This window comes from Cornus florida, unplaced genomic scaffold (assembly GCF_030987335.1).
Source record: "Cornus florida cultivar Cherokee Brave unplaced genomic scaffold, ASM3098733v1 CherokeeBrave_3.0.0_Hap2_Chr11, whole genome shotgun sequence".
Taxonomy (NCBI): Eukaryota; Viridiplantae; Streptophyta; class Magnoliopsida; order Cornales; family Cornaceae; genus Cornus; species Cornus florida.
In genome coordinates, this window is record NW_026775581.1 from 102868334 (window position 1) to 102938237 (window position 69904).

At 33.9% G+C, this 69904-nt stretch overlaps 9 protein-coding genes across 13 annotated transcripts in view; 2 read left to right on the forward strand and 7 right to left on the reverse strand.

Moving 5' to 3' along the window:
- Positions 1 to 898: 898 nt before the first annotated feature.
- On the reverse strand, positions 899 to 4133 carry LOC132286675 (beta-glucuronosyltransferase GlcAT14A-like). The gene is made up of 4 exons (XM_059789034.1): positions 3148 to 4133; positions 2671 to 2746; positions 2163 to 2278; positions 899 to 1696 (listed from the first exon to the last, which is right to left on the reverse strand). The coding sequence occupies exons 1-4, from the start codon at positions 3674 to 3676 to the stop codon at positions 1152 to 1154; spliced, it is 1266 nt and encodes a 421-aa protein (XP_059645017.1). The 5' UTR covers positions 3677 to 4133; the 3' UTR covers positions 899 to 1151.
- A 1314-nt stretch (positions 4134 to 5447) lies between these two features.
- On the reverse strand, positions 5448 to 13043 carry LOC132286674 (kelch repeat-containing protein At3g27220-like). The gene is made up of 7 exons (XM_059789033.1): positions 12682 to 13043; positions 12015 to 12203; positions 10931 to 11160; positions 9955 to 10125; positions 8263 to 8368; positions 7630 to 7836; positions 5448 to 5920 (listed from the first exon to the last, which is right to left on the reverse strand). Exons 1-7 carry the CDS (start codon positions 12883 to 12885, stop codon positions 5756 to 5758), a joined length of 1272 nt encoding a protein of 423 aa, XP_059645016.1. The 5' UTR covers positions 12886 to 13043; the 3' UTR covers positions 5448 to 5755.
- A 1277-nt stretch (positions 13044 to 14320) lies between these two features.
- LOC132282813 (uncharacterized membrane protein At1g16860-like) lies at positions 14321 to 21822 on the reverse strand. 2 transcript variants are annotated; one of them, XM_059784617.1, is made up of 5 exons: positions 21501 to 21816; positions 19159 to 20135; positions 16892 to 17047; positions 15374 to 15585; positions 14321 to 14939 (listed from the first exon to the last, which is right to left on the reverse strand). In XM_059784617.1, exons 2-5 carry the CDS (start codon positions 20056 to 20058, stop codon positions 14747 to 14749), a joined length of 1461 nt encoding a protein of 486 aa, XP_059640600.1. In that variant the 5' UTR covers positions 20059 to 20135; positions 21501 to 21816; the 3' UTR covers positions 14321 to 14746. The 2 variants fall into 2 exon arrangements, with proteins under 2 accessions (XP_059640600.1, XP_059640601.1); XM_059784618.1 differs by lacking the exon at positions 16892 to 17047 and having other exon boundaries at positions 21501 to 21822.
- Positions 21823 to 23668: 1846 nt separating this feature from the next.
- Positions 23669 to 24490, forward strand: LOC132283893 (uncharacterized). Its single transcript, XM_059785930.1, has 2 exons — positions 23669 to 24066; positions 24179 to 24490. Exons 1-2 carry the CDS (start codon positions 23864 to 23866, stop codon positions 24363 to 24365), a joined length of 390 nt encoding a protein of 129 aa, XP_059641913.1. The 5' UTR covers positions 23669 to 23863; the 3' UTR covers positions 24366 to 24490.
- Positions 24491 to 24699: 209 nt separating this feature from the next.
- On the reverse strand, positions 24700 to 29957 carry LOC132283894 (uncharacterized). Its single transcript, XM_059785931.1, has 2 exons — positions 29574 to 29957; positions 24700 to 24968 (listed from the first exon to the last, which is right to left on the reverse strand). The coding sequence occupies exon 1, from the start codon at positions 29878 to 29880 to the stop codon at positions 29608 to 29610; it is 273 nt and encodes a 90-aa protein (XP_059641914.1). The 5' UTR covers positions 29881 to 29957; the 3' UTR covers positions 24700 to 24968; positions 29574 to 29607.
- Positions 29958 to 31603: 1646 nt separating this feature from the next.
- On the reverse strand, positions 31604 to 48335 carry LOC132286722 (uncharacterized). 4 transcript variants are annotated; one of them, XM_059789097.1, is made up of 8 exons: positions 48144 to 48335; positions 46152 to 46413; positions 45827 to 45912; positions 45427 to 45573; positions 42317 to 42419; positions 39213 to 39325; positions 33031 to 33157; positions 31604 to 31923 (listed from the first exon to the last, which is right to left on the reverse strand). In XM_059789097.1, the coding sequence occupies exons 2-7, from the start codon at positions 46384 to 46386 to the stop codon at positions 33065 to 33067; spliced, it is 777 nt and encodes a 258-aa protein (XP_059645080.1). In that variant the 5' UTR covers positions 46387 to 46413; positions 48144 to 48335; the 3' UTR covers positions 31604 to 31923; positions 33031 to 33064. The 4 variants fall into 4 exon arrangements, with proteins under 4 accessions (XP_059645080.1, XP_059645079.1, XP_059645076.1 ...); XM_059789096.1 differs by having other exon boundaries at positions 46152 to 46474; XM_059789093.1 differs by having other exon boundaries at positions 48102 to 48335.
- A 3772-nt stretch (positions 48336 to 52107) lies between these two features.
- On the reverse strand, positions 52108 to 54469 carry LOC132285740 (protein PROLINE CONTENT ALTERNATIVE 22). The gene is made up of 2 exons (XM_059787935.1): positions 54073 to 54469; positions 52108 to 52417 (listed from the first exon to the last, which is right to left on the reverse strand). Exons 1-2 carry the CDS (start codon positions 54351 to 54353, stop codon positions 52309 to 52311), a joined length of 390 nt encoding a protein of 129 aa, XP_059643918.1. The 5' UTR covers positions 54354 to 54469; the 3' UTR covers positions 52108 to 52308.
- Positions 54470 to 56823: 2354 nt separating this feature from the next.
- LOC132284964 (uncharacterized) lies at positions 56824 to 60724 on the forward strand. The gene is made up of 3 exons (XM_059787108.1): positions 56824 to 56932; positions 58684 to 58836; positions 60084 to 60724. The coding sequence occupies exons 2-3, from the start codon at positions 58689 to 58691 to the stop codon at positions 60344 to 60346; spliced, it is 411 nt and encodes a 136-aa protein (XP_059643091.1). The 5' UTR covers positions 56824 to 56932; positions 58684 to 58688; the 3' UTR covers positions 60347 to 60724.
- A 1810-nt stretch (positions 60725 to 62534) lies between these two features.
- LOC132284963 (V-type proton ATPase catalytic subunit A) overlaps positions 62535 to 69904 on the reverse strand; it is a 9975-nt gene continuing 2605 nt past the window's right edge. The window contains exons 5-20 of the mRNA XM_059787107.1: positions 69878 to 69904; positions 69732 to 69769; positions 69487 to 69588; positions 67883 to 67939; positions 67706 to 67777; positions 67498 to 67599; positions 67330 to 67392; positions 67105 to 67237; positions 66427 to 66533; positions 65299 to 65493; positions 64983 to 65069; positions 64740 to 64844; positions 63870 to 63967; positions 63687 to 63765; positions 63018 to 63106; positions 62535 to 62926 (exon numbers count right to left, since the gene is read on the reverse strand). The exon at positions 69878 to 69904 is cut by the window's right edge and continues 85 nt beyond it. Coding sequence (XP_059643090.1) covers positions 62812 to 62926; positions 63018 to 63106; positions 63687 to 63765; positions 63870 to 63967; positions 64740 to 64844; positions 64983 to 65069; positions 65299 to 65493; positions 66427 to 66533; positions 67105 to 67237; positions 67330 to 67392; positions 67498 to 67599; positions 67706 to 67777; positions 67883 to 67939; positions 69487 to 69588; positions 69732 to 69769; positions 69878 to 69904 — 1469 coding nt within the window. The 3' untranslated portion in view covers positions 62535 to 62811. The remainder of the gene's footprint in view (positions 62927 to 63017; positions 63107 to 63686; positions 63766 to 63869; positions 63968 to 64739; positions 64845 to 64982; positions 65070 to 65298; positions 65494 to 66426; positions 66534 to 67104; positions 67238 to 67329; positions 67393 to 67497; positions 67600 to 67705; positions 67778 to 67882; positions 67940 to 69486; positions 69589 to 69731; positions 69770 to 69877) is intronic.

The window sequence follows — 69904 nt, forward strand, 5'->3', positions numbered from 1 at the left end:
TACTGGTACATCGTAAATAGAGGGCACTCAATAGTCAAGTCTAATGATATATATATATATATATATATATATATTCCAGGAGGTTAGTTGATTACTTTTATGTGTGAGAAAAGAATCATAAATCAGACTTAATAAAGAATGGTGAAATGTGAGGACTGTGTGTGTCCTAGAGACTTGAGGCACTCATGAGAAGGCTTGGTAATGGTGGATAGACATCAGTGGTTGTGGATGCAATTTAAAGTTGTTGTTGGAAGAATCCAATGAAGAGAGAGAAAGAGAGAGAGAGGGGGGTCAAATGATTTGGCCTTTGAGATTCTTGGTGACAATGTGCATGGAGTAATATTAACCATAAGTTTCCCCTTAATTAGTTGTCATGATGTTTGCTTATTATTGTTGTTTTTATATGAAGCAATCATCTATAGCTTAATATTTTAGTAATTAACTATTAAGTAATCTATTGTGTGACATAATTTTTGACAAGTGGGTGGTAGGGTAGCTAATTAGATGCAACAAGGTCTATTAAAGAAATGGAATAACATCTCATTCCCACATGGCCTTTAATTGTGGAATATCATGTGCTTCTTTTGCTACAAATCAAGGAACTATAATTTTCCTGTGTGTGTTTGTGTATATATATATATATAATGACCTTTTATTTTTTTTTCTTTTTATAATTAATACATTAATATAATTAGTTGTCATGTGCTAAATCATATAAAGAAGGAGTGGGAGCGAATTCGAGAGCGACGTAATTAAGTCATAAAGAGTGAGAATTTGAACAAGAGCACACGCGGAGCGTGAAAGAAGGAACGCGCTTAGAGTATTAGAACGACACCTGTTAAGAAGAATTGTGTGACTTAGGTCATTTGCACATCCATAAGGTCTTATGCTCTTCAAATGAAAAAAAAAAATAAGAATTCCTTTATTAGAAGAATCATTATTACACAAAATTAATCTAATTCCTGTACTTACTAATACAAATTATATGACTTAACACCCATCTGAGAGAGAAGAAAGAGAGTATAATATATTGTGTATATATATATATAACATGTCTTTCAAGGAAACTTTTATGACATACGTATTTGTATCTGATACATTGTGACTGACACACATCCTTGTATCAGTTTAAAAATTTCCACTAACATTTTTTATGTATCCCTACTGTGGCAGTGATTAGTTGTCAGTCTCCCTTGTGTAGCAAGGTTGGAGAAAAAATTCCCAAGCTTCAATCCATAGGGCCATGCCTTAATGGCATTAATGTCACTCCAATTTGAACAAACACCATGCTGATCAGCCTTTGAACTATTTACACTCTCATTCAAGCACCATTTTCCGGGCACCAATCCGTCCGGGAGGCGGTTTAGGATACCCTGGTCAAGCTTTTCTAGCACTGGATCACTTTCTTCAAATGGTCCTGCAAAAACTGCCCCACTTGCTACCATTTGGTCATAGTGTGAACTGTTTAGCACTTGGGGTCTCTGGTTTGTAGGGCTCGTGTCCCAAATGATGTACCTTAAGTCATTGTCCATTGTGGTGTTTTGGAACTCAGGTGAGTTGCAGATGACTGTGTGGAAATATGATTCAAGAGGATATGCCACATTGCTGAAGTACATTAGTAATTTTCTGGGGAGGTTGTCCCATCCATTTACACAAAACTCCATAAAGGCTCTGCTTAAAATCAACCAAGGTGAACCTGCTCAATAGAAACAAAATGACAGTGATTGTGACAAAAACTCTTGATTTCCCAAAATTTCTGAATTATATCTAGGTGTTTTCCCTATGTAATGTTCACAAGTATTTGCAACACTTCCAAAAGTATTTGGATGTTGAGTCATTACAATATTTGATTCTATCATGATCAATCATTTGTGTGTGTGTGTGTGTATGGTCATTACTTGGTGCAATAGTAGAAGTTTCAGATCTGAAACCAGTCACTCCATGGAAAAAGTGTTGGATGTTAAGTTTGTCTTCAGTCTTCTCCTACTACTTCTCATAGGCTATAGACTATGAGTTTCTGCCTATCGGATTAAGTCCCTTTTTTTGGGGTCAGTTAATTACTCACACACATTTCACAAATTGGTTTACTACAAGGTTCGAACCCTTCAACTCCCCTTTGAGGGAGGAGAGGTTCAGATTAAGTCCCTTGATTCCAAACTAACCTCCAAAAATCTTAAACGCGTCTGGATTTTCTCTAGTCTCTGTAGCATAGAAAATTGGAGTATTCTTCTCTTCATACAGATTGGGATCTACAGCAATTTGGTTAATTTTTTGCCCCCTGCACCAAAAAAATTTCGGATGTTGATTAATGCGAGAGAGAAAAAAATATGAATACGAAAATGGAAAATTTAAGGTGCCTGTTAATGTTGTCATTTGCAAATTAACATGCAGGGAAGTTGGACTCACCATCTTTAAGCCTCACCTGTGTGAGTTCTAGCTCTTGGCAACAAACCTGCTGTCAATTTGTCATTGTAGAATGACGAAAAACGCTCATTGATTAATCACTTTGTTTGAGCAGCTAATTAATGTTTTAATGGGAAGACCTTAGGTTCATTTACATGGGCAAATTGTCTCAATCAAGTCCTTAACAGGCACCTTAAACTTTCTCATTAGAGGACCAAAACAAGTGAAACAAGATAAATTGGAAGCATCAATAGTGGCTTGTCTTACTCCTTCCAGAAACTGTTGCTTGTGTAATGCACAAAATTGATATCCCTTGGCAAGAAAGTGAAAGCATGAAGGATATCTGCATAAAAGTTGAAATAATGTTTACAGCATGATCAGCACTGACATTAATGCTCTGTTTGGTTGGCAAGAAAAATGGAGGAAAAGTTATGTAAGTGGGAATGTTGTAACTATTTCAAGGATAGGTAGCTGCTGCAAGGTTTCCTGAGTTCCTACATTAACTTGGTCTTACCAGTCAAACATATCAATAAATGGGAAATTACAAAATAGAGAGATTAAGATCTCAAAACAATCTATTCTATTCAAGATCATATAGTGTCATCAATAAGATCCAGATGAGATTTCACCAATTCAAGTCATTAGAAGGAAACTAATGCATTCTCAACCATCAATAACATATGTTGCCACAAAAAGTTTGAACATGGAAGTGTGTGACTGTGTGAAAAGAGGTAGCATTTTTACCATCCTGAGTCATAAGTGGATAATCAGAAGCCCTTAATGTGATGAACCAGTCCCAATCTGCACCAATCTTGAGAAGCAATGCGGCGGCGTGAAGCGTGGCAGCAAGAGCCGAGGATCCCATCTCATTAAAGGCATAACTTCTGCCCATAACATTAACATTCCGGTAAGCTTGGAAAATCCTCTGGGATTGAACTGAAAGAGCTAATTCTCTCCTCTCATACTTGGATGAACTAGCATCAAGTTTCAAAAGGTACTGGTTTCTCGGGTGATACACTGCTCTTAGCAGCCTCAATATCTTCCTACTCTCTCCTCCAGAACCATAAATCCAATAAGCGAAAACAGGGGGATAATCAACCCCTTTTGAGAGATCTCTCATTGAATTCGGAAACTCATCACTTGTGTAATAATAATACTCATCACTGAGATATGGCCGCGATAACAATCCCAACAAAACTAAACTCATTACGAAAACTAGAACCCTAAATAGGTGATAGCCAGAAATGTATGAAAACATCTTGGATACCGTCATTTGGATAGATAGCTCGTTTGTGTCAATTGTGAATCCAAATATGAAATATGAATCTTTACCACAAAACTAGCATGAAAGTCACTCTCAAATATGAAACAAGTATATAAACAATCTGCATAAATAGAACAGTTAAGTACTAAAACAACAAATATACCAAATTAGCTGTTCAGAAACTAAAGAGCACATAACTGCTCATGATTCTTTATTGCAGTGAGTCAGTGAACCATGAAACAAAAGGTGAGAAGGGGACATTTGTAGTGGTTAGGATGGTAAATCACCAAACTAATATGGAGGAAAATCTTAAGTTGGAAGCAATCAACAAGAAGAAAAAATTGAGTTTTCAAAGATAAAAAAACAGAGAGTCCGTTCACAACAAGTAAGAGAAATTGTCAATGTTTGATGGCCACACCAGAAAGAGACCTTAGAGAGAGATGGAGAAATTTGTGTATAATTGTACATCATGAAATGTCCTTTCTCTACTTAATTAGCTTCTCTCTCTCTCTTTTCTTTATTTTGCCGCGTGCCCATTGGCGGGGCTTACTTGAATTGTAACCTTTTTTTTTTTTTTTTTTTCTTATTATATAGGGGAGTACATGCATGCATGTATTTATGTATGTTATTTTTTATTTTATTTTAATAAGTCCACATGACTCACGTCCAAATTAATTATACACAATTATACAATGTGGGGTCATCATCTTGAATGTGTATTTTGTTTTTGTTAGCCCAGTCATTGATGGTCATATGCACCCGCTCATATGCGACTTTGATTCCATGTAGTGGTCAAAAATTGTATATTGCTTTCTTCTTGTGTCTGCCTTAACAAGTTCTCCAACAGTCTCTAGTTATGGAGATGTAACCCTAAAGAAAGGAAATGGAAACTTGTTTTATATATTTATACAAGTGAATACAGATTTACCCTATCACTCACACAATAAAAATAAATCAATCTTTTTTTACTAAGCTTCGCTCTGATTGTATTAGTGAGTGATGTGATGGTATTATCAACTGATCACGTAATGACACGAAATAAAATACTTTTACTTATGTGATGGCACAATTAATTGATGACACGGATAACAGAGTAGTTAAGGTATATGAAAATATTTCTCACGTGATGAAAACCACCACCCCCTTTCACATAAATTTAAATTCATAACTGTCGAATTCAGTCACTAAATCACTACTCATAACTTAATATTATATTTTTCAATATTTTCCTTCATTAATCAATCAAACACAATATTAGACAAAAATTATTATATCATTTCTTTTCTTTTCTCTCATAATTAATAAGTTCAGTCACTAAATCACTACTCATAACTTAATATTATATTTTTCAATATTTTCCTTCATTAATCAATCAAACACAATACTAGACAAACATTATTATATCATTTCTTTTTTTTTTTTTTCTCTCGTGATTAATATTATCATTTTTTCTTTTCTTCCGTCCTACTATACCAAACACAACCTTAGAATCAAGTTTGAGCAGTTAAGGTCGCTCACCAATTGTCATGATGTAAAGTGTTAGAAAACACTATCGATATATCCAAAATAAGCAGATCACTATATATATATATATATATATATATATAACGTGGCATGTCATTGAAAATGAAACCAATTAGTCACATTCAATTGTGTCCAAAGGAAATGAACATAACCATGATTACAAACATCTTATAAAAACATTATGTGTGGACACGCGTCACACGCGGGCGGGCGGGACCACATGGGGGTGTGTGCGCGTGCGCGTGCGAGAGAGAGAGATTCAAACACCCCTTGGTATCTCATGGGGGGTGGCAAATTTGATCTATTCGTATAACTGTAAGGGTTGGTAAAATACAAAGTTATACAAGGTTGCAAGTTGACAAATAATTAATGATTCTTTTATCCTCCACCCAAACCCAACCCCCTTCTGACCAAAAAAATAAAGGAGAATAAAAAAAAAAAAATTTGACTTCACCTGAAAAACATGGTAAATATTATTAATACAGACAACATTTTGAATTGACCGCAAAAGCTGAAAATCAATCAAAGTGACGAAAGCATACAAAAAGAATGGCTGAAAATTGGTCATAAGCTCAATTTAGTTCTCCACATTTCTCCAAGGACCTTCTTTGGTGCTGGATCATCTGGTCCTTTGTCCCTTTGCCCTGATGTGAAATACAAGAATCCATTCCAAAACCCAACTAGAGTAGTCTTCACACGATAAGGAAGTTTTCCGATCACCAACCATTTCTGTAAATCATTAATAAAGTATAGGCACGGGTCATAATTATATATATATATATATATATATATAACGGACAGTTGTTGCCACTTAGTTCCACAGAAGTGAATAGAATAGAAGGAACTTGAAAACTTGAATGCAATTTCAAGGCATAATATTGAGAACACTCAATGACAAAATGTCAAACAAATATCGAGAATCTTAGTTTCATCATTCATGAACTGGCTTTAGCAGCATGGACTACTCTGGTCAAGATGCAGGCTTATTTTTATTTTATTTTTTTCAAAGCAAATATTCCTTTGTAAAGATACATCATATAAAGCGAGTGTAAGAGAAAACAACGGAAATAAATGCTCTGGTCAAGATGCAGTCTTGCACAAATAGTTATAGGAAACACACAGAAAACCAAACTCAGAAGGCTAATTACCACTCAAGGAATTGATCAATAAGATTGTGTTAACACAGCTGCTATGACTCCAAACAAGACGCACCACACGAATAACTTTAATTCTGTAAGAACAACAGACGTGTGGTCAATAAGACAAGATCTCTCTCTACCACAATGTAGCTTGCAACCTAACACTTTTTTGAGGGAGAGGATGTCTGTTCTAACCACCCAACCAAGCGCATAGATGACCACTTGCACTCGTTAAGTTCACCGCAAAGGCAAAGACATAAAAGACAAACTTCATTTTGAAACAACCATGAAAACTCAAGTATTCTATTATAACGAATCCAAAGAAAACCTTTTCCTGTTCTGATAGCTAAAAATATAGCGTCTTCAGGAAAACAGATGATTTAGTGCAAAGATCTGTGCAAGCATGTGTGCTGTGGGGGTGGGTGGGTAGTAGTTTTTAATTCTTTATTGTTTCTAATTTTTTGTGGGGGCACTAAGGGATTAGTAGATGAAGATGGCCAACTCCAAAGAAGGCTTGCAGCAGGGTCTAGGTCATGATGTCTAACAGGCTTTAACACTTGAATCAATTCCATTTTCTTTTTTTTTTAAGTAAAATCAATTTCATTTTCAGTCAAAGATATGTTCGACTGGCCCATTTGGCATAAAATATCTGAATATTTTTGAGGATGGAGTAGCAGATTTCAGCACATTTTATTGAACTTGCAACTGCGGTTCCATTCAGGAATACACATCAGGGGGTGTAAATTAAACAATTTTCGCACTGTCAAGATTGATGGCTTTCCAATAATTCTCTAACTGTAACCGCAGGCACATGATATGTCAACATCAACCATTATGTGTGTTCACTCTTTCCAGAAATCGTTTAACAATCAGAGGAGAGAACTGAAATCAAGAAACATCAAACCTTTTTATTTCCCCTTTTCTTCTCTTTTATATATTAACTTATATCTTTTTTGTGAGTGGGTGGGGAGTAGGTAGCATCAAATCTCTCTTACCTGTGTGAATAAAAGTTTAAACAGGGAAGCTTGAGAGTTTGCACATAGCAGAATTAGGAAATTTATGAAGCCATGTAATAAGCAAACTACTTTATTTCAATGGCTTGAATAACAACTAAGCAAAGGCAGATGAAAGGAATAAGGTAGCAGCAAGCTCAATAATTGAAGCAAAAGATCCAACACTAATAATATGCTAGCATTATCTCTGAATGTGTGTGTGTGCGTGCAAGTGCAAGTGCAAATGCAAATGCAAGTACTTAATAATTGCAAATCTTAGAAGGTTCAGATGATAAAAGAGGAATACCCGTGTATCTAAATTAAACTGGAAAACTTCTCCAATCAGTGTCATCTTTTTGGTTACGGGGTGCTTGTCTGTCGTGCCTCCAACTATAATAATTGAATTGTTAACAAGTGCCCAAGCAAACTCTATATGGGAATCGGGCTTTGGCATAGGAGTCAACACTTTCCACTTCATCTCATCATCTAACATGTAAACATCAGCATATACAACCTGTAACATTCCAGAATTTGAAATCATAATGAAGGCCAAAACGAAGTTTGATATAACAATTTCTTTCTTCTCTGGGATTTGGCGGTACAACCCAGAACATATATGCAAATATATATTATAAGCTCAACTCGAAGATGCTGAGGAAGCTTAAAACAAAAGGAAAAAAGGAGAAAAAGAAAAAAGGACACACTTGAGCACCGTTTTCAATAGAAGAAGCTAGGTACTACCAAGTGTTGTCTCTTAATCTAAGAGGTTCAAAGAAAGATTTATCTATTACTCTTTGTATAATGTGTGTGCGCTGCTCACATCATGGCAAGCCAAGGAAAAACTGCACTCTCTTTCAGGGGTATACATATTTATCGAATTGATAAAGCCGTATCACCCCATCAACTGTCAATCTTTTATGCAAAATGGTAATCAGATTACCTCATTCCTACGAGAGCACTTGAAAATAGGCGATCCAGGCTTGGCCATAAAATCACCCTCTTGACCACCAATAACGTACAATCGATCATCAACCGTAACACAGGCCCTACATGAAGAGTAACACAGATGAGAATAATAACAATATGATTGCAGGATCAACACAATATGAACAAAAATTTTAAATACCTATTTCAAATTTTCCGTCATTTTGCTTGTTTCATATAATCTACACAAGTTAACTACTACATTCCTACATATTAGAATTTGCAATTATACAATTAAATCACTAGAGAATGATATTTATTGCGATGGAAAGTAGCTTTAACAAGTCTGGCAATTTTAATGAAGATCCATGTGGTATAGCTTCTATATGGATTACTATATAAACGCCATATCAATATACAGAATTCCAGGCAGTACAGAAAATTTAACCTTGAAAAGAGGAGAGAGAGAGAGAGAGAGAGAGAGAGAGAGAGATCCCATCACTACAAACAACCCAGTTGCATGGACAAGGGAAAAAAAAACACAAATAGGTGAACAATTGCCACGGATACTGAAGAAAACATCAAGTATTTATGTTTGTTTCTCTTAAGTTGTAAAACATCAATAGCATGCCTATGAGAACTGAAATAAAGACAAAACGACGTCAAAAATAAAATAAAATTCCACTGACTGACAAAATATAATGAAGGTAGAAATGTAGGCTTAGAAAAGCATCAGGAATAGTTGAATTTATGTCTCCTCAAATTGACAATTAAGTCAAAGAGACAAAATTATTAGAGAAAGATTAAACAGCCTTGTAAATTTGATAATTATATTCCAAAATTATCATTTTCAGAAAACCCCTTTTTGTAGGAGGGATGGAAAGGTGGATCAAAGGCACAGAAGTATAGAACGAGGGATGGAAGAGGCACCACAATGAAAAAGCAAGGGGTTCTTCCACCTTTTTGTTAGGTTAAGTAAGGTAAGGTAATGAAAGGGGTGATACCTTCCATTGCCAGATAGGAGGAAAGGGAAGAGCAAGTTTTGAATATTATTTTACTACCATACCTCTCAACATATAAAGTAATATGTATGTGATATGGTAGATTTTAGTAAATGAGGGGGATAACGTCATTTCCATTTTGGACAAGAAGTATCCTTCTCTCCCCTCTTTCCCTTCTTCTAATTTTGGAGAGAAAAATTAGCGGCCCTTGAGTGATGCCTTACCCATCCTCTTATCGTTTTCCCTCTTCCTACCCCTCTCCCCTCTACCAAACAACGGAAATATTATCCATACTTTCTATCTTCCCTCCTAATCATTAAGTTGGTATATTAGAATTTCTGCAAGTGCCCATAATATATAGTCTATGTTACATGAACTCAGGTACGTGTATCAGGTATGGGTATGTGTACATGCTTTGGATGTGTCCAATCCCAAACAAAAGGACACATATACACTGCAAAATTAAAGAATAAAATAATGTTTTTATGTAATATAGTGACTAGAAAAGACATTTCACTCATTTGAAGTAATAATATAATAAAAAGAAATTATTTGATAGATTTTTTAGGTGCATATCTAACCAAAAGTGTCGGAAACATATCCCATAACCATGTCCGAATAATGTGTCGGTCACGGGTACTTCACCTACTTTGGAGAGTCCATGAAACATAGTATATAGTTACCAGAAGAAGATAGAGCCAACAAACCTATGAGGTCCACCTCGAGGTATCGGTATTTCTACTCGCCACTCCTTTTCTAGAGCTTTGCCATCCTTTACTGCTAGACTCCAATGCTCCAATCCAGGTGTATGTCGATTCTCTTTACTGCCACCCATCACATGTAGTCTACCTCTCCAAAGTTGGGTTGCTGGTGCATACCTGAAATCATCAAGTTAATACATTCCATCCAAGTAGTAACTAAACAAATTTACAACCACAAAATAACTCGGACAATATTTATTGAAGCCACTAATTTACAACATTAGAGCCAAATTATGCAACCAGATATCACCAGTAGAGATGATAATTGTTTTTACAGCTGGCTTTATGATTCCTATGACATTTGCTGTCAAGAAAATTCTGACACGATTTTTTCTAAAATTCCTAGAAATTTCTAACTACAAGCCTTTTAACCTTTCTTCTGCCTACCAAAGCACAAAACCTTCCTAAATAACAATATAAATAAAAAAAATATAAAAATATATATATAAAAAAAATCTTATTTTAAATAGGTTACTAAATGTAAAAATAATACTTATATCTCTGCTGAGTTCATAATTTTATCTATTCCACTCCTTTTTCCCATTCTTTAGGTAGGCCAAAGTGCCTAACATGAATCATCATCGATCATATATTATAAAGCAAGAAATATACCAATCACTTGCTTTGCAGCAGGAACTAAAAAAATCCAGCTAAGAGGTACGTGTTAGAATCCTAATACTTAGGTGAAGAATCTAATATTTTTTTCTAGTTAAAGCAAGTACAAGATATTTAACGAACCACCATAAATCAGAAAAAGAAATACAAACGCCAGTACCACAAGTGAATGTTTAAGTCTAATGATATGGTAATAGATAATAAATCATCTAAAATGATAAGCAGATGAAAAAGGACAAAAACATCAAACAATCGAATATCATAGTATTGATATTTAGCACATTTATATTCATCCTATGGCACACACCTAGGTACTGGCAAAGGGGGCATGTCCCTCCATTCCTTTGTCTCGGTATCTAGCACAAATGTATGTGCTGTAGGCCCTCTACATTGAGGCCCATATTGTCCAGTGACTACATAGATGTATCTCCCATCCGTTACCATTCCGAGATGTGAATGTGCCATTTCTTTCGGCATATCAAACCTTCCTCCCCATGTATTGTCCGTAAAATTGTAGATATCAACATGAGAATGCACCTATTTAAAGAAGAAATGAAAAACAAACAGAAACATTAAGACCTGGAAATTCTCAAAAAAGTAGTGAAAATGCAAATGCATACATAAATATATCTATGTATAATATGTTTCTGCAAGTGGTAGGTTTCATTGTTGGTGCCAGTCTAGTGAAGGAAAAAAAGGCTAGATCAGATAAACAGCCAGTCAGAACTAAAAATCTAATGTAGCATATTTGTGACAGGCTGAACTCATTAACCAGTCTATGTTATCAAACCCAAGCAGTTTAAGATTTAACTGTATTGATGTATAAAATAAAACAAAACAAAATCAGTCATACAGGCAAGTGGAGATGGGAGATGAAGAAGGTGTTTAAGCACCTTAAAAGACTCAAACCCAGGGATGTAATACCACTGCCACTACGCTTATCAAGCTAAGCTAGCTGCAAGCCTGCATTTGGAGTTGCCAACCTCAACTAGGGATAACATTTCTAGCAATTTTACATTATCAAGTCTTCATGACATGTTATTGTTTCAATTCCAAGGCATTCAAATCTTCATGACAGAGACAGTAACATGAACATCATAAAGCTAGTAAATGACTATTGCTCTCTCTATATATACACTTTATATATCCTTGTGTGAGTTATCGTGTTTGTGTGTGCTTATTTAATACAGTTAACTGATAAATTTGGTTCATATTGGAACAAAAGAAATAGTGCCAAGAAAAAGGAAAAATAAGAAAACTTGAAACAAGGTTCAAGAACATTAAAAACCCATAACACAAAATTTGAGACAAAAACATAAATGGCAATGATATCTAGCCCTGGACGAGATTTTTCATGACACAAATACTCTGGAGATGTTCAAGATTCTCACATAATCAATAGTCCCATATCCAGCAAAGACAAAGAGGAGATTCTTGATCTGTATAGCTGCCCCATCAAGTCGTGGCACAGGTGCCGATGCCATCTTCTCCCATTTTAATTCAGGGCCAGGCAAATCAGCAAAAGTCGCTGATAAAGCCCTCCCAGCTGCAGGGTGCTTGCCATTTTTATCAGCAACTACCTGTCATAAAGGGGATCGGTCATTACTCTTCATAACGAGCAATGCCATTTGCATTGCATTGTAGTGTACAGAATTTATTATTATTATTTTTTGATAAGTAGTGTACAGAATTTATTATTATTATTATTATTTGGTGGCATATGGAATGATTTTATTCAGCATTTTTAAAATACCCATAAAATAAATCATTTCAATTTTTTCTGAGACTACAATCTCAATCTTACCTGGGATACATGAAAAATATTCAATTTTTTACTAAATTAGTAACTTAGATTAGAAAGATCGCATACCCAAAGAGCAAGAAAATCCAGAATAATAAAAAATGGTTTCCTTTCACACAGTTTTCAAAGTGACATACCAAAGACAAATCAAATCAAAGAGAAAAAGAAAATGCCTGTTTCAGTAAACTAATTAAAATTGAAATTCAAAGTAGATTAAAGCATGCGTGATGTAAATTGAATGAAAAAACCACTCTCACCTTATCGGTACTATTTCGAAGATTTGGTACAATCAATGTCTCGGGTTTCTGGGGAGTCCAATTGGATGAGAAGTCTAGATAGACAGAGGAAGAGGAAGAAGAGGATGCCCACAGCAGATCTGCGATTAGACCAGCTCCCAGAAGCCCTACGCATATCAAAACAAACTTCTTAGTCTTGTGCTTCCCGGTTGCTGCTCTCCCCATCTCATCGAATCCCTAGAGAGAGAGGAGAGTGTGTTTGTGCGCCTGCGAGTGTGAAGAATTGCAATTTCCAACACGGTGACGGTGAGTGAAAAGATGGAGAAGAAGCAAAACTTGGGTTTCGGCGAATAGTAGTCGATCTCTTCACTCGGCGAGCGAGATCCTACGTATAAAAGTTAAAACGTCCATAATAAATAAATAAATAAATGTCCATAAAAAGAAAAAGGAAAATAATAATAATTTGCCAAAATAAAATTGCACGTTCATTTTTCACATTGCAATTCAACCCTCGAATTTTCTTATATTGGGTTAATTACAATGACACCCTTCGAGATTTGTTATATTAACAATCATATATAACTTAGTTGTTTTTTTGAATAAAGACACCCCTAGATTTGATAAAATTAACAAAGACACTCCAATGATCTTACATATGGTGAATTGACATTATTATCCCTTGACACATTCAATTACCAATTTATCCAATACAATTCTTTTTTATTAACCAAAATACCATACAAATAAATCAAACCAACAACCACCACACCCACCACCACCATTTCACAGCCCTGCCATAGCCGCCACCACCATGGTGCTCGAAATAAAACTATCAAATATCACAAAATAGAAAGTGCAAAGATCAACTCCTATTTTGTATTTTGTGATATTTGATATTTGATTACATATTTGATCAACTATCATAAGCCACCACCATTGTGCTGTTCTTTTTCTGTTGGACTTGGTTTTATATATATATATATATATATGATAGTGCCGATGTAATAGTGTATGTATATGGGCAAATTTGACTTTTCATGAGTTATGATATTTTATCATAAAAATGAATTAAATATTGAACGACAATCTCGTCTTTTCAAACGTTTTAAGGGCTTATTTAGATCAAAATTCTCACATGGGGTGTCTTTGTCAAAAAAACGACTAAATTGTATATAAATGTCAATATGACAAATCTCAGGAGGTGTCGTCGTAGTTAAAACTAGAATTGCCATACTGAAATTAGTGGTATTTGTAAAATAAAAGGTTTTTTTTCTTCATTTTGTGGCTAGTGGGTGATTATTCAATTTATTGTTACTCAATTTGAACCTCAGCTTAACTTTTCATAAAATGCAATAAACTTTGAACAAGGGTCGGATATTAATTATCACCATGAGGTGGTGAGACTCGTTGCTTGTAGGTATCAATCGCAGTAATGGATTATCTCATCAAGCCGAAATACGCCAATACAGGAGAGGCTTTTAATTCTTCAAGAGAATAGAGAAAACTGATTTTCGAGTAATTTCACTCTACAAGCACCTCCCATTCATATCCAACAATTAAAAAAAATAAAAATCTGTCATATCATCCTTGGACCTCATCTATCATTCAATCGCAAATAAATGTGCAGTACATCAAGGGAACTAATAACAACCCATGGAAATCACCCAAAAGTGAAATATTTCTGAAGGAGCAAAACAAGGTGTTCAACATAATGTGCCAACATACATTATAATACAAATCTGTAAATCAGACTTCCAAAAGATTTGAGTTTTAATTAGAAAACAATATACCTGAGAAATCAGCATTTTTTTTTTCTTTTCCTCTCAACATAACCACAACCTGCTCAAACATGTAAAATCCCCATAGCTACATGATCAACCAACCATCCCTCACAAAACATTTCAAGCTCTAACAAAAATAGTGAAAAGAGCCACTAATAACTATACACAAAATTACATAAGAAACATGTTAATTGGCACTCATCACCACCACCACCACCACCACCACCACCACCACCATCTGTATAGGGAGAGAACAAACTAATTTTCAAAGGGCAGTACCCAAAAAGTTCATGGTACACATGCTATTAAACTGGTATAACATCAGTCTTTGACGCATCTTCGCATCTCAAAACAATACCCTCGAGGCTAGTTGGAAGGATACATTTAGACCATTGGCATCCGGTGCTAAATGACTCCGGCGGAGGGACTATCATAAGCACATTGTCATTCCTCTGAACAACTCCCATTACACTAACTGTGCTACCTTCTTTGATGTACCTACCAATACAAAGAAAGCTCACAAGTTCAACATCTCTGACATGAAAAGTGTTGTTGCATTGCATTACAACGTGATAGTTGAAAATTGAAATGCTTCAGATGTTTCCACCCTTGGACAGATGGGATATTCTAACTTCCAATATGAAATAATTTATTGATCAAAATATTAAAATAAATCCATGAAAGTGATTTTCATCTAACTAGAAAGCGCAAGCTAACCTAATTGGTAAAGTCTAAATAGTAATACGCAGGGAGTGGGGTAGGGGAAGGGGTAACAGACGGGACTCATACACCAATGTGTAGCCATCACTGGATTGAAAGAAAATTATTTCTCATGTACCTCTTGAAGCATGTTTGCTCAATTGATGCTTCAGGTTGCTTAAAATAAAAACTACGAAGACAAAATTCAGTTTTTAATTGAACAGAAAATTTACCCTTCTTTCAACCGCATTACTCGATCATCACTTGAAAGATTTCTCTCCCCCAACCACCTGATAAATACTGGAGATAAATCTTTATTCAAAGGGTTGACATCAACAGCAACAGATTCCTCCACATAAGGAGTCACCCTCGCACCATAGCCAGTCTTAACCAACGCTCTCAATCCAGACTGGAAATCGGAGATGTAGAAGTCAACCACGCGAGTCTGCAAAGGACAACACAATGCAAATAAAAGTGTGAAATCTCAGCAGTCCAGAAAAGGTAGACAAATTGGCAAGCACTTACAGAGGTGTTCAACCATAAAGTCCAAGAAACCTTGAAAGTAATAACCACTCAAAAGGGAGCCACCAATAGTCGCTTAACCATTAGCCCCTGATTCTTTATATTAAACATTATAGGAGGCGATATTCGCACTCCACTTTTTCCATTCGCACTCCAATTTAAAATGAAATGACACTTCTAACCCTAAATTCACAAGTTAATGATTTTTTTCCAAATTACACAACTACCCTTCTAGATATGGTTAGTCCCACCCCCCTCTTTCCAATTTTTAGTATCTTCCATCCTTTCTTACAGGACCCAACAAACAAAATATCTCCATCAAAAAAAAAAAACTTGTGTGCATTACATTGTGTCAATAGAATTCCTAGAACATATTAAAACAGCTTACAGGTGAAGGAAAAAGCATAAGTTAAAAAAGAGTAGCCTTTATACGCAGATCCTAAGCTTTGGAATAGAAGCTAATAGTGTCTACCTTTAACGAAAGAAAATTTGCTTCCCAATTTAAGAATAGTATATGGCTGGTAAAAGCCTGTCCCAATTTCAACCCTAGGAGAACCGTACTAGTTATAACTTATATGCATTTAATATGCTTTTATTACTCAGTTTAATATGCAATTGCTGAGGTAAATAATATTACAGTGGTATATTATATATATTTTAATGTGTAACGGTAGTTAGGACTCAAAAATTAAAAAATACACAAAAAAGAAAAGAACCCAAAAAAAGTTATCCAAGTTATCTCTTTAGACAGGACACAAAAATAATATATATGCTAAAGAAAGTAAAGAAGGTAATATAAAGGATATTTATGGTATTACAAAATAAGGATAATGCATTTATGAGTTTAGGGGGTCTTGTCATTTCCTTTAGAAGAAAAAGATAAGTGGAGTGCAAGTGTAGAAAAGTGGAGTGCAAATATCTTCTCCCAAATTATATATCATCAAATTTTAGCCGCAAAAAAGGTCAGAAGGGGAGGACAGATGCTTCCTTCCCCTTCGCTGTCAAATTTTTAGGCGGATGAAAACTCTGCATGGAGGAGGAGGAGCTCCTCCAGTTCTTTACCTCTTCCCTCTACCAAACAGGGGAGACCTCATTCCTCCTCCCCTTTTTCACTCCCCTTTCCTTCCCTCTAGTCTTCCGTTTCCCACAAATTAAACACTGTAAAGAACTGAAATTAAGAAACAATATCTGTCCATCAAGTTAGTGAAACCAATAATTCAGCTACTCACATCTGATGATCTAAGCCCCCATGTAAAACGGCGATGCGTAGCATTGGCAGCTTTTGAATCCCATCCTCGATACTCATATAAGCTTGTAGATGTATAGACACATCTAGGAACTTTTAGGAAAGATGACTCAAGGGGCATGTTTCCACACGTCACCACCTTCAAAAATTATAATCAACCATAACTTACAAACTTGTAATACATGTAAATTTACCACAGCCAAGGAGGAAAATAGTAACTAAAAATGTACACATTGTATACGGTAATAAGACCAATTCAGAACCATCAAGATTTTAATCAAACTAATAAACTCTTTCATGCATGTTTAGTATATATAACAGTAATTTCATAAAGAGAAATGATAAACTTCACAAATAGAATTCATGATTTATAACTCGAATGCGTTGACAGCTGAAGTGGCAACTATATTTATGCAAGCAATTCTCAGACAAGTCTCTCTCTATCCAATCCAAACTCTAGAGACTCCTCAAAGCACAGATATCTATTTCACAGAATTCTCATCGGCAGAAGCTCATCGACAAGCCTCTTTTACATCTACTATAATATCATACAATATGTATACCTTCTCTCGTCTGAAAGTAAATGAACGAGAATCTTTTTCTACAAAGGAGAACTCCTCTTTCTTATTCTAAAACTATAAGTTGTATTATAACCTTCAAATTAGTTTATGATTTTATCTCTTCTGCATAGTTAGGGTGGATATCTATAAATGGAGATTAGGTTGTGCAAATACTAATATATTTATTACCCTAACACTGTGTTTGGAACCACTGGATTTCATAGGAAGTGGATTTCAAAAGAAATTTTCACTTGTTCAGAATGATGGGATTTTAAAAGGGAATGGGGATTTGAGGGGATTTCAAAGGAAATATCGTAAGGTTATGAAATACTAGGAAAATTGATAGAATTTGAGGGGATTTGGAAAGTAACTGCTTATTAACCAAAATTACCCATCTAGTAACCGCTTTCAAGTCTCTCAACCGTCATTTCTCTATTACAAAATCTGTTTTTTCAAATTCCTTTTTACAAATTCCAGTCCATTCCAAACTGCAAATAGAATTCCATTTTAATTATAATCCAATTCCTTTTATTCCAATTTCAAATCCCAAAAGAATTTCATTCCGAACAAAGCGTAAATTTTCAAGGCATCTATAATGAATTTGATTCTGGAGGATCGGCAGATGCTTCGTTGCAGAGGATTGAGAATTTGATGGGTTCCAATGTTCATGTTGATGGAGTCGGGAGCTGCTAGTACAAAGGTTGTTCGTGTTCATATCGAATCATTGATACTTTTAGAGATAGAAAGTTGAGAGACAAAAATAAGCATACAATGAAAGAGAGACTACCGTAGTGGGTGGAGTTTCTAGACAGAGACGATGAAGAGGGACTCAAAAAAAATAAACAGAGAGAAAGAGGGTGAAGAGAGAGACATGCAGTGGTGTCGTATCACATTTCGTGATACACATAAATGTCGTATCACATTTTGTCATGATGTGTATCACCGCTCTTTCAAAAATGCTCCCTCTACAAATGGGGTAGACCTCTATGGGCACCAAGGGGGGCCATGGCCCCCCAAAAATTGAACAAATTCCCATTTTATAGGCGTGTTATGAATGGTAACTTTCAAAATAGGAAGAATATTTGATTTTGGCCTCCCCAATGTATATTTTCTTTTATTATGCAGTACTACAGTTAATATATAATATTTTTTTATACTAATTTTTCATTATACAACTTCAATTTTTATTTTCACATTACTGAATCGGACCCCCCCCAAAATTAATATTTCTGGGTCCGCCCGTCTACAAGCATGAGATAGACATATCAAATTGTTTTCATCATAATTTTTAAAATTGCATGGCAGAATGTTCAACTTAAGTTTTTGGTTTCATCAGTATTTGTACAACTGTGCATATTTTATCATGGTATAAGACAAATTTTTACATGATTATATTCTTATATTTCCTCTATGAAATCTTCAATTTGAATTTCGAAAATGTACTTTTTATACTGAATTACCATCAGGAGAAAACAAAACGTAAGGAAGTCAAATGGTTATAAACAGCAGTCAACAGACTCAACAAAGCAATTTTTCAAACTACTCTTTGGGGCCACCTAAATGAATAATGTTCCACTCTCCCATTCTATCTAGGGTAATAACATCATGTTTCCTTACTATCTTAACTACACGTCACTTATGGACAAAGATTAAAGAAAAATGCCTTGTTGATAACAAAAGAGTTACATACCCCGGAAACCTTCACGTATTGACCATCTTTTGCTGTTCTAAGCTCAGCATCCGGATAACGAGCAATGAAGCCTATGATACCTCTTCTGCCCCAAAGAGTATTCCAAGTGAATAATGCAGCAACAAGGCCAAATAAGACCACAACAACAACGAGGAGAATGGGATTGTGGACTGCTCCAAGAATGAAACCACCAGCAATGAATCCCATCACAAAAAGCAGAATCATTGTCCACAAGATTGGCTTCGGGAGGTTCCTTTTAAAGGAATAATCATCATCCCCGCTAAGAGTTGTCACGGCCTGATTGTGAGCAACAGAGGATCCATGTATTTTGACCGACCCCATTGAATCCAGAGGACCAGAAACCTTACGTGGTGCCCCAGATGGATTTAGTGGGCCAGAAGAGATGGGACCAGATGTAATAAGACCAGTTGCCGGGAGAACTGGTGGTAGAGGACCTGAATTTTGGCGGCCACTTGGTGTCACTCCACCAGACTGAGGACCAGATGATTTCTTTACAGGTTCCCCATGTTTATTCAGTGGTCCAGAAGTTGACTTCTTGACCGAAGCTGAACCGGGAATCCCAGCAGATGTTACAGGACCTGAAGTGGAATAGCTAGCCCTACCTGCAGCATTAGGCATGATTGGTCCTGAATGAGAAGCTGTGCCTGCAAATGATCCAGTCCTTGAAGGAGCATTAGTTAAAGGTCCAGATTTCCTGGACTTAGAGCCATCCATAGGGATATCAAACATTTTCCCAAGCTCTCCCGACTTCTTAATATCTCCGCCAGTGTAGGGCATGGCCGTTGAGCTCATTGTTGGAGCCCTTTCTTTTGGCTGCTCAGGCCGGCCTGACACATAGAGGCCACTGCTAAGCTTATGAGAAGGGAATCTGGAACCCATTAGGCTTCTTTAATGTGCCAGACAAGAGAACAGCACTAAATTCCACTTGCAAATTATTACTGGTGAAACTTAGAGTCCTTCAAAGAGGGAAACAAAATACAGATCAGGACAAATATTGAGGGAAGAGAATTTTCAGATAATTGTTTTTATACCAAGAACCAAGCATCAAAACAAATAAATAAAAAATAAAAAGTTGATTGATTTATTAATCATCCTCATAAGCACAGAAAGAAGGATCAGAGCAATGTCTCAGAAAAGCATAACCTAATGAAGGGTCTGAGAAAAGACAGAGAAGAGGGAAATAATTTTATCATTGATGTGATCTCAGAATTCCAATTTCCACCAGAGAAAAAAAAGAAATTTACAGATTCAGAATTTTTTTTAATGAAAATTGAGAAGTTAAGCAGGGAGTAAACATACCCGTCTGTAACTTAAAAACCAATCATAAGTTCAGCTAAAGGTAGATTATGTCCCAAGTTTGTGGTATCCAACAAAACGATAGATAATGCAAAGTAAAACTTCATTAAAAATTTAGATAAATATTTAGCACTATTAAAGAACAAGTTGTTGACAATAAAATTTTAGATTACCAACAAACTTGAAGAAATCACTACTTTCATCAATAGCATTAGAAAACTGATTCCTAACTCCTATTAACATATTGAAACAAAAAACAAACACACAAAAAGACAGAGATTAAGAACAAAAACAAAAGACAGTAATATATTCAGGAGAAGGCACATCAAAGTGAATAAACATCAAGAATATATCTTGGGAGGAAGCCAACTCAACAATCCATTTGGAACCCGAGAAAAGAAAAGAAAATAAGGTATAGATCAGAAAAAACTGCATGACTGCCACAATTTGTAAAGACCAGGATGTTCAGAGCATCCACACAAGTAATATTAGATAGAATCCCACAATTCACAGATTCTTGGAATATTACCCAGATTTTAACATCCTATTTGAAGCTTAAGAGACACCCAAGTACACAAAATACAGATATATACGTACTTATGCAAATATGTATAAATAAATGAGTAGATCAGAACTGTTTAACAACTGCAAGAACCAGTACACAGTAAATCGCTAAATAAAACCCCCTAAAATCATCACCAGAACAAACTTAGAAAAAACTCATCACATTCAGACTTCCAAATCCAGAAATCAGAACCACTCAGACCCTCGACAAAACTTCAAAAAAAATACCCAGATTTTCATCTGGCAGTGTTTGTCCAATTCTCTGATGGGTTTCATAAAGAGTTACCAAACAAACAGTTTCCAAACATGTATTATCCAAAAACATTAACTTCCACAACCCAAATCAGAGAAACCAAACATACCCATTTCACCATTTTGAACAAAAAGGTAAATGAGGAAGATCTGGCATAGTGAGTGAGTGAGTCGTGAAAAGGTAATAAAAGAGAAGAATTTGGATATACCTGAGGAAGAGGAAGAGGAGGAAGAAGAAGAAGAAGATAGTGGAGTTCAAATCTGAAGCAGAATAGGAGACATCGTATGTATTTATTGTTATGTATATGAACGTGTATATGGGTCTCAATTAGTGCTCAGATTGTGTTGCCAAACCATCGCCATCACTCTCTCCTCCTCTCTCTCTCTCTTCAGAAAGCAGCAACGTCTGGTGTGGTGTGTGGTCACGTCCGGCAATAACCTCCAAACAGGGAGAGAAAAGATTATATACATATACATATATATATATCTATATCAGAATAATAATTGTTCTTAGAGAGAGAGAGAAAAAAATAAAAATAAAGTAACAAACACATAGCTCGCACACGCTCTGTTTCTACTCTTTTGGCTGATTCAATGACAATTCTATCCTTCATTTTCCAAAGAAAATATTGCATTCCTACTTCTTCTTTTTTCTATATTTTTTTGGGACCATGTCTAGACCCTGTTTGACATTTCTATAAGTTTTAAAATGACGTGTTTTTTCTTGTCAAACTGTTAAAAAGGTACTGGTGGTTAAAAAGTCTTTTCATAGGTCCTCATTTCATAAATACATTCTTTTTTTTTCTTCCCTAATAAATACATACTACCATTTATAAATACATTCCTTGAAGGATTGAATTTTAGCTTCGGTACCAAATAAAAATATTTACATTAAGGGTTTCTAAAGATACATTTTCGAAATTGGTGGCTTCCACAGCAAATTTCACCCAACCATTAGAACACCTTTTAAAAATAAAAATAAAAATGATAACGTTTTAGTGCATAAGAGATGAGATAATGCATGTATTCGATAATAAATTATTATTATTGTGATCTAAAATAATTCAAATAATACTCGATAAAAGTATGCATGCATGTGTCCTTGATAAGCTCGTGACTTCATCTTAGCATTACTCCTGAACAAATATGAAGTTAGAATGATTAATACCACAGATAAAAAGAGTAAAATTTCTTTGAAAAAGGGTACCAAAAAGGGAGGGCCACTTGGATGAACTTAGGTGGAAGGGACTCTTCCTTTTGCTATTTTCTGTGTCCGTTTTTTGGACCAAATAAATTCACGATTTTAAAGTTAATTTTGTCATGTATATCATTTATTTTGTCAAAAAAATTTAAATTGTGATTTTTTAATTAAAAAAATACTACTAAAAGAAGTAAAAGTGTAAGTGTTTCGCGCTATGCTAATATTATATCGTGTGTGTGTGTGTGTGTAAATATATATATATATAATTTCTCTTTTCCAATCACCCTTACCATTTCATCTTTACCAAACAAGCATGGACCGTCCTCTTGCAAGCATGGTGCAATTTCATTTTCATAATTTTGGTAAAAGCGTAGTCTCATTTTTACTTGAAGATACATGTTCTTTAATCTGTTTGAAAGGCACCTTCATCTTATCATTCCCCTTTTCCTCTTCCTTAGTATTTCATCTCTACCAAACAACATTCTTCATCTTTTTGCAACCTTGGCGTTATTCATTTTTCGTATTTTGAAAATTATTATCTCACTTTTACTTGAATATATATATATATATATATATATATATATATATATATATATATATTTGTTTATGATGACAAATAACACTCTCATTCTGCTTCTAAAAAATCTTAGGCTATGTTTGGTATTGAATTAGAGATTTGAAATTAAATTTAATAAATTGGAAAAAAAAATACTCAAAAATTTTTTTTTCAATTTAACCAAGACTTCAATTCCTTGCCATCAAACACAAGCCTAGAATCATCAAATTTGACTTTCAAATGTTAAAAAGACATCAAAACCTCCCCTACTCTAAATATGTAAATAGTGAGGAAGATCATATCAAAATCCCAAGTGGGCCAATGAAAAAGTTCTTAGAGATGGTTTGATAAAATCTAAATTACAATGAAAGTTGACTATAATAGTAAAAAAACTATAATGTCCTAATTTTCATATAAGAAAATGACAATTTTTTATATACAAGTACACAGCAAAATTATCAGTTTATAATTAATTAATCATCTTTTAAATTTTCAGAAAATAAAAAAAAAAATTAAATTAAACTAAACCGATTGAAGTGACAACAAGAATTTGGACATGTAGTAGAGTACCACCCTTTCAACTGCAACGCGTACGCCAACTGGGACCATACCCAAGCCACGTTCCATCACCATAATCTCTCGTCGTTTAGCGTAAACCACAAACGTGTCCACAAACAAAGACCCTTCTCCTAAAAAAATACTTCTCCTCCGTACCATATACTTACCACTTGCCGGTGTTGTTGTACAAAGCATCTTCATTCTAAAACCATTTTGATAATAATAAATGATAATCATCTTCAAAACTTTTTAGAGCCATGGATAAACCTAAAGCAACACGTATATTGATTATGTGCTTCTTCATCATCTTCCTCTCCTCCATACTCATAAATGAAGAAAAAGATGAGATCAAGACAACTTCTCTTTCACAAAGGGTCAAAAGGATAAGTTCAAGCTATGGAAAGAAGACTACGACACTGTTCTATCAACTTCAGACCTATCTATTTCCTCCAAATTTAGAGTAAGTCTCTCGTTTCCCAATAAGAACTCTCCCTTTCATCACAACACACACACACATACATACATATAGATATATGTGTGTGTGGGTAATTGATAATGCGTAAGTTGTTCAGCTTTAGGGGAAGAGATCCGGGTGGGGCCAATGAAGGTGGTGGAATGGGCGAGAAGGTGAAAGAGGCTGTTGGGAAGAGCTTGGAAAAGAGCAAAGCCACCGTGGAGGGCACTGCTAAATCAGTAGCAAAGAAAGTGAAGAAAAGCTTGTCTCATGAGAGAGAACCAGATGCATCAGAAGAGCTTTGATCAAGTTTTTGGGAGGAGTCTAGACATCTGCATGTATGAAATACCTAAATTAGCAAGCACTTTTAATTCTCTATAACGCTTTTGTACTTAAAATCAATCTCAAAGCAATAATAGCATTTCAACAACGTTTGTGTGTGTGTGTGTGTGTGTGTGTGTGTGTGTGTGTGTATTTTGGTTTCAACAGAGAACAAAACAACTGTGCAAATCTCAAACCCATTGAAAGGTACATCAATTTCTAACAGCTCAAGATGCAATAATTTCAAAACACATCATACTCTAATGAATAATATCTGTAACCAAGAAAGAGTGAGTACCAAGGCTGGTTGGATACAACTTATATGTAAATTCAGACTTAAAATTAACTAATGCATTAAAAATAAAGTATGCGTTTTAAACAAAGAGACAAAAAACGCCCAAGACTTGTACTGTCAACATTATGAGAGAAGTTTTCACAAATTTATTTAATCAGCCATGGGTGTCCCCATATTACACCTGAGTGTCCGACAGATAGATAACATTAGAAACTGAAACAAAAGCAATCAAATAGACTTCAACGTTAATCCTTCCTTCAAGGATTCAACCCACTCATGAACTTTGCTGAAGCTGCAGTTACAAGCCAAAACACAATCATTAGAAACACAGCAACTTGCATATCATCATGATCATCTTTAATATCATACAGGTGCTATAACTTGCATAGCAATATTTCAATTTTTTTCATTCATAGAATATCAACAAAAACAGTAGTAGAAAGTTCTTTCTTTTGGTATCGCCCGGTTTAAGTCTTTCTATGGCCAAAAAGTGTTTTTAAAGGTAAAGGTCCTCACAAGTATATGAATAAGCTAATAAAATTATGGCACATATATGAATACATGATCATCTTTAAAAAGAAATACTATATTTATTTATACACTAAAGCTATCCTAGGATGAGATGTGCAAGTACATGCATGATCACAATTTACAGCAACATAGAGAGAGATCCAAGAGTGAAATCATCACTAACACCATCATCAAATCAAGCTTGTATAAGGTACTTCCATTTTTCTAGATTTTTATACATGCACTTCCTATGGCAACAGCTGTCTCAGTTTCTAGCAAAGTTAACTATTTCAAATAATTAAAACACTACTACTGTTTCCAGAATATCAATCTATCACCACAACCTCTATTAAAGGCCCAGTTTTCCAGATAATTCCTCACTCCTCAATCCTTGTCCTCTTTGGCATCCTTTCACCAAATGAGATTTGCATGCCTTCTGCTGATATATTCATGCTCTAGTCCAAATTGACCTATGATTATGCCATCTCTTCCATATATTCATGCATTTTGTTGTAATTCACAGCTCACCCCAGATTCCATCTCTTCTACTATATTATGCCATTCAGATACATGCCCACACTTAATGAAAATCGCTTTCATGGAGTCCAAACATTGATTCTTGGGTTGCCAGACCAGACACATAACAACCGCATTATCACTCCAAAGACATAATGAGAGACATATTAACATTCTGGACACAAGTCCTTCAACGACTTCTTAAACTCCAGAGACTAGTTTTATTTAATTCCATAGGTAAGACGTGCATTACTAGCGAAATCAACCACTTTAGCTTTCTGCTTCCTTTTTAAATTTCTTTCTAGAGTACACAGTATATTCTACATAGATGTGAATATAGTTTGAAAACACACAATAAAAGTTAACAAGGAATGGATAATATAATAAACACTAGAACCTCCACTATTAGCTATCTGAATGGCATGAACTTCTAACCTGGTAGAAATAATAATAATAATAATACTATTTTTATCAGTCTTGTACATGCCCACTCAATAAATAACCTTAAATTTTAGACAATTTATTTCTTGTGCCCTTTTAAAAGTGTATCAAAGATGACCTGAAATCAGCTAGTTTTGACAGGGCAAATGTCCGAAGATTGCAACATTGCCCTTGGGGTCCCAACTCTCAACTCAATAGGATGACCATCCATATCCGATGTGAGATATGAATTGGAGGAAGGACCAGAGAATAATAGCACCCATATGGCCATATCTGATCAGGAAGGAAGGAAGAACAACTTTTAAATACTTACGCAGTAAACACATACAAACTAAAGCATTTTAAAAACAAATTGATGAATGCCCAAAAGAAACCCAAGACTGCACTTCTCCTTAATGGAGTGAAAGCAAAATATTATCATCAAATATCCCATGATTCCTTTTCTCACACCGAAAAGGGACCAGTATACATAAAGTTCACCCTAATGGAAAAACAAACTACTATCATCAAACATCCAAAAATCTCTTTTTGTCACACCCATATTGTAAAACTTATTACCTAGAACTAGGAAAATGTGGCCTTAACAAGATCAAAAAGTTCTGCAGGCCAAAATAAAGTTGGTAGGAATATTAGGAAAAATTCTGTGGTGCTTATTTTGAGGAAAAATTCCAATTTAATTAATCTTAATTATTAATGCTCAGAAGATACAACACAAGGAACAACTTTTAACTCGCAGTGTCTTAGCATACTGTCATAAATTGCTCTGAGGATATAGCAACAAACTAGTGCCATCAATATCTTTTAACTGAATTTCAAAAGTAGATCCCTGTCAACTCTATTGAACATCAGAAGGTAGCTTTTGACTTCAAGCTATTGCATTTCCTTCATCTTGAAAACATTTTAGTTTGTTTCTGACACTTTACTCCAACAAAGGGAAGGATCAGGCTTAAACATCATAAAGGACGTGTAAAATTAAACAGTCACATTATACCATTGGGTACAACCTGAACAATACAGAATAGTAGATTAATGAAATGCCAGAGGCCAGAAGTAGAATATATAGTAGACAAAGTTACCACCATGCCATGATGCCATTTGCTAGGCATCACAATTTCTTTAAGATTGTAAAGGCAAATCCATCCATATAAATTAGGCTTCCATGTATGAATTATTTAAATGGGCTGGCAAATTGAAATCCATAAAGTTGAAAACTTCAGTCATAGGGAAAAAAGGACTACAAACGCCATCTTCATGACCAGGGGCGGAGGGAGGGGGGACGGCAGGCATAGCCCCCCAAAATTTTCTAAAAACTCTATTAATAGTTCTAATTTATTGTTATCACTGGTGATTTTGTATAGAAAAATAAAAGCTGGCACCCTCAAATTTTTTAAAACTTTCATTTATGGCTCTAATTTTTTGTTATCAAAGGTTATTAAAGGAGGTTTGAAAAAACAAATTAGTAGTTGTCCCTTCAAAGTCCAATGAACATTTTTAATCTTAATTCTAAAAAATCAAATCTAGTGAAACAAAAAAAAAGTGTTAACCGTTATTATATATAACATATTGGTACTTTATTTATATATACACAAATATATTATTTGTTATGAATTAAAGAGAGAAGAAAAAGACTGTTGGTTGGACACTTGACAATCTCATTTATCAGTTGTCAATGTTCTCTTCCTCAAATAAGAAGCTACAAGGAGGCTAGGAATCATAAAAAAAATTACATTACTCTAAAAGAAACAAGGGAAAATTCCCCCTGCCCTTCCACAATGGAGAGAGAAAGCCTTAAACACCAAAGGCAATAGTGTCTTAATTCTTTACTATTATTTACAAATAAAATTTATCAAAATATATTATCATTTACAAATAAAATAAAAAAACTTGAAGAATATCCAAAATGAACAGCAAGTTGCAATTCACGATTAAAAAGTTCTATTGTCTTCCAAGCTATATTTGGTAATGATATTTCCTAGCCTTTTATTGGCCTTTTTTGTTTGATGAATTAGTAGGCTAGGCTAAGCAAATGTGCAACGTTGAGCCACTACCAGGTGGGGAACCTTTCGTTTTGTCTCCCACGGATCAATATAATTTTCCAATAGTTTTCCTTTGTAAAGTGAGTGTTAAAAGTAAACAACAAAAATAACTATTCACCAACAGTATAAGCAAGCCAACTAAAATATTGCCCGCACAGGTTGCTCGTTGGGCACTCGGGTCACATCTGCTCCACTTTACCAACCCCTAATCTGACACCCTTTTCGACCATTTTAACAAATGCAAACCCAGCAACTTTCAAACTGTCACTAGGGACAAATATATTCCACTCTGGAGGTAAAATTTCAACTTCCTAAATCAAGAAGGCCTATCTTGACAAAAAATAAGCTCCCATGCCACGCAGAGATATGAAAATGGAAAAATGGGCATCCTTTGACAAAGAAAATATCACTAATCTCATTTATGATGATTAAAGCGCCATTCAACTGAACAGTTCTAGTTGCAGCAACAGAATAATATCCCATGTGTCCCAAAATGAAACTCCAACACAATCATCTCAATGTCCTCAACCTTCCATTTCCATCAATAATACAATTCAGTCAAAAGCTAAAAAAAAAACCAGGCTAATATGCCTGAAGATGCTTGCAAAAAAAAATGCCAAATGGTAAGTTTATTTCCAGTTTTCCCCTCTCGTGATAAGCGCAGGATAATGGCCATTTTTAGTGAAGGTCAAATCATTAAATGAACAAAATTCACAAATGAATAACATACCGAACTTCCAGCTCAAATTCAAAACAAAACAGAGCAATAACCAAGACAAGTCAGGCGACTAAATTGACAGTGAGCAAAGGGACAAAAAAACAAAGGATCCAAGATTCAGGGTGCTGATAGCTCATGTATCAAACAATGTACTAACCAACAAAACCTAGGCAATAACACTAATATTCAAAATGAAAATTCCATTGCTCTTTGCCTATATGGTCACCATTTTACATAACTACTACAATGCTTCAAAAGTCATAATGCTTCAAAGTTATAATCCCAATGCGATGATACAATACCAAATTCATCATCCATGCTGTTAAAATATTGCTGGCAATTTGAATTAACTCAAATAAAATGTGTCTCGGGAAATAATTTATCAATGCTAGGTTCAGTAGCTCAAGAAACACTGTAGGCATGAACCTATAATATACTTTTACATAAAATATAATTATTTGCAGCCCACTAAACAACATAAAACATAAAACTTCAAATTTAGGTCACGCTGGTCCTCGTTCCGGAAACAATAATTTCTAAATGCATGAAAATTATTATTCAATATAGATCAATTTCCCTCAAACCATATATGTGTGTGTGTGTGTGTGTGTGTGATTTACTTTAATTTCTACAAATCATTGGAAATGAACAAAATGAAGGGTACAAGTTCAATCACCTTGAATTGGAGGAACAGATCGGAGACAGACGAATCAGTGGCCGCCGTGTTCCTTGGCGTGTTGCTGGTGCTCGAGATGACGACGCTCCTCGGGAAGAGCGACAAGGTAGGAGAAGATCATGCCACCGTAGCAGACATGGAAGAGAGGTTCAACGGAACTGGTCTGGATGTACTTGGCATGGTAGTTATCGAGGCCTCTCTTGATCGAATCCTTCAAGTAGTCGACGGTCAACTTCGGTTTCAGGTGAGCCGGAAGGTCCTTCACCTTCATCCCTTTGATCTCGTTGTAGAAGGTCCTCATCGCCATTGTCAACCACGCAGACCTACGACGTCTATTGAAAACCCTAGCTTTTTCTTATCTGTGCTTTTGCCCCCCTGATCTGTATTACTAGTAGTATTTAGTTAGTTGTAAAAAAGCAGATAAAAATGCATGTCCAATTATTTAATTCAATTCTAGTTCCATTTTACGAGTACTAGATAAATAATTTAACCATTAAATTAATCAGGAAAAATACATAAATTGGATACGAAGTGTGTTTATTCTGATTCAAAATAGAATTGACATTAAAAAAAATAAAAAGTGAAGCTCAGCTTATTGTTCTATTTCATTTTTCCTAATTCTAGTACAAAGTGAAAAAATTAAGGGAAGTTACTGTTTTTATTTTATTTTATTTTATTTTGTTACCATTACGTTTTTTTACTTGCCTTTTTCCAAAATTATTGTTCGTACTATGAATTTTCCCATCATGTTTTCGAACAATTTTGTTATGATACTCTATATTCCAATTCCCAAGTTAAATGAATTTTTTTTTTTTTGTTATAAATTATAATAATCTAATTTCTTGTATAATTAATTTCACATATATATTTTTTACTACTATACTAAAAATTGATGTTTTTTAAAATTCTTTCATTTATTTAAAATAGCATTTTAAGTATATAAAACACCAAGTCTTGTGGTCTAATGATATCTCCTCTATCTTTCAAAATGATAGTTTGAGAATATTATAAAAAATTATAAACACGTGTTGTTGTATTATTGAAAAAATAATGAAATTTTCATGAGTTTGGAAATATTAAATATTATTTTTTCCTGGTCTTGTTTTGTAAATTTGTATTATTATGGAGGGAGAATTCTATAATACAGTCTAGTGTTATAGGACTATTAACCAAGGGCAAAAAAAAAATAAATAAATAAATAAATTATAGGACTTAAATAACCTACATTGAGCAAGAATTCTATTAACTTATTTTGAGCCCTTGGTAAACATTTAATCATAACACATATTTAGGTTATGGTGGCTATTTGTAGAAACATGTTTGATCTATTGCAATCAAATCAAGTAACAAATATTTAAATTATCTTTTTCTTTACTCAAAAAAAGTTTTAATGTTTAACAATTTGCAAATGTTATGAGACTAATGTAGGTTTCGCTAGACATGCAACGCAACACTACGTCACCAATTTGCAGTTTCAAGTTTCGCTAGAGTTGCGCAGCAATGCAGTGAAGAAAATAATAAATTTTAGTTAATGTTATTTTGTATTTTCAAAAAAAAAAAAAATACTGTTCATATAAAGAAAAGAGTATATCATTAAATACATGTAATATGACTCGTTATTCAATCCAATAATCTCATTTTATTAGCTATAATTTTTTATTAGATTACTATCAAATATATAGTAAACAAATATTTGACTGATTTTATGCTTTTGCTACGAGTATCATTCCCTTGTAAGCTTTAGCAGTTGATAATATGGCCCTTTGTGTGTTACATACACACATATTTCTCCTTAGATATAATTTTTATTGATTTATAAAAAGGCTAGAATAATATGAAAATATGCAACCTAAAAACCGAAGGCAAAGGTTCAAGCCTTAGTAGAAGCACGTGTGTGTGTGTGTGTGAATACTAACTAAGAAAAAAAGAAAAAAAACCGAAGGCAAAGCCAACTCAAACCTCCAACAGTCCCATCTGTTAGCACTGTTTCAACTTAATTTCTGATTGAAAGGAGATCATACAAAGTTCCAAAATCGAAAAGTCATTCATGTTGTCTTTATGAACAAATAAATTTCCAGGGTAACAACATACGGTAATGGAGAAAATCCATCTCTACAAAACTGAATAAAACTGGACGAATAAGCACAAAACATAAAAAACCCAGGCTATAAAATATACATACCTACACATATATGTTGACTATGTGGTTCGACAGAAGGGGCAAATAAAAAAAAAAAAAAAAATCACTCCCAATTAACATTGGGTAGGGAAATAACAATGGGCAGCTTCCATGTTGAGTTTCTCAAATTCGAAGCACCAGTTGAACATCACTACCGCAAGACAACAGACCCTGGAAATTTATGAGTTAAATTTAGACGCTGTGACAATGTCACAAAAATATACAGCACATATATGCTCATTATGCACCCAAGAGTTCTATATAAATTACAAAAAAATAGCACAAGAAGGTAGTCTGGTTAAAATATAACTACTGTCCGTTGAGAAATGAGAGCAGAAAAGAAGCACTCACAATTATGCAAAGGAACTTGAAACAAGAAAAATTCTATACCTCTGAAAAAAGGATGAACAATAAAGCAAATTTTGGAAGAGTTAATGGTGCAAAAAATTTTATTACTAATGTGTAAGATGAAAAGTAAAGGACTTCATTTCCCGGCCGCTACTAAAGGAGTTTACAAGAGAATCTAAAGGAACAAAATTATCACCAACACGCACGTGTTTGCTCAGGACATCAGCTTTAGTAGACCATATAACTGTGTATGTAAAGGCATTTAATACAAATAAAACATCATCTGTTGTAGATAGAATTTCAGTTTTACAATTTGCCTAGCGAGACTCAGAATGAGGTGCTTGAATGAACTCCTGTGGTACCTCAGTCCCCATTCAAGTGCCTGGGCAAGCACCCAAGATTCCTTAGTTTACATTTCATTACTCAGTACCTCATAAATTTTCAGGTTAAAAACAAACAACGGGACAGATGACTTCTGGAACCGTAAGGGGGAACAAATCCTTTCTATCAAGTAATGCCTTGTCCCAATAGAAGTGACTGCTAACACCAATCTTGTTCATTCACCATTAAGAGTCAATCCAAGTTAAACACAAAAACTAAAGAGCTTACATCCGTTCACTGGTATCCTCATTCTTCCAGCCATGCCTATTGCCTACCCTATATAGAGACCTAAACATGAACCAACTTCACTTTGGGGTGATCATATTCTTTGTACAGGTGTGTTCATTTAAAGACTGAAGTTTTTCTCATGCAGCAATAAGTGAAATGAACAAACTAATGAAAAGGAAAGAAATTGATCGATATTTCAGAAATTGTGCCTTTTTCAGAGATAAGATATGTTACAAAGGAGAAAATGATATAAATTGACAAATAGAGATTAAAACAAACCGACATTTTTAAAAAGAAAATAGAGAGAGGGCTGATACTTACCAAAAAAATCTGATGACAGGAACAAATTTTCAGTTTAATAGAGGCCCAACATTCTTAACTCTGTGACATGGTTGGGGTCAAGTTCTGGAACATTCTTATTTGCTTCTCGATCTTCTACCACATACTCCTGACATTATGAAATTAAGGATCAATTACTACAGCTAAGGGTTAATGATTTAACATCAAACCGGATAACTAATGGTATTTATTGCAAAAACTGAGAAGGCAAAATTGAAAAACAGGACCAAAAACAAAGATCTGATGCTCAAATCTAAGACAAAGAAACATAATATTTTCAGTGCAATCTTCAGTTGAACTTGTTATTGAAGGCAGTAAGAATTGAGTTATAGATTTACTAACCAAATATTATATATATATATATATCCATGCCGTCAATGCTGACGAAAACTAAATGTCACAATCATTTAATTAAATTTTGCCATAAATTATTTTTTCAGAAGAAATTCACTTAAAGCCACAACTCGAGTGAGTGAGAAATCCACGTATACATGACATCTGACACCTCTCTCCCATAGTATTCAATATAGATAATGAGATATTTTATTATCTGATCCATAAGATCCATATTTTAAGCAGAATATTCATCATTCCAATTGTCAATGAGCTAGGAAAGAACTACCCCTCTATCTAGACAACACTTGTTTGATTTGTAGAACCCTGTCTGCATTTTTTTTTTTCCTAGGACATCTCACAGGAATCGACAAATTTAGGGCTTCTTTGGACATATTTTCAAATTTAATAGGCCACATCTAAGTTTATTGTTGAAGTCTAGCATATTAAGAAAAATAAATGACTTCACCTAAGAAGCACGGACACGGATACGGGACACGGATACGACACGACACGGACACGGCGACACGGCAAATCCAAAAAAATTAGGACACGGACACGGCGAATAGTGTATATATATATACATATCAGTGATATATATATATATATATATATATATATATATATATATATATTCCAACCTAAACATATATATATATATCAGCATCTTTAGGACACGGACACGGCGAATTGTGGCATCTTTAGGTTAGTATATATATATATCAGCATCTTTAGGGTAGTACAAAACAAAAAATAGAACATATCAGCATTAAAAAAAATTTTAAAAAAAAAAAAAAAAAAATTAACATATCAGCATTAAAAATTTAAAAAAAAAAAAAAAATTCCAGAAAAGTGTGTCCGAGCCGTGTCCGAGCTGTCTGAGCCGTGTCCGAACTGTCAGAGCCGTGTCCGTGCCGTGTCCGAGCCGTGTCCGAACTGTCAGAGCCGTGTCCGTGCCGTGTCCGAGCCGTGTCCGAAAATTAAAAAAAATAAAAAAATTCCAGACACGTTTTTTGGCGTGTCCGACACGTATCGGGGCGCGTCCGACGCGTGTCCGTGTCCGACACGTGTCAGACACGGATTCTTCGCCCATTTTGGAGTGTCCGTGCTTCCTAGGACTTCACCCACCATTTCCCATGTGGACATGATCACTTCTTAGATGACTACCATTTTTTACCAATCTGACATATTTAGTATAATGAATGTCCAAATGAAAATATCATGTAAAAGGTGAAGGTCCTTTTGGATGACATGTATAGCCTTCTCGAAAAACTTGTATGTAATAGGTCCTTACATGGCCCTTACATTTCATTACTGTGCCAATAAATATTGTTGAACCATAAATAGATACCATTTGAAGGCACAAACTATGCCGCATGAATCCCAGGAAACAAGTCAAGCCATATATAAAAAAAGCGAAGGGGGCAACGCGGACAATGCTAAAGAAGATAATCAACCTATTTATGACTGAACTATTGAAAAATTATCATAGAAGATATAATAACCCTAATTTTAAAAGGATAGTCTCGGTATTTATTTATTTGTTTTAATTATATTTTAATTATTTAATTGATTATTTGACTAATTGCTTATGTGTTTAATTGAATTAGGTATTACTTGATTATTTGATTATGTGTCTATGTATTATTTGTATTTGTCTGTTAATTGTTTAATTAGATTATGTGCTTAAATGGTGTTTTGATTAATTGTAAATTAAATATTTTCTTTTCTTTTATTATTTTATTTTATTTTTCTTTTATGGTTATGGTTAGTAGTAATGGGTCAACCAATTGGGTTCCATGGACTACTTGGATAGGAGGTTGGATGTGTATGGATTATTACCCATGAGTTGTGTATGTATATATATAGATATACATTATATACATATATAAAAAAGAAAGTAATTTATTAATTACTTTTATGATAACTTGGGTAATAATATTTAATCTGATGTATATGTTTTATATTTAAATAATAAAAATATACATAGATTTGATACGTGTTATGTTTTAAGTTACTTTATAATATTATGGTAACTTAAGTATTATTGGATAATCCATTAATAAATAATGGAATGTGTATAATTTATTTATTTAATAAACATATACATAAATTATATACGTAACATATTTTACTTACCTTTTTAATATTATAATATTTATTTTTTTTAAGTTAACTTAGATTGGGAAAAGGGTTAGGGTTATTTTATTTAGCCTATAAATATATAGTTATAAGTTGTAAAAGGGGGCTAGAAATATTCACGTGATATATTCTAGAAATAGAGAGAAAGTTAGAGAGGGAAGGAGGAAAAGGAAGGAAGGAAGAAAAAAACCCTGTAGAGAGAAGATCAAGGAAGAAGAAGTTTAACTTTCGATCCGAAAGTTTAAGGCAAGTTCTTCTTCTATCTCTTTCCCTTTGAATCGTGTTTCTGTACATGCCTAGGAAATTCCAGGATTTATTAAACACATAAAATTAAATAATTATGCATGTTTAATTGGATTAGAATATAGGTTTTATGAAATTGGTTCATATCTGTTCTTGTGTTATGAATTGATAAATGCATGATTTTATTTTGATTTAATTTCCGGTGTGAATTTTTATATGTTTACATTATGCATTTTTCATATCTGTGGAATGATGGAACGTAGAAACATGCCTAAGATTCCTGAACATTAAATAGGAACTAGGTTATGGTTTAAATAAATTTAAATAGACTCAATCATAATGATGCTTGCTATTTGAATGTTTTAAACAAACGAATGGATTTAATCTTTTAAAATGTTTTAGCAATTAAGATTAAATGTTTAGGATGAATTGGATATGGATAATACTTATTTGACGGTATAATAAAATATCATCATGTATAAGATTCAGTTTGTGTAGGACATATGATATAGGGAGCTTAAATAAATAATAAGTCATTCCTATTTTGTGATAACTTGATATCATATTATCATAATTATTTCTGAATTGTTTGATGTATTTCCTTAATCGTTACATCAATTGTTGAATTGTATGGTTTAATGCACCGGTATGGGTCGGTGGCATTCTAAGGACGGATTAACTTATCAGTTAAGTCCTACCTATTTTATATAAGGGAATGGATTAACTAAAATGTTAAGTCCTACTTATATTCAAGTCAGGTCAACTGAACAAGTTGAATGATTTATGGAGGATTAATTTATTATATAAGGAAATGGATTAACTAAAATATTAAGTCCTACTTATATTCAAGTCTGGTCAGCTGAACAAGTTGAATGACTTATGGAGGATTAATTTATACTGGATAGGATGGTTACTAGATTATATATATATATATATAAGTATGGTATCATGATATGAGCTTGAGTCTCAGGATCAGTGGTTAGGGCGCGTATATCGCCAGGGATGTGTAGCTAGATATAGTGTAGTTGTGTACCCTGGTAGGTCTAGGTACTCATGCCCACTATATGTACGTTTTGCATGTTGCTTACTATTCAGGTTGAGACAACCCTATAGTCTAGTGAGGTTCCTTTAGTGTGTGTGTATACATATATATAAGGACTACTAGTTACTGTTGGGTTGACTAGGATGTATACGTGTATCAGATCTCTGCTTGGACTGTAGTAGAGTAGAACTTGTTTGTGGGCCTGACCCACCATTATTTTTCAGGTGTTCGTCAGGAGTAAAGGTTATTCGTGCTGTGCGAGGATCAGTCTACTTTATTCTTCCGATGCTACATAGGAGTTCCTTTATGATTCAGTTTCCTGATTTAGACAGTTATTGCTGTCATTTGTTTAGTTTGGATTTTCTAGGGGTCCACACAGTATGGATTCCCGAGTTGTATTTTGGAGGATCAGTTGTATCAGAAGAGTTTATTAACTAATGGAAATATATTCTGAGGTTTATTATTAGATTATCATTTTAGTTTCTTGTCAGCATTTTATTTATTTTTCTTTATTCTTTTGTACTCTGTGTTCGTTTATTATCAATTTGTTTTGATATCCTCGGGTATTCGGGCGTGGGCCTGGCCAACCCGCATTCGGAAATCCGGGGCTATCACAGAAGAGGACTGAAATTTAGTATCACGGCCAGTAATAATCCTTGTCTTATTTCAACCACCTCTGAGTACTTAATGTCCCAATGAGGGACTCCACAAGCTACATTCTTCACTTTCCACCAGGACCAAACATAGAATTTTTCACTGCATTTCTTCTCCACATACTTGTATAATAATCAAGTACCTCACAAAAAAGTTCAACTCAGTTTGCCCAAGGCCAAAAGAGCTTGGTGCCAGTGGAGAAAATTATTAACATTAATTTCACCATGTTCTCTATGAATTGGTACCAAAGTGGGCCTTACCAAGCCATGGTTTTGAGACTTGGCAGAGTCTCTGCGTATTTGCTGAGTCCGATACTCTATATTGGTGGGAATTAGAATCACATCAGACTTGTCTGAGTCTCTAAGGACTCAAACGAGACTCAACCGAGTCTCTAGGGACTCGGACGAGACCCGGCGACCTCTGCTGGCTAGGCTTCAGGAGCAGAAAGCATTCCAATTTAAAAAGTATGCATCACCAGTTGCTTCTACTAAAGTCTAACACCCCCCGTGACCAGCCAGTACAAAACATATTCCTTCAAATACTGATAGGCCTCTGAATGACAGGCGAGAGCATACAAATTTCATCAAATACTGATAGGCAAGGTTTGAACTACAAACAATTTCCAGGGGGACCAAAAAAAAAAATTGCACTAGAAATAAGATGATGTATTTTAAAAGATTACAAGAAATATGCAAAAAATGTTAAAGTTTGTGGAAACATAAATAACTATTTAGACTTTAAGATAGAAGGAAATTATAAAGAAGCACACTTACCACTTACTGAATGGTCAAAAATCAGCACTACACATAAAATATCAGAGAGAGAGAGAGATTGCAGAAATGAAATATTATTTTCTAAAATTTCTTGCACATGTACAAAATGTTATGAGAAATAAAAATTATATAATTATGTCACTATTCTGGTTATATTAAAAATAATACTAAATTTAAAATTGTTCAGATAATGGCCTTATTGCAATAAATCTGATTTTTGTGCAATTTATCAAATTGCAATTTTTTTCACAATTGGTACATTATGTAACAATGACATTTTACAGTGCAATTTGTCATACTAACACCAGAACTGAAAACATCCCATCCCTAACACAGAGAAAGGAAAAATCGACAATTTGGCCACCAAAAAGAAAATGCAGGATACCCCATCCACTGATCCGAATAAATCAATGTTCTGTTCCCCATCTAATCAAGTTTAACACTGGTCAACTCTAGACACAATATATTGCAAACTAAACAAAAGATAATGTCAACTGCAGACCTTTAGAAAAGGAAAAAATAAAAGACCCTACAATAACAAAAATTCAAAAATTTCAACAATTTTTTTTTTTTCCTAATTGGTACTCACACACACGTCTCTTCTGAGACTTGAATCCCTGACCTCCCTTGGGAGGTAAGAGGCTAATACAGCTAGGCCACTGGCCCGTTGGTAAAATTTCAACAATACCTAACAGGATACATTTCATGTTGCTTTAAAGTAGTAAGAATTCCAATCTGATTTAAAATTATAGTTCCACTATCTAAAAAGTGGTTATTTTTTCCTTATTTTATTTTAACATATCAAAAAGAAACTTTGGGATTGCTGAATCACCACAGACAAGGGACAGACAAAATAGCATAATAATAATAATAAATATATAAAGCAACCGAGCCATCATGGATTCACACGTGTATTTCCTGTTGTTCCACAAAGAATGCTACAACAGATATCTACATATGAGGATAAAATACTAAACCTTTGTCAGTTCTTGTTTGGCAAGAACATGGTAGTGTCGTTCGTTGATCCTCTGTCCACAGATTATTGCCATAAAGAACCCATAGAGCAAACCGACTAAAACAATCGCTAGAACTGCCATGTTAAAAAGGAATATGGGAGATGCAGTTAAATTTAAGTAGAGTTCGCAATAAGAAGGAACTAATTTAACAATATTCTCCAACAACAGCAAATAACTACTGAGAATACAGTCTTCAAGATGTACTTTAAGCACAATGTGGAAAGGCTGACAGTCATGGCAGAAAAATATCAGGTTACAAAGAGAAATTTACAACACTGCCACAAACCAATTCTCTAAAGGATTGAGTCAAGACCAAGAAAGTATCACTAATTGCTATCATTAGCTCCAAGCCAAATTTGTAGCTGATTCTCAAATAAGTCTCAAAGTAATGACTCCAGCAGGTCCTCTCAAGATTCAAGAGGTACTAGCACTCTAAATGTCTGTTGACATGCATGTATTTGTCCTTCAAATGTGTAATGTGACATGTTTGTGTAGACAGTAAATTTAGAATCAATTTTGGCAATTGATGCTTCATTTGGACTAATGTATACAACTTTCCAAATTTTTTTTTTTTTTTTTTTTTTTGTCTATTCTATTATATAGATTGACAAAGAAACCACTGTTCCTGTATTCTCCCTTCCTTTTTTTGTTGTTTTGACAATTTACATTTTTTTATCAGACATAAATGCTAATTAGACCTGAAAGTGTTTAAAAGAATTTTGTTAATTAATTATACGTTGTTGGGAATGACATGATAAGTAGACAATGAAAGCTTATTAAGTTACTAAGAATATTGACAGGTCTCTACCTAAAAAAATTTGATCAATCTCAAATATATAATATAAAAATACCAAATAAAATAAAAACAAACCGAAAATAATCATACTCTGCATTTTTAGATCATTAATAAAAACTCACTCCCAAAAAATGAGATAAGATAATCAGTTATGATATAGTTTGAGATATTTCAAATTCATGTTCCAAAATTATTCTATTTTATCTTAAGAAGCAAATCTATTAAATTGTTTGTACTTCAATCATATAAGTTGAATAAATCATAGGTTCATGCTTCTCACAGGGAAAGGATAAAAGCTACGAAAAAAAAAGCTATTTTGAGTAACTCTTCGGTCTTGAGTTGTAATATTTATATTATCATTGTTTGCCACTTTATCAAATTTACATTCCATATATCCTGTCTTAGTTTTACTAATTTTTTAGCCTCTTGCCTCTAATGTATTTATCCATTTTCTAGTTTTGCTGTTAAGGCTTCCTTAGAAGTATCTATTAAAACTAACCCACTTCGTTTCTTTTTGTTCAAGCCACTTCTTTTTTTGTCCAAGTTGCTTTTCTTTTTGTCTCACTCACTCCTTTTTTATTTGTGAGTTTTGAGAATATCCCCATTCATAGGTCCATTAAAATTTTCCTCAGGGAGAAAAAAAACCAGTGGATGTGTTGGTTGCATATGTTTCTAATATTTTGCAAAAAACTGAATTTTAAAAGAATTCCCCACTGAAGACGTATTGGTAGAACTTTTGAATATAAAGATATAGGGCATCTCAACTACTTATAGGCATTGGCAGTTCTTGATGAACTAGGAGAGTTTCTAGAGTACGTTTCAGTTTTGCTATAAGATACTGGAATGTTAGGGCGTAAACTAGCAGATATTCTAAGAGCTGAATCAGTCAATGACTAAGTAATGTGAGCAAGACTCCTTACAGATCCATGAGGTACCAGGGATTAGTTGGGTGGTTGATTTAATTATCGCCGACCACGCCTAAAATGATCCATACAGTGACTGTGACAAGCAAGTATAAGGATTCAACTACTGCTAGTCATGGTGTCATACCAAAGCTACATACAGATTTTTGCTTCAAAAAGTCTTGTCCGGGGAAAACAGATTTTATATGAAATTTACAATTATGCAACGATGAGGCATTTACTTAAAGCCAGTTGTGTTCCACACAGAAACTCCACTTTTGTTGGTTGCAACCTTGTTAGATTGCTTACAGAAGCAATGGTGGCAACATGATCGAGTTTGAAGGCCAAGTCTGGAGCATTGGCTTATGATGCTTGTAAGGTCATGTGAAGCCCTCTTGAATAGTTGGATATAGGATTAGGAGCCCCATATTTTTTTTTCCTAATTGGTACACACACACCCCCACCCACCCTCAAGGAATTGTTTGCACCCAAGAGGATTAGGATCCCAATTGCCAAGGAACTTTGCATGATATTTATGAGTAAAACAGAAAGGTATATGCTAGATGGGCACCTCAGCCTTGCCACCCCCATCCCCACCCTCACCCTCCCTAAAAGATAAATTTACAAAAGTACGAAACAGAAAAGGATAGAACAAAATAAAAGTAAAAGCCCAGGTTTAGACAAAAATCTGTTTGTGACGACAAAACTTGTTAAGGAACTGTCATCATTTTACTCTATTGCATATTAAGTAATTTGGGCATGTGGTACACATCAAGAACTTGAGCAGCACTCGTGCAAACAATAATCACCATTGTGTCCGGCAAATATTCATTTAAGTATGGGAATATATGCTTGAGCTAATCGAATTAAACTAGAGTTAATTGAAGTAAAACACTCCTCAGAAGTTCATTGACTTCTCTGTTTCTTCATTCTCTTCTTTGCTTTCTTCTAAAACTGCACATGACAATCATTTCTTGTATATTAAAATCAACCTTTTTTTCACTCGCATTTTATGTCCCTTCTTTCAAATTCTGTCATCAAACAATGTAAAAATTATATTTTGATCAGAGTAACCTAATCTGATATCTAACCAAATGAATTTGTAAGCCATTTGGTCAGCTAAGCCAGAAACAGAAGAGAAAAGAATGGATAAATAAAAAGATGAATTCTATGTGATCATAAAAATGACAAAGATATATTGCGACGCAAAGACACAAAGCTAAGGAATGTTGCATCAGTGACGTAAAATCTAACATTTTGAATAGGTTTTCACAAATGTGAGGTGCTGTTGTACATCTGCATGAAAAATAAAAAATAAAGAGAGTATAGAAATAGATCATTTATGTCTATTGCAAAGAGCGACTTACCAGCCATTGTATAAAACCCATATGGATGTTCTTCATACCCAAACATTTCCCTTAGTTCATCTCCATAAAATTTGTATACCAGAATGCCTAGAAATGCTACAATCTGTTGAAAGGGTTCATTAAAGATTTTATAAGCACAAAAAAGAAGTAAAGTAAAAAGAAGAGAAGAAGTTAATTGTACAAGTAGCTTCTCTTATATAACAAAGGGAAAGAAGAAGCACATTATCCGGTCATATCGATATTCTGTGGCGAGTTTTAGATGTGGAAAGAGTGATATGCATGATAGACGTTTATAGATTGTCAATCCATGAGACACTGGCATGATAAACATAGAGAAAAGGCAATAAGGGGATGGTTGGGATAGAAACGTAAGAGGCAATTATCTAACAGAACTGAATTTTTTTGTATCAATTGGGTTTTTGAGTGACAACGAACAAATGTTCAAATTTCCACAACAGTAAATAGCACATAATTATTGAATCAACAATATGCATGAAACGCACAGGAATTAATAAATTATATTTTACCCAAGAAAATAAAATAAATTTACACAAATGAAAGGTTTTATGCATCAGATAACTTATGCCACTTAAAATAATATTAAAAATTTATGCATAAGGAGCTACCTTCTAAAGATATCAATTGACTCATTTATCAGAGTAATTATAAGTTATAACCTTAAAAGTACCAAAGCAGCTTGGCCCGAATAAACCAGTAATAACTGAATGATATGACTCAAGAAACGAAAAAAAAAAAAAACTATCACTGACAGGCTGAAGCCTATTTTACACGCTTCCTCTCCAAACAAATAAATAAATAACTATTAAAAACACCAATGTCTAACTTTGGAAACATTCTGGTTCCAAGGCCAAAGGGTCAGTTTTTACAAATCCCCTGGGGGTAAGTTTAGTAAATTAGTCATCTAATTACCCTTCAGAGAAAAGTTGTATGTCAGTTAACTAGGCAAAAGGCAAGTACTTTTTGACTGCACTGTCTTGAAAACACAGCACAAATAAGACCTTTAAGTGCGCCAGTTAGGAAAAGTGACACAGTCCACATTGAGAGTAATACTAGTGGGGAGAGGAAAACCAAAGTTAACGTGGATAGAGTAAGGAAGGATGTGATAGCATGTGGATTAACTGAGGCTATGACCCTAAATAGAGTAGAATGGAAACACGGGATTCATGTAACCAACCCCAAGTAGTTGGGAAAAAGGCTTGTTCGTTGTTTTTGTTGTTGTAGTCTTGAAAGCACAGCATTATTTGAGTAGGGGGTTTAAAAGCAGCCTTCAAACTGTAAATGCTATGGAAGAAGCTATAATTTTAGTTATCTAATAATTACCGATCAACTAAAAAGGGAGAGAAGAGAAAAATAATAATAATAATAAAATAAAATATAAAATAAAAAAGAAGAGAGGCCATAAGCACTTTTAACTTTAATAACAGAAAATGCCCACATCAAACCCAACAAATAAATGTATCCCCTAAATTCCCATGATTTGCTAAAAAAAATGTCATTTTCAAGACTGAAAGACACAAATAGGGAATTCCAAAGTTCAAATTGAGTAAGAACTTAATGATATAGAATTTCCACATTCTCCATGCAACAACTAGATGCCAACTTTTTATTTTATCAAAGTTAATTCAAAATTAACCACCATGAGTTCAAGATTTTATTTTTTCTTAATTTTCTCCAAATGTTAAGTTTTCAAAATGAGTAAAGACACAAGCCAATTTAATAAACCAATTAAATGAACAGGCTAAAACCTGTTCAACATCATAAATTTTTTTTTTTTTTTTTTTTTACCTTTTGTTGGAGAATAATTATACGAGTGATTTAAGCCCTTAAATCACTCCATGACAGAATGTTAAGTTGCTATACTTGGGCAAAAAGTGCCAAATAAGGAAAAAAAAAAAACTTACAATAAATATCAAACACCTTTCATTGCATTCTGTTGATTGAATTTTTAGCCCTCTACAGTTGCATAAACTACCATATTTCTTTCAAAAGATATTCTTATATCCCACTTATGGATTGTATATCTTTTACCGTTGATTAAATTTTTAGCCCTCTAAAGTCGCACTAACTACCATATTTCTTTCAGAAGCTATTCTTATATGCCACTTGAGGATTTTAAATCTTTTACACTAAATAAATCTCTCTTACTTAACAAAAAAACTTACAATAAATGTCCCTTGTTTAAGTTATTTATTTTTGTTAATCATCGATAATTGTTAATGAGAACCTAATTCATTTCTTTATTGTTCCAGTTGGTCATATATTTATTTTTTGTTTTAACACATGAACCTGGGCCCTTCGAATTAGCATAGTCTAGTTTTGCACTACCTCTGGTTTTGCTATAGCCCATAGTTCAATTGGATAGTAATTTAACTTCTAATAACTTAATGATATAGAATCACCACATTCTCCATGCATCAACTACACACCATTTTATTGACAATGGAGAATAAATACTATAAGTCAAGCTAATAGAACTGACTTTCCCAAACAAAAAAATCTAATCTTGTTGACATCTATGATCTAACCAATGTTATGAAAACCAAACTGTACCAATAGCCTGACCACGTTGACTGGAAGCAGAAACTATCTAGTCCTATTCAATCAAAATACTAAATCATGTAAAAAATAAAAGCACATAAACTGATACAAAACAGTTTAACCAATTACAACTATCAATATATACACACAAGTATATAGGAGAAGATAAGAAGAGTGGCAAATAAGGGTATTGTGCATAGGCATTGTTGTCCACATTTCATGTCTTAAGGTCATAATACTTGTAGCACTTAAAGACTCATTAATGATTAAACTAATGGATTAGCTAATGCTTCTAACAATAATAATAATTAAAACAAAAACCAATACCAATGATTGGCTCTGCTGAGGGAGTGTGTGGCTTCGGAATGTAAGATAAATACAATGGACAACTCAACATTCTGATTCAATTGCCCACTCTGATATGGATTAAGAGACAAAGGCAATGGACCTTATTACAACTTTCTCACTCAATGTCCTGCTCAGTTATTATGGCATTGATCTAAACAGAGTACCTAAATGATAAGTTTGTGTGAAAAAGTTGATTGTTGTACCAGCTGAACAATAACAAAAATGAAGGCGTGGTCCCTCGCAACAAGGAACTGAAATTTTAGTCTTAACCACCAGCGATCAGGTGGGACATTTGCACGTAGTATGAACACAGCCCTGCACTCTGTACAGTGAGCAAAAGCAAAGCCTTCCTGCAATAAGAAAGACGTAGATAATAGGTAAAAGTCCTTGAGAGCATAAACATGAGTTTTTGGTTTTAAAATCAGTAGACTCAATACAATCATATGAATGTTGTTAACCAACACAATGGGAATGAAATAAGTAGATAGATTAACTTCATCTTCTGAAATCTGATATTTCCAAAAATACCGTTACTAAACGCCAATCTGCTGATCAAGCACCAGGCATGAGAAATATAGAAAAAGGGGGAGGGGGGGGAATTACCTTAGTTGACCTCCAATTATCAAGGCATGATCTATGGACATACTTCTGGGTGCCTTTGCAGTGGCACGGAGCTATCAAGTCTTCTCCTGAGAATTAATAAACAACGGCCTCAATGGAACTAGATGGAAGGAATGCTTATTCATGGTTACATATATCATCAAGAGTTGCATCAACTTTGTCCAAATATATTTGTTTGTCAAACAAACAAGTTGCATCACCACAATTAGTTTTTTTTTTTTTTTTTTTTTTTTTATGAGTGTCACCACAACTAGTTTTAAGAAGACTACAAATGGAAATGTATTTGAGTTTGACAGAAAGTAGAGACCTTCAGCGTCAAGGCATATACGGCATTGTGGATGATCTCCATTCACCAAATTGGAATTTTCATCAACATCAAGATTTAGTGAATCATCAGCAGTTATACAGCAATCCCCACCCACAGTTCTTATCTCATATGAAGAGGAAGAATCGTCCGGTCTTTGCACAATGTTAGACTGACATAAGATGGGTTCAGTTTCTGAACTATCTTCCGTCTGACTACCATTTGATACTAATTGCATTGCGAAAAATGTCGAATTAGGATTGAACTGCAAAAAGCATTGCCGAAGTAATTATTCCCACTGACCATTTCAACAGAAACTAAGCATCCTGCAAAGTGGAGGAAAGTTACACCAATCGGGAAAGAGAACTGACATTCAGCATCTAGGTTCGGCAGAAGGCAAAATTGTTGCATACTGCTCAGATCAATAATAATTGCGTAAACAATACAACCAAATATGACAAAGATGTATATTAAGTGATAGCCCTTTCAAGGTGCTCTCAAAATTGTTACATGTATCTGTAAATAAAGTTCTAAATTCTTGCATTTAAACACTTAGACCCAAATAATTGTCTTGGATGCCTTGTATCATCCTCAAACATGTCTTAGAACACATATCAAGTAAACATAACACAGTTAACCAAATGGCACTGTTCATATCTCTTCGAATAGAGAATTTTCCAGCCATTAAGCAGAAGGAGAATTAATTTAATTAACAAATGTATAAATTTAAATAGAACAAAATAAAAATTAATAAACACAAAAGAGTATGATTCACCAAAATTTCAGCCCTAACGCAAAGATCAAATCAAATTGAATAAGCAATAAATGAAAGAATAAGATAATCAAAGAGTAACTCAATAAGCAATGTTGAAAATTTGCAGTTTACAGATTCATTAGTATAACTTGGAAGTCATGGATGCTCCCAAATGAGCCCCCCAATCCAACCCATTGTATGTACCTCCAAATGATACTAATAAAGCGAGCAAATACCATAAACTTGTATTCATGCTCAAACATTTAAATATTATGTTCAGACTCTGCTATTTTGCTTGCATAGCAGCATAAGTCAGATAGCCAGATAGAACTCCACAAATATAAATAGCTACCCCAACAGGCAACAATCTCTAATCGCTTGTAAGATTCAAATTTGCCTTCCCAAAAACTTAAGCACATTGAGACTATATAGAATGCATCCAGTTTTCTATTAGGAAAAATATTTCGGTGCTGAACTAGCTACCTAGGAATCCAACCTTTCACTATCTTGCCCTAATATATATATATATATATACATATATACACAAATGTCTGAACGGGCATGCGCACATACAACATAAATATTCACATACATGTCTTTATAATGCTGAAAGGAGAAGAGTGTCCTATTGAGATTAAATTAATTAGATTCTCTTGGGAAATAATAATAATAATTAGATCCAATGATGCCTGAAAATAATTATTAACCCTGAGATGACTAGCTACGAAAATCGGAAGATGAACCTAGACAGCTCTGGCTTTCAATTGCATGCTTGAATAAGTATAAGAATGAGACCCCAAAGTCGTTTTAGATAATTAGTGTAAATTTGAAAGCAAAGGCAGGTAAAGGGTGTCCATATCTCCTAAAAAACGTACATTTGAAAATATCATTCACATCCACCGATTATGAAAAATAAATTATTGCTCAACAAAAGGAAATGAACATCTAATTGGAAGCATATCATTAACAGTAAAGCAATTGTGATAAAGAATTTTACACTAGTGTATATCTCAAGCACTTCAATTCCCTATAAGGTATAATTCATTGCATTCAATAACAATATTGAATAATCAACAATCAAGCAGAGTCTCAAACTTCTGCATACAGCATAATTTGAGAATCCAGAATCAGAAACATAGAAACTTGGAATTAAAATGAAGACATGAAAGTGAATTGTGAAAACGAATCGAGAAATTGACCTGAATTTCAACAGATCTTCGTGACATTCAAACGGTACTCACATTGCGACATAGATGATCCGATAGCAGAGTGAAACTTTCAGGTGGGCTTGATTTCTAGGGTTTGTGATCGATGACAATGAAAGCTCTATGTATGTGGAGAGAGAGAGACGGAGTCTGGAGAGAGAAATAGAGAGCAATGAGACCAGGTAAGACCTGGACTTCGAACCCACCGGAAAAAAATAATTTAGGATCAGGATCCCATCATAACCAAATTAATTAGTCAATCAGTGGGGCCCACCAATATCTTATTGGAAACTTGTAAATCAATGAAATTAGGGGTTCCCTTAAATTCATTAGAAGGTATTGCCCACTTTTCACATAAATAGAGAGAAAAATAATTATACAGACATGGGAATAAAAATTTGGTAATAAAAAGGCACGAGAATATACATACATACATACATACATACTATATATATATGTATATATATTAGGAAAAAACACGTGCAATGCACGTGGTGAATGTTTTGTAATTTATAGAATTTTTATTTTTTTTTTTTTTTTTTGTAATTATTTATTTGAAGATTATAACAATAAAACTTGCAAAAAATTACAATTTTTTGTGACATTTTTATATAATTAATAAATATTTTTTATAATAATAAATAAATACTGAAATATTTTGAAATTGGTGGTAGAGTTTGAGTTTTGTAAATTAATAAATTCTTTTAGGTTTTATATTAATACGAAAATTTTACACTTTTATATTGTATTTATATGTATTAATATATTATTATATATTTTCTTTAAATATATCCTTGTCTAATGTGATACAGTTTTAAATAAAATAAAATAGGTAATTTGTGGTAGAGTTTTCTAGAAATTATTTTATTTTCTTTAAATATATTCTTGTATGATTAGATTTCCATTTATTAATAAACTTGTAATAAATAGATAAATACAGATTATATGTGATAGAGTTTTAAAGAAAATAAAATAGTTAATTTTTAGTAAAATTTAGGTAATTTGCGTTACAGTTTTATAGAAACTCTTTAAATATATTCTTGTCTAATGTGATAGAGTTTCATTGAAAATAAAATAGGTAATTTGTGATATAATTTTATATAAATTATTTATTTTCTTTAAATATATATATCCATGTCTAATTAGATTTTATTTTATTAAAAAACTAATAATAAAAGGTAATTTGTGAAAGAGTTTTAGAAAAATTTATTTTATTTTTTATATCAATTATTAAATATTTTTTATATTAATAATTCTTGTCTAGTTATATTTTCTTTTATTAAAAAACGCATAAAAAATAGATAAATAGATAATTTGTGCTAGAGTTTTATATAAACTCTTAAAAAAAAATTATTTTATTTTCTTTAAATATTTCATTGTCTAATTAGAGTTCCTTTTATTAAAAAAAACTTATAATAAATAGATAAATACATGTTATATGTGATAGAGTTTTAAATAAAATAAAATAAATAATTTGTGTTAGAGTTTTATATAAATTATTTTAATTTATGTAAAAATATTCATAATAAATAGATAAATAAAGGTTATATGTGATAGATTTTATAGAAAATAAAATATTCCTCGGCCTTCTTGTTCGAATTTAGGGGGGAAATTATTTTATTTTGTGGTAGAGTTTTTTATATAAATTATTTTATTTTGAAAAAATATATTCTTGTCTAATTAGATTTTATTTTATTAAAAAGCTCATAATAAATATATAATGTGATAGAGTTTTATAAAAAATAAAACAGCTAATTTATGTTACATCTTATGGAAATTTTTTATTTTCTTTAAATATATTATTGTTTAATTATATTTTATTTTATTAAAAAAAATTATAATAAATAAATAAATAAAATAGGTAATTTGTGTTAGAGTTTTATAGAAAATATTTTTTATATAAATCAATTAATAAATATTTTTTATATAAATAAAAAAATACTCAAATAATGAAACTCTCTGCATATTTAATAATAGTGTGTAGATAAAAACTCTTTTATATCAATGTTTATGTATTTTACTCTATAATTTTTTATTTCTAAAATTCTCAATTTCTGTACTCCTTCCTCCTTTGTCCTTATCTCTATTTATAAGCTTCTTTAATTAATAGGATGATGACATGTGTCATCTTTTGATAATGACACAATCAGGGCTAGGCCGATTATATTGTGATAATTATCCATTAAAAATAACAAATTTTTTATATCAATTAATAAATATTTTATTATGATTGATTTTATTAGGTACTTTTTAGAGTTTTATAGAAACTATTTTTATATCAATTAATAAATATTTTTATATATATAAATAAATAAATACTGAAACTATTTTTATATCAATTAATAAATATTTTATTATATAAATAAATAAATACTGAAATACTGAAACACGGAAACTCTTTGCACATTTAATAATAAGTATAGACATAGATATAGATATATATTAGTTACTGTATAGATATATATTTCTGTTTTGATGCAGTAAGACCAACCTATAATTCATTAGTGAACACATGCAATTCTTTGTTTCTGAAGAATTATTAAAAAAAAAAAAAAAATTATTACTTTCATTCCTTCTATTTTTAATATTCAAAATGTAAGTATCATTGTATATTAATATGTAACTTTCGAAACTATTATATTACATTACATGGAGAATAATTTTGTTTGTGAACATCATCAATAAGTGACATTTTTCACAACCTCTGTAATTATTTTATTTACTGTATTTTTGCAAAAAGTGAACTCTAAGTTTGTAATTAGGGTTCCTAAATCTCTTTATATCTAATTTCCGACTGGTAAATTTTATCAAATAGTATTCAAATTTGGTTGGCATATTAACCTTTGATAATTCCTTACTTAGTAATGTAATAATAAAAAATAATATTTAGATATTCAACAAAAGTCATGATCAATCAACGCCTTGTAGGAGCTGTTAGTGTGTGTTTTGTAGTGTTTGCAATTTTGCATAGAAACAATAAAAAAAGGAAACAGTTCCTTCATTTTCCTCCTAATTATATTATTAATACATCTTCCATCTCTTCTGTTTGCCCTTTCATTACAGCAAACCAACATCGTGTTGCTTGGGCCGAATCAGACGAAACAGTTGGATGAGTCCCACATTTTACTTAGTCCATCCGAATCAGACCAAACACTTTGATGGATTCCATGTTTGTGCCTTGTCTGATTGGACCGCTTTGGCACTACAAACATTTTCCTAGAAACAAACTCATTTTTAGCAAATCCAATATATTAATGTTCATCAGCTTTTTCAGATGTTCCTAGGCAATTTCGTGCAGCCAATGTATTATTTACCCCAAATTTTTTTTTTTTTGGAATTAAACGATGTAATGTTTACACATTCATTATAGATATCATGATTTGTATCATAAGTTGATAATGGATTAGAAGTCACAATGGTCTTTCAAGTTGTCCTAAATGTGTAAAGATCTATATAGTTGTGGAATTTATACAAATGTACGGTTTACGGGATACGAATACGACACGATACGGATATGTTCAAATTTTTAGAAAGTATAATACGGATATAACTTGGACACGGTTATATTAATATATATGTATTGAATAATAGTATTATAAAATTTTAATTTATTTCTAATTTTAAATAAAGAGTTGTAATGACATTTTATACCGTGTAGAGTTTTTATTTTAAATGAATAAATATCATTTCAAAATTTGCTTCTGATCATGTGTATGATGTCAATTTTTTTTTAAAAAAAAAGTTAAACATTTTAGAACGTGTTTATATTATTTTTAAGATTATTGGATAGACTTGTATTAGAAATGTTTAAAAGTGTAAGTCTGAATACTTAAGAAGTGTTCAAAAATATCGAAAAAATGTCCAAAATAATAAATAAAAAAATTATTTTTATTTATAAACACATATATGTAATATCTGATTCGTGTTCGAAGAGTATCCGACGAGTATTTGTTTTAACACTAACATGACATAATACAACTCTTTGTATAAGTGTCCGTAGTTGACATAGAGAAAAGTGAAACTTGAATCTGAAAGAAAAATTCTGAGTTACAGCAATTGATTATCGTACAAGGCAATTAATCACGTTAATTGATTTACAATCAACACAAAAAATAAATGATGGAAATAGTTTATGAATTGATGGCGTGTGTGATGTATTAGTATAGTGTTGTGAGTCAATGACCCAAAACATGTGACCATTTTATAAGAAGTTTTGGCTGTCAGTAATTGTCTGCTTCTTTATGGGATTGGATGGAAGATTCACAGACCAAGTGTTACAACTGCAGCATCTTAGAACCAACCATTCCAACCTGCATTTTACAAACATAAATGGGATATTTACCTTAGTAAACCTGACATGATGCAGTGAAATTATACGAGAATACTCTGCCTGCACTGTACCTATAGTAACTTACTAAGGAGCTATATAGATATATACATACGTATACTCTAAGGATACATACGTATATCAATGTAAAAGTCGTATGTTTATTCATAGGCATGATTACGGTATCTTCATAATGATGATGCAAAATTCGGTGATAAATCAATTTGTACAAGAATAAAATGGATGTTGATGAAGCGAAAGTTACATTGTTTTGAATGACAATAAACAATTTTGAATTCATACATTATAAGCAAAGAGAACTCTAAATTTTTTTATTAATCAATGATTATTTGACCCTCAGCCGTACATGTACGTACTGCATAATGGAAATATATCCAAAGCTAGAAAGCTAATAAGAAGCCCCAAATTGCATTGTCTATAAAAGTTAAGAAAAATTGGAGGTCAAATCAAATTACTAAAAATCATTAAATACAAAAAATTTGACAAAATTCAAATCCGTTGGAAAAAGATGAAATTTGACCGAAAAAAAAAAAAAAACAAACAAACATCATGAGCATAGCTAGCGAGTCAAAACGAATTCATTCAAAATGTCCTAAAATACAAAAAATTGTTTGAAGATATATAATGATCAAACCTAAGCAAAGAGAACTCTAAAATTTTTATTAATCAATGATTATTTGACTCTATGCCGTATATGTATATATAATGAAAGCTAACAAGAAGCCTAAAATAGCATTGTCTCTCAAAGTTAGGAAATATAGGAGGTAAAACCAAATTACTAAAAATTATTAAATACAAAAAATTAGAAAAATTCGAATCAGTTGGAAAAAATGATTTCGGAAATGAAATTTGACAATAAAAAAAAATATCATAAGCATAGTTGGGGAATCAAAACGAATTCATTCAAACTTTCTCAAAAAATGTATCAGCATGCTCGTTTGGACTTTTGACGTTACAAAAAACATGTCAACAACTGGTTCTACATCAATATAATGGAGTTGTTGGAAGATATATAACAATCAAACCTAACATTTAGTTTTAATGACGAGGCATCATAATTTTTTTTTTGTTCCGTTTTAGAGTACAACTTGAACACCCAAGACATATGAAAAAATGTACTATTCACTTTTTAAAATTGGAATGAGGATGAGTAAAGTTGCTAAACCTGGACATGCTTAGAACAAATTGATCAACTGGTTTAAAAAAATATATAATCAATCTCTTTAACTTTGTTCTCTTCTTTTTGCAATATGTACCATACTTTGTTTGCACTTCATGCCCTTTGCATGGGGTGATGTACTTTTCCACCTGTATCAGTTTTGACTGGTTGTTGGGTAATTTTTGTATTAAAGTTGAGTATGAAGAGAACCTACCAGTCTAAGTGGAAGCCATCATAAAAAAACAATTAAAAATTAAAAATAAAAAAATAAAAAAGAAGCAATACATATGACGGTCGGCAGAAATATTGAATTCCTATGTAGAATGACACAATAATCCAATCACCCAATTGCAAATATTAGTCACAAATAAATATATATTCTAACTTGAATTTGAAAAATGTAATATACCATTATTTTAATTGAAATTCCGCCATTAGAGACGGAGAGAGGGGCTTACAAGTTTTTTAGGCATGAGTTTTTGGGTTCCAATTGATCAGGGTCTTGACGATCCAATGAAAATGCCGATGGCTGCTCTCTGGGTGGATCAATGGGCAAGTTGTGATCTAGAAGTGGGATGTTCTCCGCCGATGTGTGGCTGGATGGAGGCGGCGAGAAAGGCGGCGATGGCGACGGAGACGAGGAGAAGGAATACTTCTGGTGGCCGGGTCCTACACTAATTGGAAGAGGGGATGGAGGTGTCGGAGGAGATGATGATGGAGATGCATATCCATTCTTCATCCTTACTTTGCCAATTTCAATCTCTCTCTATGTCTGTTTGTGCGAGAGATTGGAAGAATAGAATTATTTTGCTAAAGTACGTACTTTCCCGGAAGATTTTGAATCATAGGTATTACCTAACGGTCACTGACCAACCCATCAGCCCATTCATTTAACTGCCAAAACTATATATTTCGCCGGAAACCTCTTTTTGAAGCACATGTTCAACCACCAGTTCATACTTCAACTATTTTGCCACCAATACTGTTTAAGCTGTGCTTAATCTCCTCTACATTGAAATTAATTCCCACCCATCAACTTTAATTTCCTACAATAATTTTCTTAATCTCTCGGGAATATTAATTAATTCACATTGAAAATTACATCTTCAACTATTTTGTTCCAGCACACGAGGTTTCAATTCACCACCAGAAAGTCTGCCATTGTCTTTTGAATGTCTACTTCTGCATGTGCTTCCACTTCCTACCATTCTCATCAAGTCAAACTCCCAAAACTTCAAACATATCCATTTTTTCTTTTTTCTTTTCGCCACCCGAGAAAAATAAAATTTAATGCACAAGTGTATTCACTTGGTGTTGATGAACTCGCCACATCACCAGTCTATGTGGCACCTCCTTGAACAGATGTTTCGCATCATCTGCTTATGTGGCCCCACCTATCTCAACAGGCACACTTGGCTAAAATCTATCTGGCGTGTCATCGAGAAAAGGGGACAAGTAATCCTGGGCTGCTCGCCCCATAACTGGAAATACTAGCGAGGAAGGGGCCGCTACCCTTCACTCCTTCAAGGATGTACCACTCTCCATTCGGATGGGTTCCTCCTCATTGCACTATCTATCGCTCGAGGTCCCTACCTGCAGACGGGATCTCGGGCACGTGATTACCTCTGTCACCTCGAGCTCCCCTCGCCATGAACACGAGGGGACCTCGAAGTTTGGCCACCTCGAATTCCCAACTTGGGATCTGAAGGGAATTCGAAGACCAAGGTCTGTTACCCCGAGCTCCTCTCACTCTGAACTCGAGGGGCCATGATTCGAACTGGATCTTGCAAGGTCGAGAAGGCAATACCTTGAGGAGATCCGTTCTCTACCTTCAAAATCGGGAGTCTGAGAAAATGTGGACAGGTGGTTGGGATCCAAGGGCTCGCCTCTCGTAGGTCGGCACAAGGGGGAAAGGATACCGATACCTATGGTCGAGCTCTAGATGGGGTTAAAAGAGGTTATTAATTATAAATGACAACCGACATGACTAGCATTAATGAGGAAGCGCCATTTTCCCTTTAGACTAGGGGGTAAAGCGGCTCTTCCTCTTTGGACTAAAGGGGGGAGGTACCTCCACCCGATGAGCAATGTCCCATCTGTCAGAGGGAGGTGTCCTCGATCCCTCGGACAAGAGGGAACTCACCTCTGTAACCAACGGATATTGACCGCTCGGAGGCATTATAAATAGGAAAAGTTAATTAGCCTTAAAGGCAGAGTTAAGAGATTTCCAACAACCAATTACCATCGAGCTCAAACCTACTGGGTATCACCGTACATTGCCTTCCCTTTATCAATCTTTGAGTTCCAGGGAATCCCTTGTGTTGCTTGGGTCCCCACTTGGATACTGATCTCAGCACTCCTGACTCACGCGGAGTATAATCCTCATATCATCCTGAACCACTATCAACACTTGGTTAATTATTTTAAATATTACGAACTAAAATTTCTATATTTTTACTCATATTACAAGATATAATTAGTTGATTACACCGATAATGTCATACGAAACATAGCATCACTTATACATCAAACATTTTCAATATATGTACTGAGCTCCGTTTTCCATGCATGAAGTGACTACTTCTAAAATTCCTCTAAGATTGTCCTGAGAGAGGGGAATACAAATTATTTGAAGAAAAAAAAAGGAAAAATTGAAGCAAAATAAGAATAGAAAAGAAAAGAAAGGAATAAATAGAGAGATTTTTAGAAAAATGGGAGGTTAGTAGAGCATTTTGTAAATTTCTAGAAAATTATATGCATAAAAATTAAACAATAATAATTATGAAATGTAAAATAGAAACATGTTGGCTGTAATCCTATTAATCCAAGAAGGGCATGAAGAAAGGGGATAAAGATTGAGAATTCTATAAATTCAGAATTTGAAAAAAAATAAAATAAAAAAAAATAAAAAAAAAAAGAAGAAGGCAGAAGTCATGTTTAGAAAGATGTAATGCCTTTCATAAAGTTGATATTTTGTTTCAAAATTCAGTCAAAACACCTACACCTTAAATGGGCAAGTTATGGAGAACATGTTTGGTTTAATTATTTTTTTTAAATCCTAAAAACGCAGGTTATTTTTTATTTTTTTTAATAGCAGGTATTGATTAAAGTTGGATAAACTATATACATTAACCATATAAACTCAAAATCCAAGTCCTAAAGGGACAGGCCCATTGGCTTTTACCTTTATAAACTTATTGACTTTCCAGGCCCAATCCATATTCCTTTACAAACTTGCCTCTCCCTCATTTGTCCACCCCTTTCTCTCTGGTTCCTCGGAAATTCTCAAAGGACTAGCTCCCGAGTATAGCGTTCCAGGTACAGTTCTAGGGTTTGTGTTATTTTTGAATCATATATAATATTTATACTGTTATACACACAAACCTTTTATCTATGAGATAAAACTTTTACCATAAGAGGTTTCTGAATTTAAAAAAAAATCCAATTTTGGGTTGCGATTGGCAGATTTTATTATTTTCGCATTATTGTTCTATTATCTTATGTAAATTTTGCACGATTTTCTCTAATTTATTTTTTCGTTCCATATGTATATACACACATATGTCCGTGACAGTGGATGTGTGTTTCAAATTGTACGTATCCCGACTGCCCCATAACGAAAAAACCCAAAGTTTTATTTATGATGGGCGATTTCATTAAAGATGGATGTTTTGGAGGAGGAGTGATTTCACTAATGGTGATGTTGGTGGTCTTCAAGATACTTAATTTATATGAGATCTTATGAAGCAGTTTCATTGGGAAATTGAAACACTTGCGTGTGCAGTCCTTGAGTTTTAGATTGCATAGGGATTTTTGTAGTTTTAATGATTTATCAAGGATCATAAAGTTGTGGGGAAAGGGTAATTGAAGTTTCAGATTCTCCCGGACGGATCTGAAATCGAGAAAAGGAGTGCATATTAATGTGGGGTGATGTTGAACAGTGGTGGGTCTAATGTTAGTATATATATATTTTTGTTGAAGTATTTCATTCAGCTCTATTTTGTTCCACAAAGTAGCTTTATTGGATAAATTAAAGAAGCCACTTTACGTTTTTTTTATGTAACTGGATGTGCTATTATCAAGGGATTGATCTTTTTGCTTGCATACAAATATTGGAGAATTTAAAGAATTATTGCTCAAATATCATTTTTTTTTTCAACCCCAGTCTATTTTTTATTTTTTTTTATTTATTTTTTTCCCTAAATGAAGAAAAATTTATAGATAAAAACAATAAAGTACAAGCAAGAAATGAAGGCATACCCTCACTGCACAATAAATCCCTTTACAGGATTAAAAAAGAAGGATAGAGAGACCCCTATCAAACCAAACAAAACAAACTTAGGAAAGGACATCTTGGAGAGAAACCCCCAAGACATCCAAAACCTCCCAAACAATACATTTCAAAAGGGATCTACAACTTCTAACAACAGCATTATGGACCCTTCCATTCCTTTCACTCCATATAAAATACAAAGTGGCAGAAAAAAGGGTTTTACAAACTTTGTAACCCCAGTCTATTTTCATCCTTGAATTCCTTGATTTTGACGGCATAGATAAGTTGCTTCACAAATATGGCCCGATATAGAGCTAAATGGCAATGCAGGATTCGCCAAGTAGTTGGAACTTGAAATTTTGTTTATTCGAGTATATAATTGCCTCATTTGCTTATTAGCTTCTTAACTGTTGCCTTTGGTCGTTATTCAGCAATTAGGACATTAATGTTTTTATTTAAACACTCGTGTTTACCTAAAGCCGTCGAATTTAATGTGTATGTACTTGTGTAGGGAAGAACATGAAGAGTTTCCTTTTGCGAACATGGTATTGCATGAGCAATATAATATTCTACGGGATTATGCTCTTCATTGTAAATAGAATGTTGATGATTGGATCAAAAAAAGTTGGCCAATGGTGGAATCTTATTATTAATTGCTTGAATTGAACTATCTCTATTGTCTTCAACATTGCTTTATAGTACATTTCTTTACCACTTATCGATATTTGTGCCTTGATTTTTATCTACTGAAAGAAAACATACTTGTCTTAACAATTTCCTTGAAATATCTTGACAGGAAAAATGTCTGCGTTTGAGAATGTTGTTGGTGGGAAGCTGAAGCTAAAGGGAAAGGCCCTGGATGTGAAGGCGGGTGGGGTGAAGAAGAAAAAGAAACATAAGAAGCAAAATGATCAAAGTTCTCAAGTCATTGACAACGAACTTTCAGCAGGTTGGTTGTCTTCTCCACAGAAGCATTGAATATATGGAATCGTTGTGCCTACCTATAAGGATACATGCATTACTAGAACTTAAGTATACTGGTTTTTCAATATCTGAAAGTTATTTATAGTTCATGTGTGCATTTCCTGTCTTTATTGATGTGTTTTTGGCCTTTTTTTCCAATTTGAGTTGAATTCTGGTGACTGATCCTAGCTCGCTAAACCTGTCAGTTGGGTTTGAACCATTTTTTTAAAATTAGAAGTAATTAGTTCGTTTATTATGTAGCAACTATTTGTTTGAGGAATGCAACTGAAGTGAATGGGAGCAGGGAAGATGCAAAGCAAGATATGAAGGCTCTATATTATATTATTTGGATAGAACTCCCGACAAAATAGATAATCTGCTGTGAGAATTTAGTATCATGTGTTTATTGTTCATGATGCTGATGATGTAAAAATTAATGATCCACCATTTGCTTGATTCAAGTACATAGTCAAGAACCAAGGCTTGTGGCCTAGTGGCGGAGTCAAGAATTTTGTTGAACTTAATTTTCTATATTTTGAGTAATGTACTCCAATTAGGACTTAGGAAGCTATGCCTTTGACGAACATGCTTAGAGATTGTGGTCGACCATTTCTTGAGATTTTATGAGCCACCGTGAACTGGTATGAGTCATGAACTGAATGGCCATAGGTCTGCGATTGTTGATGGTTGGTGTTGTTAAGCTTGGTCTTCTATGGCCCTCGATTGAGTCTTGGTTATGAACCTGAGATTGGTCACGTATAACCTGCTTTGGGTTTTCTGTCTCAAATACTCTTTCCACCAAATTTTTAAATCTTGACTTGTATGATTTTGGCTGCAAACAGTAATGATTTAGGTGGTTTCTGCTTCCTGTGGGTCAACTTAGTTAAAACTTAATGTTCTACATTTTGAGCAACCTAGTAATTTTTCACAAAAATTAAATAGATCATGTAGAAATTTCAAATGACAACAATTTTGAATTTAATTAAGACAGTCTGAAATTATTGAGGTACTTTCTTTAAACTGCCCATGATGCCAGTCGTAACTAAAACTTTGGTGACTGGTGCAAGTGACAGTCTAATCATCCGAATTCAATCTGATTTGTTAAAGCAGTGTCTTGAGGGGTCAAAAGCATTGGATGCTGGACATGTGAACTTTTCTACTTTTTTTTTTTTTCCTCTCTGCTTGCATTTGATTTTAACTGTTCTTGAAATTGTATTGTGGTATTTCGTGTAGATGGAAGTGCAATAATATCGACTGATCTCAACGAGGAAAATATTAACGATGCCAACAAATCCAGTGGGGAAGGAAACGCGGCTTCTTATGATGAACATCTCACCCCAGCGGAGAGACGCTATATGGAGCAAAGGGAGCAAATTGATGTCTGCAGGCTAGCCAAGACAGCTAATAAATCACACCGTGATCGGATTCAGGATTTCAACCAGTATCTGGCAAACATGAGTGAGCATTATGACATTCCTAAGGTTGGTCCTGGCTAAATTTGGCTATACGAGTGTGATAGGGCCGAAGATGCGGCTTCCTTCATCAACAGTTCAAATATCATTTTGCAAAGAGTGCTGCTTCTGTCAGCATCTATGCATTATATCTGTTAAGGAATTTGCTGTATTTTGTAGCTGATTCGTCTATGTTACTCACTGATTTGGAAATCAAGTGAAACAACCTACTCTTTGTAAGAATTACCCTTGCATGAAATCATTGTGTCGTTCGCAGTATTGATGGGTCCTTGAAATCTGATGATATTGTACGCTGGGTTTGATTAAAACGTTTGTGTCCATCACCGTGGATTTGACTCATATTACTAGTACTTTTTCAATTGTATTTTTCTATTTTACTAGATGAATTATTTAGTTTATTCATTTTTCTGACACTGCAAAATGGCACTGCCTAGATGATGCATTGGTTGAATGGGTGGAAGCGAGCCAGAGGCAACTAAAAGTAGAAAAATAGCATCTAAAAGATTTTCTTTCTTCTTTTGTTTTTTTTTTTTTCCCGAAAAACAAGGGATGGTGTTATTGAAGTATCCAGTGAACATGTTAGATTTGTTGATTTGAGTCCCATCATAAATAGTGTTTGTTATTCCTACTTTTTTCGGCTTCGCATATATATCCTAACGGGACTTAAGAACTAGTTTATGTTTTTGCCTACTTTATGTTTTTGTGAAACTGTGATTCATAATATATATATATATTTTGTAGTTTTTAGAATTCTGGAAAACTTCAAAGAAAATAGTAGAACCAAATGCACCCTTAGTTATGGTGGGGTATGTCTTTCATCATAAAAGTTAGGCCAAATTGCACTAAATCCGTGCTATCAAACACTATTTGTTGTGCAACAGACACCCTCAATAAACCAAAAGTTGCAAAATAGTGTATAATGCAGCACATGACACGTGTGATTGTTTTAACGAAAATATCTCACATGCCCATTTTACTTCACAGAAGTAGAGTACTTATATTTTTGTCAAAACAATATGCATGTGCACCCTAGCACTTTTAACACCAAAATTTCCAATTTTTGTATGCCAAATCTGGGTAATTTTTAACTTTGGATAAATTGAGTGTATTTATTGTCACACACAAAAAATAATAATAATAAAAATAAAAAAAATAAAAAAATAATAGAGGGGTTTTTCACAACTTTTTGATAGCACAAAGGGGTTTAATGCTATTTGGCCAAAAAGTTGCTAAAAAATGTTTTTTTTTTTTTCGTTTAAATCAGGGCGTAGCATACCATTGGAAAGACAAAGAAAAATTAATGAATTTAGACTTAAGAATCGCATGATTCAGAGTCCGGATGGCAAAGATATCAAGTCCCAAAGTCGAAGGAAGGGAAACCCTATCCCGGTTCAAACCAAATCCTAACACTACTTCACTAAAACTTGAATAACTTGAGTTACAAATGGAATCTGAAGTTCTAATTGGTACCATTGAAAATCTCATTTCGACGCGGTCAGTTTAGACTCAAGAACGGACCAATTCGGACGTGTTCTACCATTCCCCCTTATTAGAATTCATTTTTGACCATTTCATGAGTTTGTGTTTGAGGTCAAGTTGTGATTTTCATGGGAATTCCTTCGGATTCATGTAGATTGTGTGAATGTTGCTATTGCGGTCGGTTGTCGAGACAGTGAGTTAATAGAGAATGAAGGACTTGTAAAAGTTGCAAGGGATGTTGTTGAATCAGAATCTAAAGAAATTGAGGTCAATGAGGCTGCTCACACCTTTGGATTTAGCACCCCTATCATTAGTTTTAATCTATGACAAATGATTTGCAACCCATGAAATTTCGATATACCCTTTAAGGTCGATTAAAGAAGTTCGTGGTACACGCCAATTAAAGTTGCACCTCAGAATCACACCAGCCTTTTTGTTTGACCACTTCATTTGATCAAATATGCCTGTTCCCCCATGCAAAACTAAATTGTGTTTCCCCTTAAGAATTTAATCTAATTAAGGGTCAGGTCGGCCCAACTCATGAGGCACGAGGCTCCCGTCATTGCCATAAGATGTATGCTTATGTCTTAGCAAATAACAAAAGGAAAAAAAACTACCAGTAATAAACTTGACACAGTAAATTCAAACAAAATAATGTGTCCACACCATTTGTCGCATCATCCAAGATACCAAACTACACATTCGTGAAGAAGAGAACTAAAACACAAACATATCAATGTTGAAGCAGCGCATAACTTATTGCCAGGATATATGTAAATAGGAATCAAAAGCCACATGACCTCTTATTATTCGACACTAAAATACAAAAATAAATATAACTAAACAAGCCAAATCAAATATAGACCAAACCAGCGCCGCATTGTGGGGGGCACATACAAACGTATCTCACCTGGTTTTTTCTTACAGCAAGAAATAAAACAGGATTACCAACTTCCCAAAAGATAGGACTTCCCACTCTGTGGATCCACGAAAATGTGTCAAAATCTTGATCATCGGGTTTCATCCTCGAGGGTCCGGAAACCAGTTGTCAGATCGTCGTAAAGCTTCTGGAATTTTGCCACAAGAGCCTCCTCCCCTTCGGCAGGATCCTCAAATTTCTGAGACCTGTAATTGTCAAATAGATTAATCAAACATGCTGCCTTGAGAAAACAGCAACTGAAAGGAATTCTGTGTCATTGACTGTGACTTCACTTACACTAATCGGTAGAATAGATCTCCTAACCGATGCTTGATAAGGGTGTAAGATATCTTCTGGCCGTCCATACCAGCTCCTCGCTCAACTGCCTGCAACGTCACATGAAGAAAGATTCACAAATCATTCATATTGAAAACAGTTTCTTAACGAACAGAGGAAAAGAGTTTGGCGCACAAAACTAAACCCAGCTCAAGTTTTGATCTGATAATTGTACATATGCTCCATCCAGTTGCAGTGAAGATGAGACAATTAACAGAAGTATTAAATGCTCTAGCAAATAAGTTTGAAGGTTGCAATTTCTATGTGATGTTTTCCTCTTGATATACTTCTAGATCGTGTATTGAAATAAGACACAATCATAATAAAAACAGAATTTATTTTTTATTATCTTAGAAAAGAGTTATTGCTTTTTGCAATGGTAAAAACTCGATCCATTGAGCATAAGAATGTGACTTCAGGTTGTGCAAATGTTGCCAAAAAGGTATCTACCGGTCCACCCTACTCGAAACCCCAGATCACCGGACCAACAGTAGACAATATCAATATTTGCTTCAAGAATGGGGGGAAGTGGTTATCAGGTAATAGATATGATATTAGATGCAAATGGGATATGGGGCAAAAACTTTAGACCATAAAGAAAAGAAAAGGAAGAAACAAAAAATATTGTACCTGATTGGCCAAATTGTAGAAATGGATTATATTGCGCATCATCCAAACAGATTTGTAGAAAGGACAGAATTTATCATATCTGACATACACAAAGTTTTAAAATAACAAACAAATTTCATGAGATGAGTCGATGGATATTAGTTACCAGTTAGTAGAGAGATTAAGAAATAAGATGCAACTTACGGAGTAAATGCATTCTGAGCAAGATAATCCTCCCTCAAAAGCTTTGCAGTCTCCATGGTAATCTTATCTGTTTCAGCTAAAGCATCCTTTCCAACCAGCTGCCGTAAGCAAAATAGCCACACTCTTTAAGTAGTACACACGGGAAAAGCAACTCTCTAAAATTATTTGCATAAAGTGCTACTAAGGGAAACACTAACAAGATACGAGTGGCACAAATTTTCTTTTAGAAAGTATAATATAATCTTAGTTCATTGCAGGAATAAAAAGAGTTTTACATGAGCAAAGCACAAACGCCGGATGCCATTGGACTGATTCAGGATTCAAACTATATTGGATACCACTTCTACAGCCCCACCAAAATACCTTTGTTTTTCTCCAAGTAGAATTTATTAATGCAAAATCGGATGCTCTCCAGAAGATTATATTCCTTTTTTGCGCAATATTTTGAAATCAAACATCCATGAAGTGTTAATACCACCCACTATTTCAGGTCTTATACATGGATCCTTCTCTTGTCTTTATGTAATGTCATAACCTCAGTTAAGCCCGTGGAAAGCGTGTATTATCACACAGCCTCATTACTCCAAAACCTAACCTAATCTTTCTATGGCGATCGTTATTTTCTAATCATCTAGCGAAATAAGCAGGAGAAAAGAAAGGAAGGGGGCAGCAGCTCCGTAATATGTTAGATGGATTTGGATCTCAAACCAATAATTCCAAGTGGGAAAGACGAAAGCCCTCAAAATGGTGGCCAAACCGATCATTTTCCTCTTTTCCTGATCTAAAACACTTCCATAGGATTTTTGGTTTAATCTCATATTAAATGTCATGGTGTAATAGGACATTAAAAAAAAAAAAAAAATTTCATACCTGGACAATTTCATTCAGGTCATCTTCTCTCTGCAGCACCTCACGAGCTTTTGTCCTGATATTAATAAAATCTGGATCAAATCTCTCATAGAAAGACTCCAATGCCTGCAAATACGAGAGAAATGAATGTAATGAATAGGTGGATGCAACATAGACAGTAGTGCTCAAGGGAGAAAGGCTAAAATGCTGCAAGGGTTCACATATTCAGAATTTTCTATTATGGAGAAAATTTTTAGAACGCACCGTCGAATACTTTGAGTAGGAAATAAGCCAATTTACAGAGGGGAAATGTTTCCTCTGGGCAAGTTTCTTATCCAGTCCCCAGAAGACCTGCAAAAATAAGTAGATCAATTTATAAAATTAAACCTTGAATGATGAAATTGTGTTGCTGCACCCATGTGGGCTCAATGTTATAGAGAATTTAAAAGAAGAAATCCAATTCAACAGCTGGAAAACTAACGCTTGGCAAATTTTACACACAGAATGCATGGTTCAGTGATGTGCGTTACCCTTGGGTAAACTATGATATACAAAAATCCACACAAAATTTCATCATTACCTGGACAATGCTGAGGGTGGCAGATGTTACAGGATCAGAGAAATCTCCTCCAGGAGGAGAAACAGCACCAACAATTGTGACACTACCAGTACGCTCTGGGCTACCAAGACATTTTACTTTACCAGCACGTTCGTAGAAGGAGGCCAAACGAGCTGCCAGATAAGCAGGGTATCCACTATCTGCAGGCATCTCTGCCTGAATGAGAAATAACAACACAGTTAACGCAAGCAGCAAGCTAAGGACAAAGTCAAAATTCAGATTCCATTGCAGTGTGCGGGCTAAACTATGCTAAGGAATAGAAAGTGCTGTTAAAAAATTGCAGATTCAAAAGCATATCATGAGCTGAATCTCCCCAACAGGCCCAGCCACGTGATTGTGACATTTGCAAGGCCGAAGGACAGTCAGTTACGAGAACACTGGAGTTGTTGAGAAATGTTTTCCCCAAATACTATATCAAACACAAGGAAACCTTTATCACTCGAGCCTCGAAGGTCCAAAATGGAAAGAAACAGCTGTTCATGGAAGCTTTTCATTCATAAACTACAAAACTAACACCTAGACAGCAGATGCATACAGAATGATACAAGCTATGGGTCATGCGCTATCCTATATATCATCCCAAAGAGATAGCTCCTCCTTCAACCATTGGTCCTCATTTTACAGATCAACAAAATCCAATTATTTGATCTAATTCATCCTGTCCTTGGACCGGAACTGATTAGCTATAAATACTATGGATGTAACCCAATTCCCTTTTACAAAAATATGTTCAAAATCACCCACTCTAACCACAAAGTATGTATGTACAAGAGTAAAGGATATAGAGAAGTGAAATGTGAGAGGGCGAGAGAAGCCAGTGGCACAAGTCAAAATGTAAGAATAACACTACTTAGTGCTGATATCATGAAAATTCTGTACAGCATCATGGGTTAACACACAAAATGGGACAACCCTGATACAACAAATTCATGAAAGTAACTAGGATAAAAGTTGAAAAACTCACTTATTAGCGTGAATGAAGAATTAGCATCCCAAAAAGTGATATAACATAGGAGATATTTGAAGAAAATCTTTTCCAGAACCAAAGGGAAAATATGTTGTTACATAGGCTAAAATCAGAACACTTACCAGTCGACCCGATATTTCACGCAATGCTTCTGCCCAGCGAGATGTTGAATCTGCCATCATACTGACATTGTAGCCCATATCTCTGAAGTATTCAGCTATAGTGATTCCTGAAAGCTCACAATCAAACAAATTAGAGTATTAAAGTTTAAATGCCTTTGCGGACAAATTAAAATTCTCACATGATACCAATATAAGTATTGGAACATGAAAGGGGAAAAAAATAATAATAATAAAAAAATAAAAAAATAAAAAAAGAAAAGAAAAAAAAAGACCTAATTAGTAACAGCATCCATGCATGTTCATGAAAATGAAAGTTAGCAGAAACTGGAACACTCGTTCCCTGGGTGCATAAAAAGCAACTTTGAGGAACGAAGTTACATGAACCATTTTTTAGCAGGCTGCACAACACGGAGGGACCTAAAAAAATGGAAATCCATTCTTACAAGATAATTTAGTCACCTCAAAATGCCCCAACAAAAGCTTTGTATACCCTTTCCATTCGTGTCCCCCAGTTAAAATTAAAAGAAAATCATGCTATATAGAAATTTTATACGTAAAGGAAGCAGTAATATTACTCATAACATATTATGAGCCCACATTGAAGAAAAATCATGTTCAAAGTTTATACAGCTAAATGTTTGAAGAGTTGAACAAGATTAAGTAGCAAAAATTTGTTACCTGTATAAATTGAAGCCTCACGAGCAGCCACAGGCATGTTTGAAGTGTTTGCCACAAGTGTAGTGCGCTTCATCACAGATTCCTCACGGCCATCAGGTAGTGTCATTGTCAATTGAGGAAAATCCATAAGAACCTAAATAGGAAATGTTTTCTATAGTGAACATCTTCAAAAATTAAAAATGGTGACTGATGATAGGGAGGGGGGAAAAATAACTGCATACATACCTCCGCCATTTCATTTCCCCGTTCCCCGCAACCAACATAAACAACAGTGTCCGAATTAGAATACTGCATAAAGACATTTAATTAAAAATTGAACAAAATAGAGAACACTTGATAACTACTGATGAGTTGCAGAATCTTAAATTTGGAAATATGCCAAAACAAGTTCACCTTGGAAAGTGCTTGACTAATAACTGTTTTGCCACAGCCAAAAGCTCCAGGTATGGCACAAGTCCCACCAAGAACTGAGGGGAAAAGGGCATCAAGAACACGCTGATACATAGCAAAGACATCAGAGACACCAAATCTCAAAATAAAGCAGCCATAGGTAAACATAAAATAAGAATTAGGCAGTTGAACTACTTTGCACATTACTTACCTGCCCGGTAAGAAGAGGAGTATCAGCAGCAAGCTTTGTTGCAACAGGTCTTGGTGAACGTACTGGCCAAGTCTACAGATGCGTTACACATTACCAACGTGAGATAAATGTTCACACATTTGAATATTCAGTTCACATCAAACTACGAAAGTAGACTGTAATTTACAGAAAAATAACCTGAAGCATAGTGAACTTCTTTTTGACACCTTGAAACTCAAGCTCTAACACAGTGTCCTGCATAGACATAAGAAGTCAATACATGCAATAAAATAACAATTTTAGTTTTTGCATAGTCTAAAACTTATTTCATCACGTCTTGAAACAATAACGCCAATCAAAATCTTCTTTCCTCATCCCCGTGTCTGAAGAAATTTCTTACTTCCCCCAAAAGATGGGAAAAGGAATTAAACAGCAAGGCAAATCTGATTATTGTTTAGCAGAGGTAATAAAAAACAAAAATGCATAAAAATTTTCATATAAATTAAAAATTAAAGCGAAATGGATAATGATGGGTGGGTTAAATATAAAATAAAAAATATATATTAAGTAAAATGGATTGGCTCACTAATATAAACTTAAAGTTCTATATCTATATTGGAAGGTGAATTTCGTATGAAACATATTTTACACAGTAGATTATATCATGAAGTAAATGGAAATTCACTGTAATCGGCAGGCAATACATCCACTGGGCCTAATTTGTAATTGTCATGGGCTATTCTTATAATTCATTTCTTCATTTATGTAGTTCAGCTCTCCTTCCTTTCCTTACCTGTATATATGCCTTCATTAGCTGAGGATTTCTCAAGGAGCTCCGAATTCAGAATCGTATGTTTCATTCACTCAAGAATAAAGATTCAGATGTTTAAGTTTGCAATTAGGGAATGTTACTGCTTCCATCCATTTTTGAAAAAAATAAAATAAAATGGGTTCTGTTTAATGACAATTTTCATGTAGGGTAGATCTGTTCAACCAATAGCATTGTTCTTTGCTGATAAACCTGCAAATCTGGACATTGCCTATTAATTCCCTAAAGCCATTTCATTAAGTGTCTGGAGGTATTCCTTTTAGCAAAATTTATAATTTCCCCAGAATCCTGATCCAAAGGAAAAGGGAAGGGTAGACATAGAAGGTGATGTAACTAATAAAGAAGAGGGGAAAACCATCAGTACAGCTCTTGTTAAGATGGGGCTACTTTCTTGACTAGAAAAAATGAAAAAAAAATGGCATACATAATATGTCGTTCTTCATAATCCCTTTTATTTTGTGGGATTTGCTTTGCATGACCTCCAAAGCAAACCATATCACAATTCGTGCATTACTAAAATTGCATTCTATATATCATCAACGGTATTGAAAACCAAAATTGATTTGAAAAAAAAAAAGTTCAAATAAACTCAAAAAAATGTTTTTGTTAATTGGATATACATGAAGGTAATAATAAAATATATCCATTAAAAAATTAGATTTGTCTAAAATAATTTCGACAATTTACTAATTTAGACTATTGTTGTCTCCAATAGACATGCATATCCACAGAACACAGATATATAAAATTATTTGCATATTTTTTTCCCTAATCAATGATTTGCATCTTTCATGATGAGATAGAGAGATGTTATTATATAAATGGCCTAGAAAACAATATTTTCTTTGGATAAGAGCAAGCTACATATAGGTATTTCTAATGTAGCAAAACCATAATACAAATATTGGAGAACAAATAAAGCGGCTACATAGGCTGATCAAAATGGCTTGACAACTAAGTTGGACAGACAAACCTTCAGCGAGTATTGACCAGGTGGAGCAATGTAGCAAATCTTTCCCATATTATCAGGAGGAAGTGCAACATGGTGTTGCATCAAGCTGTTCTCATGAACAGTCTGCACAGTGATTCATGCAAAAAATTAGACGAAATGTAATGAAAATAAATAAATGAGCAGACGCATGTGCCATTATATAAACAAATAAATAAAATTGAAAGAGCTCCAATTTCTACATATAAGTTGATTTCGATCGAACTTACAGCATATAAATCTCCACCTGTCAGGAGATCTCCCTCACCTGCCACCAGTGGATGAAGTCAATTTTGATAGGCATCAAGTATTTCCAATTTATATGACATTCATTCTGGTCAGCTTTAAACAATTATTGAGGAATGTTCTGGGTTACCTATTTTTTTAGGCTGGAACTCCCAAA

What these genes read in the sequence shown, in the direction of transcription:
- LOC132286675 (XM_059789034.1), bottom strand. Translation starts at nt 3,676, where the DNA reads ATGACGGTATCCAAGATGTTTTCATACATTTCTGGCTATCACCTATTT. An exon ending in AGCAACAGTTTCTGGAAGGA is followed by an intron (nt 2,279 to 2,670) that starts GTAAGACAAGCC and finishes TTTTTGGTGCAG; the next exon opens with GGGGCAAAAAATTAACCAAA. An exon ending in CGCGTTTAAGATTTTTGGAG is followed by an intron (nt 1,697 to 2,162) that starts GTTAGTTTGGAA and finishes TCTATTGAGCAG; the next exon opens with GTTCACCTTGGTTGATTTTA.
- LOC132286674 (XM_059789033.1), bottom strand. Translation starts at nt 12,885, where the DNA reads ATGGGGAGAGCAGCAACCGGGAAGCACAAGACTAAGAAGTTTGTTTTG. An exon ending in AGTGCTCTCGTAGGAATGAG is followed by an intron (nt 7,837 to 8,262) that starts GTAATCTGATTA and finishes GGAATGTTACAG; the next exon opens with GTTGTATATGCTGATGTTTA. An exon ending in AGTTTAATTTAGATACACGG is followed by an intron (nt 5,921 to 7,629) that starts GTATTCCTCTTT and finishes AATGATTTACAG; the next exon opens with AAATGGTTGGTGATCGGAAA.
- LOC132282813 (XM_059784617.1), bottom strand. Translation starts at nt 20,058, where the DNA reads ATGGGTTCCAGATTCCCTTCTCATAAGCTTAGCAGTGGCCTCTATGTG. An exon ending in GGGGGCTTAGATCATCAGAT is followed by an intron (nt 15,586 to 16,891) that starts GTGAGTAGCTGA and finishes TGTCCTTTGCAG; the next exon opens with ACTCGCGTGGTTGACTTCTA. An exon ending in GTAATGCGGTTGAAAGAAGG is followed by an intron (nt 14,940 to 15,373) that starts GTAAATTTTCTG and finishes TTGTATTGGTAG; the next exon opens with GTACATCAAAGAAGGTAGCA.
- LOC132283893 (XM_059785930.1), top strand. Translation starts at nt 23,864, where the DNA reads ATGGATAAACCTAAAGCAACACGTATATTGATTATGTGCTTCTTCATC. An exon ending in CTATTTCCTCCAAATTTAGA is followed by an intron (nt 24,067 to 24,178) that starts GTAAGTCTCTCG and finishes TAAGTTGTTCAG; the next exon opens with CTTTAGGGGAAGAGATCCGG.
- LOC132283894 (XM_059785931.1), bottom strand. Translation starts at nt 29,880, where the DNA reads ATGGCGATGAGGACCTTCTACAACGAGATCAAAGGGATGAAGGTGAAG.
- LOC132286722 (XM_059789093.1), bottom strand. Translation starts at nt 48,128, where the DNA reads ATGTCACGAAGATCTGTTGAAATTCAG. An exon ending in TATATGCCTTGACGCTGAAG is followed by an intron (nt 45,913 to 46,151) that starts GTCTCTACTTTC and finishes ATTAATTCTCAG; the next exon opens with GAGAAGACTTGATAGCTCCG. An exon ending in CCAAACAAGAACTGACAAAG is followed by an intron (nt 33,158 to 39,212) that starts GTTTAGTATTTT and finishes TCATAATGTCAG; the next exon opens with GAGTATGTGGTAGAAGATCG.
- LOC132285740 (XM_059787935.1), bottom strand. Translation starts at nt 54,353, where the DNA reads ATGAAGAATGGATATGCATCTCCATCATCATCTCCTCCGACACCTCCA. An exon ending in AACTCATGCCTAAAAAACTT is followed by an intron (nt 52,418 to 54,072) that starts GTAAGCCCCTCT and finishes TGTAAAATGCAG; the next exon opens with GTTGGAATGGTTGGTTCTAA.
- LOC132284964 (XM_059787108.1), top strand. Translation starts at nt 58,689, where the DNA reads ATGTCTGCGTTTGAGAATGTTGTTGGTGGGAAGCTGAAGCTAAAGGGA. An exon ending in TGACAACGAACTTTCAGCAG is followed by an intron (nt 58,837 to 60,083) that starts GTTGGTTGTCTT and finishes TATTTCGTGTAG; the next exon opens with ATGGAAGTGCAATAATATCG.